Below are 71,372 nucleotides of genomic sequence, written 5' to 3'. Positions count from 1 at the left end.
TTCTGTGGCAGACTGAGGTGTAGTCCGATATGTCCATAGTACTTGAGGGAGTTCTTTAGCCCACGCTCCCTTTGAATCTTGCAACCTTTTCTTTGATCCAACCAGTATAACTTTATTGGCTGCCTCAGCTTGCCCATTTGCTTATGGATGCTCAAATGAGGTGAACTGATGCTTGATTTTCATGCTGGCTACCAAATTTCTGAAAGTAAAGTCGGTGAAATTGGTTCCTTATCAGTGGTGATGGAATGGAAAATTCCATACCTTGTAATGATATTCTTGTAGAGGAACTTCTGACTTCTCTGAGCTGTGATGGTGGCCAATGGTTCTGGTTTGATCCATTTCGTGAAATAGTCTACTTCCACTATGAGGTATTTTACTTGTCCAGGCACTAGGGGGAAGGGTCCAAGCAGGTCCAACCCCCATTTAGCAAAAGGCCATGGAGAAGTTATATTGATGAGCTCCTCGGGGGGACCGATATGGAAGTTGTCATGCATTTGGCATGGCTGACACTTCTTCACGAACTCGGTGGCATCTTTTTGCAAGGTCGGTCAATAGAACCCGGCTCGGATGACTTTCCTAGCCAAAGACCTTGCTCCGAGATGGTTTTCGCAGATACGATTGCACACCTCCTCTAAGACCTCCGTTGTCTTTAAGGTCGGGACACACGTCAACAATGGTGTGAATATTCCTCTTTTGTAGAGGATATTCTTCACCAAGGTGTAGTTCTGTGCTTCCTTCTGGATTTTCTTGGCCTCTTTTTCCTCTTCGGGTAGGATGTCGAATTTTATGTATTCGATTAGTGGGTTCATCTATCCAAGGTCCAATCCGGATACCTCTAGGACATCTTGTCTAGCCTCTGTTTTTGTGACAGAGGGTTCTTAGAAAGTTTCTTGGATCATACTTCTATTATTTCTTTCTAACTTCGTACTTGCTAACTTGGAGAGCGTGTCTGATCTGTTGTTGAGATCCCGAGTTATATGTTTGACCTCGGTCTCCGAGAATTGCCCTAGATACTCCAAGGTTTTATCCAGATAGCTCTTCATATTTGGGTCTTTAGCCTGATACTCCCCATTAATTTGAGAGGTCACTACTTGGGAGTCGCTGAAGACCACTACCTTGGTTGCACCGACTTCATCTGCTAGCTTTAACCCGGCGATCAAGGCCTCATATTCTGCTTGATTGTTGGAGGTCGGGAATTCAAATTTGAGGGAGATCTCTATTTGGGTTCTCTCTCTATTGACTAGTATTATGCCTGCACCGCTTTCTATTTTGTTGGAAGAACCATCCACGTATAATTCCCACGTCGTGGAGGCCTCCTCTTGATCTCCTGCATATTCGGCTACGAAGTCGGCGAGACATTGAGCTTTAATTGCTGTACAAGTTTGATACCTGAGGTCGAACTCTAATAGCTCTATAGCCCATTAAACCATTCTGCCTGCAATGTTTGTTTTTTGAAGAATTTGCTTCATGGGCTGGTTCGTTCGAACTCTTATTATATGAGCTTGAAAATAAGGCCGTAGCCTTTCGAGACGCCACTATTAAGGCATATGCAAACTTCTCAAGTTTTTGGTACCTTAACTCGGGACCTTGTAGAACTTTGCTGGTGAAGTATACTGGATGCTGTCCAACCTCATCCTCCCGTAATAGTGCTGATGCAACAGCCTTTTCAGCTACAGACAAATACAGGACGAGTTCTTCCCCGATTTTAGGTTGGGTCAGAATGGGAGGTTGGCTTAAAAACCTTTTGAACTTCTAGAAGGATTCTTTGCATTCTGGAGTCCATTTGAACTGACATCCTTTTCTTAGTAGAGAGAAGAGTGGTAAGGATCTCAATGCTGATCTTGCCAAGAACCTGGAGAGAGCTGCAAGTTGGCCATTTAGTTGTTGGACCTCCCTTAAACAAGTCAGGCTTTTCATTTCCATGACTGCTCTGCACTTATCGGGGTTGGCTTCAATCCCCCTTTGTGTTATCATAAATCCTAAAATTTTTTCAGCCTCTACCGTGAATGTGCACTTTGCGGGATTCAATCTCATCCCGTGCGTCCTTATTGTGTTAAAGACTTGTCAGAGGTCGGTCAAGAGGTCCGTCTCATCCATGATTTTTATCAACATGTCGTCCACATATACCTCCATTAAACTCCCAAGGTGAGGTGCAAACACCTTATTCATCAGCCTTTGATATGTGGCTCCTGCATTCTTTAAACCAAAAGGCATAACCACATAGCAATAATTTGCTCTAGGCGTGATAAAAGATGTTTTTTCTTGATCCGGCTTATACATCGAAATTTGGTTATATCCCGAGTACACATCCATGAACAACAAGTATTGATATCCCGAGTTGGAATCTACTAGGGTATTAATATTTGGAAGTGGATATGGGTCTTTTGGACACGCCTTGTTCAGGTCGGTGTAGTCAACGCACATCCTCTACTTGCCATTTTGTTTTTTTACTAGCACCATATTTGCCAGCCAAGCCGGATATTTGACCTCTCTGATGAAGCCAGCTTCTATGAGAGCTTGTATCTGCTCTTCGACCACTTGAGCTCGTTCAGGACCAAGCTTTCGTCTTCTCTGCTGAACAGGTCGTGATCCGAAGTAGACTGACAGCTTGTGCGCCATGAGCTCGGAGTCTATCCCGGGCATGTCGGAAGCTTTCCAGGCAAAGAGGTCAGAATTCTCTTATAGGAGCCTTATCAACTTCTGCTTCAAGTCTTCTTTTAAATTGACTCCTATATTGGTATTTTTCCATCCTCTTGCTCGATCTGCACTTCTTCAGTCTTCCCTCCTGACTGTGGTCGCAGCTCTTTTTTAGCTCGGATTCCTCCGAGTTCGATGGTATTAACCTCCTTACCTTTACCTCTTAGGTTCAGGCTTTCATTGTAGCACTTTCTCGCCAGCTTCTAGTCTCCCCTGATGGTTGCAATTCCCTCTGGTGTCGGGAATTTTATGCACAGATGGGGGGTGGATACCACTGCTCCAAATCGATTTAGGGTCACTCTACCTATAGGCCAAACCCACATCAACGACTATGAAGTCGATGCTTAGAGTTTTGGATTTCATCCCCTTTCCAAAAGTTGTATGTAGGGGTATGAATCCTAGTGATTTTATGGGTGTGTCCCCCAGCCGTATAGGGTATCATGGTATGCCCTCAGCCGTATAGGGTATCATGGTATGCCCTTAACTCCTTTTCGTCTAACCCCAGCTCGTCAAATGCTAGTTTGAATAGGATGTCAGCCGAGCTCTCCTGATCCACCAGGGTTCTGTGTAGATGGGCATTGGTGAGAATCATGGTAATTACCACCGGATCGTCATGTCCAGGAAAAATACCTTGCCCGTCTTCTTTGGTGAAACAGATTGTTGGAAGATTGGGTAGCTCTCCCCCAACCTGGTAGACTTCTTTCAAGTGCCTCTTACGAGATGACTTTGTGAGACCTCCTCCTGCGAACCCTTCTAAGATCATATGTATATGTCGCTCTGGGGTCCGTGGCGGGTCTCTCCGATCTTCTTCATCTCTCTTCCTTTTTCCATGATTGTCTGACCTCTCCATGAGATATATATCAAGCCGGCCTTCTCTGGCCAGCTTTTCTATCACATTTTTTAGGTCGTAACAGTCATTTGTTGAATGCCCATATATTTTGTGGTATTCACAGTATTCGCTACAAATTTTCCCTTCTTATTCTTGATGGGCCTAGGGTGAGGTAGCTTTTCAGTGTGGCAAATTTCCTTGTAGATGTCGACTAGAGAAACTCGCAGAGGAGTATAAGAGTGATATCTCCTGGGCCTTTCAGGCCTGACTTCTTCTTTTTTCTTAGGCTCCCTCTCCTTCTCCCTTGTCGGGTGAGATTGCCCAGGCCGCCAGCTTAGTTATCGTAGCCTGGCATTTTCCTCTTTATTGATGTATTTCTCAGCTCTTTCTTGTACATCACTCAAAGAAGTCGGGTGCCTTTTCGAGATGGACTGAGAGAAGGAGCCTTCTCTCAGTCCATTTACTAGGCCCATAATTACTGCCTCTATGGGTAGATCTTGAATTTCTAGGCACACTTTGTTGAACCTTTCCATGTAGTCTCTCAGAGGTTCTCCGACTTCCTGTTTTACCCCCAGGAGACTATGCGCATGCTTGACCTTGTCCTTTTGGATTGAAAATCGCATAAGAAACTTATGCGAAAGGTCGTCGAAACTGGTGACCGACCTTGGGGGGAGGCTATCGAACCACTTCATCGCTGCCTTTGTCAGAGTTGTCGGGAAGGCTTTGCAACGAGTAGCATCAAAGGCGTCGGCTAAGTACATCCAACTTTTAAAATTGCTCAGATGATGCTTTGGGTCGGTGGTCCTGTCGTATAGATCCATGTCAAGGCTTTTAAAGTTCCTTGGAACTTTTGCCCTCATTATGTCTTCATTGAATGGATCTTCTCCCCCCACGGGGGAATCTTCTCGGTCACTGCGAGAGCTCTTACTTTGAAGATTGGATTCTAATTTCAAGAGCTTTTCTTCAAGCTCTTTTCGTTGCTCGATTTCTCTCCTTAGGTTTCTCTCTGCTTCTCGCTATTGTTCTAATTCTTGTTTCAGCTGTTCTAGTCGTCCTTAGTGGCCGTGGAGCAGTCCCATGAAGTCAACGGCGTGAGGTTGTCCCCCTTTTTCTGATTCATGCATTTCAGAGGGGATTCCTGATAAACCCCATTTGTAGGGTTTATCTTGGGTTGAATTTAGATCATTTTTGATAACCTTTCCTCATATTTATTCAATAAAATAGCATGATTTTTGTGATTGTCTCCTTATTTGTGCTTAGATGTGAAAATATGCTTTTTGGACCTTTAATTTGATAGTTTTAATCTTCCTTTGATTACACTAGATGCCTTGATGTGTTTGCTAGTGATTTCAGGTTGAAAAGGGGCTAGGGAAGGATCAAAGGAGTGAAAGGAAAGCATACAAAGTGGAGAAATCATGAAAAGCCAAAGATTTGAAAAAGCCCATGGGCGCGCGCGCGCACTATTCGCCTACGCGCGGATTGCGAAAAACCCTAGGGGCGCGTACGCATGCTATGCGCGTACGCGCCGAAGGCCGCACATGATTCCTTTAGTCAAACACGTGCCTGGCGATTTTGGAGGGTTTCTAGCCCATTTGGAGCTGAGTTTTTGGCGGAAAAAGGGCTAAAAAGACCAAGGAATGAAGGGGAAGGAGGAGGGGGAGACACACACATTAGGCTAGTTTTAGTTTAGTTTTAGAGAGAGAAGCTCTCACTTCTCTCTAGGATTAGGATTAGGATTAGGTTTAGTTCTTAGATCTAGGTTTTAATTCATGCTCTCTTCTACTACTTCTTCTTAATTCTTTGTTGTTACATTCATCACTCTTCTATTGTTTGTTATACTTTTTTTTTTCACTTTGCTTGTAGATCTACTTTTGTTCATTCTATTTTCTTTTAATGTAATTTGAGGTAATTCATGTAGATCTTGTTTTCTTTAATTGTTGTTGTTGATTTCTTACATTCAATTGTTGTTAGATTCTATTTTTGTTATCAATTAACTATGCTTTCCTTTTATGCCTTCCAAGTGTTTGATAAAATGCTTGGTTGGATTTTAGAGTAGAATTTTATGCTCTTAGCTTTGGAAGGTAACTTAGGAACTCTTGAGTTACTAATGTCCAAGTGATTGACGATTGGGAGCCATTAACGCTAGATCTCACTAATTGATTTGGTGGAGAACTAGGACTTATGGACTTGGATTGATATAGCTCACTTGACTTTCCTCTACTATTAGTTAGGGGATGATTTAGTGGGATTGATCCTTGCCAATTCTCATGTTGTGGTTAGTGATAAGGATAGAGATCCTTGACCACCAACCTTTGTCAAGACCTTTTTAGTTGTTAGTTTATTTTCATTGCCATTTACATTTCATGTCTCTTATCCCAAAAATCCCAAAACATACTCCATAACCAATAACAAGACACTTTATTACAATTCCTAGGGAGAACAACCTGAGGTTCAAATACTTCGGTTTATAAATTTAGGGGTTTGTTTTAGTGACAAACAATCTTTTGTATGAAAGGATTATTGTTTAGTTTAGAAACTATACTTGCAACGAGAATTCATTTGTGGATTCTAAACCATCAAAAATCCAATATCAATTCCCTTTGGGTCTTTCACCCCTAAAGGGCCTTTTCTGTGTTGGTTATCCACTCCTTGCAGGATTATAGCTCTATCATTGTTAACTGCGTCTTAGTGTTCTTGCTCAGATTCGAACGCAGTGTGTCCATCCTCATTTAGATCGTCCACCATCATGCGTTGATCTCCCAGTTCTCCGGTAACGGCGCCAATGTTACGTGGGTAACCTAAGATTAGTGGATTGGGCTTGAAGGATTGGCCCAAATGTCAACGGAAGGTGGTCTCCTACTTGTTCACGTTTGGGAGCCGTCGTTCGAGTTACGTGTTTGAAGAATGAGGGGTGGTACCTGCAAGGACACTCCAATGCCTAAGTTAGCAAAGAGGGTAAGCAGGTTTAGAAAGTATTAGAACTTAGAGATACCTGAGGGGTGTCAGTATATTTATAGTGGTGATCCAATAACCACTGTTAGAGTAGTTCCACTTCTTAAGGTGGATAACCGTTCCTTTATCTTAGGGTTGTTGGGATATTACTCCTGAAAGTGGGTTGAGAGATTTTAGGGGCAGTCACTTATTTGAATAAGTGTTATCTGCCAGCTCATGTCGAGCCCGACCTCTTTGGGGAGGAGCCTATGTCGAGCCCGACTTCTTTAGATGAGGTCGGGTGGGCGGTGAAGGCCTATCTTTAGATTGGGTCTTTTTGTTTTATTTGAACCTGGACCATAGTGTTGGGTCAAGGTATGAATAAATCTATAATTCAATTAATTATTTTTTTGGCAAGATTTGACCTTTCTTTTTAATTTTTTCCAATTACATTATCTCATTTTTATTTTGTTTAAATTGTAAAATTTTTATTTATCATCTTTTAAAAAAAATTCAATGGGCTATTTATATATTTTTTATAAAATAAAATACATAATGTGTTATTCTATTCATTACTTCTAATAAAAAATTTGTATTAATTGGAGTATTTTTTTCTTTTTAAATTTTTAAATGATTGATAGTTAACACATTTACATTATAATCTATTAATTTATAAAAAAGATTAATTTCAATAATTAATTTCACCTTTACATGATAATAAATTTATCTATTTAATTTTTTTAAAATTTAGTTAAAATATACTCCAAAAATTACTAATTAAAAAATATTTAAAAAATAAAAATTAATATTAATTAAGATATTAAAGAATAAAAAGTTAAAAACTATTTTAAATTTTATATATTAATTTTTTAATTAGATTAAATATTAATATAATAAAAAAATTAACCACTTAATATATATTTGTATAACAAATAAATTAAGTCTTTTAATAAATATATATTAATTTTTTTAAATAAATTATTTATAAATATTATAAAGTAGATTAAATATACGAGGCACATAATACCAGAATTTATACTAATTTGAATACAATTAAATAAAGATTTTGGAATTGGATGACTAGGTTAAAGTTAGAGAACCACTCGGTGAACGTTAGAAAACGTTTTCCTTTCATTGTTTCTTCTAGTAGACATTTACATAGTTAACTTTTCATATACTGTATTAGAAGCAGTGCACTTATCAAATCTAAACCATTTAGGTTTAGGCTTTGTTAGAATGCTGTTAGTATAAATAAAATAGTTGCAATGCCAATGAAATTCGATATAGAATACAAATTAGAATACAAATAATCTACTTTAAATAATAACTCAATAAAAATTAAAACTAATCCGTGAGCATAATTAAGAGCGAGATATCATTGAATCACTTTTATAAATATTAAGAATATATATAACATTAAATCACTCTTATAAATATTAAAAAAAGACTTGTCTCAAGCATTAGGGACAAAAACTATATTTTATTTTTCAATATAAGAGTACAATATATATTGAAATAACTATAGTAATTAAATTAATTTCATTTTAATTGTATTTAAATTCTTTCTGTCAAATAACTATAGTAATATATTGAAAACTTATTGAGTACAATGCATGTGAATGTAAGCCATTCCAAGTATCTATAAGACCGAAAAACTTAATTGAGTACAATGCATGTGAATGTAAGCCATTCAAGTATCCATAAGAATAATATTGAACATCAAAGTCTTTTTGCTGACTAAGTTTAACAAATTAGTCTAATATAATAAAAATCAGTTATGACCACCATTATTATAAATGTTATTATTTTGGACTTAGTTTATAACAACATTTGGATGTATAACGTTATATTATAAATGCATAATACAGTAGATTGGTAAAACACTGGATCAAATGATATCACAATCAAGCAGTTATAACCAATTTAGTCTCAACTAGTTAAAACAATAATATTAAGTCCACAAGTTGACCAAAGACATTGAAAAATCTAGAACAAGATCAGCAACTAAAGCAATAAGAAAATGGATAATAAAATGCCAGGAGTGGCAAAATCCTTAATAAAGCAAACATGAAACAACAAAACCTACTCATCAGATGATCCAAAATTTAAAATCATCAGTCCGTTGGTTGATCAACTTCAGCATAAGCATTTTCAAGGTGTGCTTGCTCGGCTTCTTGTACCTCCTTTTCGGTCTTCCGACCCTTTTTTGATTTGTAGTACACACTCATAAAGGTTCCAACAGCTCCATACTTCCTCCTACAATGCTCATAGAGACCAGCATCAAACATCCTCCAGAAGTTCTTCTCGTTCAGCTCGGACACAGCATATTGCGGCTGGAAACCATGATTCTCGATCAACCATGCCTCCATCTTGCGAACAGCTTCAGCACCATCAAATACCTCACCCCTCAAAACAGGACCTGGTGCATAGTAAACTCCCACGTCTGTGTACATTTGAGCAGTTTGTGTATCTCCTTGCCTACGGTGTAGTTCAAAACCTGGTTCCGGGTAAACCATAGTTTTCACAGGCAACTTGTACAGTTTGTGTGGGCATAGCCAAATAGGATACACCTAATGTATTGACAAAACATAAGAAAGAAAATAAGCAGCTAAACCAATTTGATTTATTCAAGAAAATGTGAATTCCTAAGATGATGACATGATCAACTTGGATTGAGATAAAATAGAGCACTATCTCCAATAAATTGCTACTTATAAAACTAATAAGAGTACCTGTAAAACTCACTCCTCAAATTTTCTAATAAGATTCAACTTCAAAGTTTCAAGAAAATTTCAATTCTTATTTCCGTCTTTATGAGTTAAAGTGTGGACAAAAACACAATCTTTAATTACTTTATATGGAGTGAAACAATTTAATTGGCAAAATTCATGCAAGACATTATTAAGGTTGGGAAAAGAGGAGAAAAGTACCTCCATCTCACGGTGAACCCATTCTAATGCATTTCCAACTTTGTATAAAGGAACAAGCATGTCTTGAATGACATGCATGTCGTGGTAATAGTTCCTTATAGCTTCACCTTGAGTTGCCTTGAGCAGAGACACTTTGGGTGGCATCAACCAACCAAAGAGAAACCTAAACCAAAATTGGTCAGCAAATGGGAGAATAAGCTTTCCCTCCCAGTACAAACACCTCGTATGCCTGTGGTAATATTCCCTAGTGGGAATGTACTCAACAAATGTTCCTTTCTTCAGTGCAGTCTCTGCATGTTGATAGAACCAGGGTTTAAACCACCATCCTACACTGTTGATCTTATTCCCCTTCTTCTTGGCCTCTTCTTTTGAAGCATACTTCCCTGTCATGCAGACAGCCTGGGTTGGTGAATAAACCATTGTTTCAACAAAATCTGGCACCTTCTCTGGGTTATCCTGGTCTCCATCTCTCGGTGCTAAAGAATCGGCATATGCTTGTGCAATGTCTTGCAAGTTACCAACAACAGGTTTGTAAGTTAGTTTCATGTACTCCTTAACAGGAATAAGTCTAATCTCAGCAGCAACAAGAAGCCCAAGTGTTCCCTGGGACCATGGAATAGCATAAAACAGATCAGAGTATTCATTGTCCTTGGTGGCTCTAACAAGCCTTCCATCTGCCAAAACAATTTCATAGGCTACAACAGTGTCAGAGAACAGGCCATATAAATGGGAGCTTCCTTCAATTCCATAACCATTAATAAGGCCACCAACAGTGAGATCATCAAGCTCAGCAACAACTGCAAGGGAGAGATTCATTGGGACGGTTGCTCTCGAGATCTGGCCCATGTTGACTAAGGGTTCCACTCTTGCAATCATTCGCTCCTTGTCGATTTCAAGAATGTTTCTGAAAGCAGATAGATCAACTTCAAAATGACGAGCCCTCTTATAGTCAACATTTCGCATCCCAACTGCAATCCATGGTTTACGAGCTGTGCATACCAGACCATCCTTGGATGGATTCCTCTGCTTGAGACGTTTGATGACCTTCTTTACATTCTCATCGTGCTCCTTCTGGCGTGTCTTATATGACTTCCACTCAGATCTTACATCCCCAAGGTATATAAGAAAATAAATAGTGAAGGAAATGGGAAGGACTACGAAAATGACAAGAATCCATCGAAACTGAACAAGATAGTCCACCCAAACCTTCTTCCTCTTCGGACGCAAGGGAGCCTCAAGATCAGACATCACTCTAGACCGTAAACAGCTTCAATTTGAAAAAAAAAAATTATAAGTACACTAAATTTGCACAAATAGAACTCACAAGTATTAAAAAGTTACAAAACACTGAAATACGAGAAGTAACCTTTATGAAAAACAAATTAGAAGATAACAATAACATAGATCTAATTTAAAAATTTATATAACACCATAAAGCAAAACAACAAAATACTCAACACAAATTTTCAGCTTAGACGAACTGCTTTACTACCTTCTCTTCGGAAGAAAATAAGAAAACAGAACCATTAACAATTTGTTAAGTTATCCTACTTAAGCAAACTAACAGGTATCAAATCTCTACATATATATGAATAATTCAAGAGAAGTTTCAAAATTAAGCGAGAAATGGTTGCATGTGCCTAGAACAACCAATATTTAACAAAATCCAAACACGAGCTACAAAGATCTGAGATTCTACGATAGAAAATGTAATCAAAATAAGAACAAACTAAAATCATGCAACTACTACATTAACAAGTTTTAGATATTTCTCAGTAATACATTAGAAATTCGAAACAAAAATTTTTAGATTAAATGGAAAAAATCAGAATTATAATTACACTCGGAGTATATGGAGTGAGAACGAGAAGAGAGAGAAAGAGAGAGTACCTGAATAGGCGACGAAGTGTGAGCAAGTGAGAGTAGATTGTGTTGGGGTTTTAAAGCGAGTTAAGGAGTGAACGAACAACTCATTCTCATTGACATTGAGTGCGAAATTTTTTTTTCACTGTTAATAAAAAAATAGAAATCTATCATTAATTATTATTAGACTATATATTTATAGAATGATCAATTAGTTAGCGATAACAATGAGAAATTAATTAGTTAATTTTTATTTTCTTATTAGCATGTGTATACATGTATATAATATACTCCTATGTACTCTTTCTCAAATTTTTAATACAGCTTTTTTTTTCATTTCCTCAATATTAATTTAAAAATATTATTTACAAGAAAAAAACATTTATCAAAATAGTTATTATGTATTTATATATAAATATATATTTTATATTATAACATATATTTATATAAATAATTAATTTAATAGTTAATTTTATATGTATATCTTGATTGATATTAATACTAAATACATAGTGATTTTGTGAGAAATTTATTTTTTAATCAACAAATAAATTAGTGTCAAGAAATGAAAAAAAGAAATTTAAAAAAAAAAATAAATAATTTTTTACTTAAAAATTTTGCTTTTAATCATTCTTTAATATGAAATAAGAAAGAATAAATTGTACTTTATATTTTATTTAAATTAAATTAATGAATTATAGTTTTAATTTTTTTGTCTACAATTATTGAAGTCTAAAGATATTTTAGTGAGGGATTAGAAAAAATCTAAGAGACCAGTATTTTTATCAAATATAGTAAAAAAATGAATAATTTTATACCATTAGATGAAATTTTACACCATTAAAAATATTAATGATGACTAATTAATCACTACAAATCACAAAACTTGCTTATCCCTAATATTCTTCGAGGAACTAACATAAAAAGTGTTGTAAATTAAACTAATTCAAATTGAAATTGAAATTGAAATTGAATTAAAAAAAATCAATAAAGAACTAAATTTAGAGATATTTTGGATATTAATTTAGTCTCATATAATTAAATTTGACACATTTTAAAATTAAATATATGACATTTTTTGGTATAGATCTCATCTAATTTGTATTGATTAAATGCAACGGTACAGTCTAAGAACTTTTACACACTATTCTGCTCACCCAGTCTGTGCGACGCATCACTGTAAGATGCATTCCCATGCAACAAATTGGCTGACACATGTGCTTACTCAATTTGGGGCCCAATGATTTCCGATTGCATGGTTAAGCTACTTCTCTTATTTTAAGAAAATTAATTAATTATAAAAATTAATAAAATTCATTCACTTGTTTGAGATAAAAGATATTTTAAAATGTTAAATTAGATAATTATTTTCCTTTTAACAAATATAAATATACGATAAATTTTTACCAGAAAAATATTTTAACAAAATGATAAAAACATAAAAATTATATTTGTATATTTTTATACAATAATAATTAATAAGTTATATTTTATTATTATATAAAAAAACAAAGATTGTTCTCTCTTATATTTTATGAATTAATTTAATATAAAAAGGGAAATATTAGTATATAAAGTAGTACATATAATATTCCAAAAAAAAAATTTGAACATGAAAAATCACAAACTTATCTATCTATATTTTATGAATTAATTTCATAAGATATATTTTTATTGATTAAATACTTAGATCAAAATTATATATTATAATTTTAATGATAGAAATTATTTCTGTTAAGTTTCATCAAGATTATATATTACCAATAATTTAGATAACCAATTTTGATGATGATACTTTAAAGAGTGTATAGTATTAATTCTTATATATATAAAAACTACGACAAGCAAATTTTTATTAACATAAAATTTTATAAACATAATGTACAGTAAACTCTTTTAATGAAATAATAGTCACTATAGAAAATTACATTAAATAAAATATCGTTTACACTATATAAAATTTTAGTGCTTTAAGAGAATTTTTTTAATGTAAGTTTGGATTGATTTTTTTGAATGAAAAAAATAATTTAAAAAAGATTAAATATTTTTATTTAGTTTTAAATTTATTTTAATACATTTTTTTTAAAAAAGAGTAAATTATTTTTTTCTAAAAACTAACAATATCTTACTAAAAAAATAGAAGCAAAAGACATTTTTAATATTTGAAATTTTTTTTATAAAAGTTTATTCAAATATAAAATATTTTTTGTCTATTAGAAAAAAATATCTTTTTGAAAAAAGTAGAAAAAATAAGTATTTTTTGAAAAGTCAATCCAAATTGACTCTTAATTTCGTAATTAGGTTTTTTCTAGTATAAAAAATGTTAGAATTAGCTAAATATTTATTTGCAAATTAAAAATATCCACAATTGAGAACCTAATTAAATCTTTGACCATATATATTTTAAAAAAAATATTCCGTTAATTTTAATTACAAAATAGTGTAGTGACCCCGTTAAAAAGAGATAAATATAAAAATTTAATTACAAATTTGGTAAAATTATAGAGACTAACAGATTAATTAAACTTAAAAAAATGAATACTGTCACTTAATTTTGATAATGTTGTTCTTTTCTAAAAATTTATGCAATATATAATATAAAAAATTATATATGAAATAATATTACAAAAAATAGAAGTAAAATTATTATTTTTCATAATATATATATATTATATTGTAGCCTGACACCAGAGAAAAAAATATTCTAGCCTTGTTAGTAACGATCCTTTGTTTGTGAAAAGATATATATTATTGTTAGTAACGATACTATACTACTAAAAAAATGTATATATGTCTATTTTATTTATATTCTTATTCATTAATTATAGAGCACTTATCTAAAAAAATGTCATACATTTAGTATAATTTAAGATTGACTTAGTTTTTTTTGTGGCTTAGATTGACTTAGTCTAAATGTGCTAAATATTTTTAGATTAACACATCTTAATTTATATGTTTATTAAGGTGTCGTATATTTATATATACAAAAATATGACATAGTTCAAATGTGATAAAATCTAAATATTTTTAGATTAACACATCTTGTTTATATGTTTATTAAGGTGTCTTATATATTTATATTTAGAAAAATACTTCTAGTAGAACTCATGATTTTTTTTAAAACAAATGAAATTTAAAAAGGCAAAAGCTAATAGAGTAAAAACATAAAAAGAAAAATTATAAAAAACATGACTGAAGACAGATAAAAAAGATTAGAATCCCAACGAGAAAGGGACCGGCTAATCAGATTCGTTGGCTATCACATGGAAAGTTTTCCCCTCCCATGTGAATTGAGGACAACCTTACAATTATTTATTTTTATTTAACTTTATTATTTTTAATTAGTAACTCACTTTTGTTCTTTATTAAAACTCAAATTTGAAAAATTCTCCCATCTGGCCATCGATCTCAGATCCCTTTGATATGGCCAGCAGGCGACATCATAGGGTCAGCCCCACCAACCCTCCAATAAGCAGACATATAAAATTGGACATTTTTATAGTGTGATAATTGCTACCATATTTAGGGTTTAGGGTGTGTTTAGAATTCACGTTGGAGAAGAGAAAAGTTTGTTTAAATGTTTTGAACGTTCTATCTTTATGTTTGACAACTCTTTGAAATTTTGAACTTAGAAGGATTTTCCCTTTAAACATACATTTACAGGAAGTTAAAAATTTTAGCTTCTGCGTTCACACATTAGGAAAGGCTAATTACAATTGAGAAATTAAGTAAGAAAATTATTCCTCTTCTACCAATTTTATCCTTCATTTTCTTCTGTAAAAATGATGTAAATAACCATATAATTTTCACAATAGTTTTTTTGTATATGTTCTTGGTTCTATTTTTTTTTTTTTTTCATCAAAATCTTTCAGATTTGTTACAATTACGACCAAGATAAATATTTTTTTTATTACTTTTAGTACTCTCTTTCATATTTTAATTTTTATGTTTTTTATTGTATCTTTTTATTTATATATAAATATTTTTGTATTCTGATATTATTTTGTGTGTTCTGATGTTATATTTTTATTGTATTTTTTATTCATATGATAACTATTATTGATATAAATTCTTATTTTTATTAATTTTTATAATATTTTTATTATTTTTTGTTTATATAAATTCTTTTTTCTATCCTTTATTGTACTATATTTATGTTGTGTATAAAATTTTTTATTTTTTATTTAGTTTTATTCATATGAATTTTATTTACTTCTTATTGTAATTTTTTTGTTTATATGATATATATTGTTAGTTGTAATTATTATATTCTATGTTTGTACAGAATTTTTTTTTATTGTACTTTTTATTGTACTTTATTTTCGTTTTTATTATATACTAATTATAAAAATTTATAGTCTAAAATGATACTAAATTAAAGAATAGTAATGGTACTAAAATAATATAGAACATTTTCTTTTTGTTTGACATTATAAAATGTATAGTACTCCTTTTAGTATTTTTATGTATTAAAATATATTTTATCAGTTTTTTATACGTTACTTTAATTTAGTAAGTAAATATTAATTTTATTATAAAATATATTAATAAGATTTATTTAAATATCTAAAGTAAAATGATAGGATAATATAAAAAATTATTTAAATTGATGTTTCTTTTAGTAATTTTTCATCTAAGAGTGATTTTGAGTAATATATTCTAAACAATATTTATTTTACTATAATCTATTTTGATATAAAAATTGCTAAACATAAATCACGTTAACACAAACTTACTTTTTATCAAAATTAAGTTTATAAAATCACTTTTATACAAACTCCTGTTTGCAAACTATAAGTCAAAGACACACTTATATGTATTGGAATTGCAGGATTTGGGTAAAATGACATAATGAGATTTGTGGAAAAAAATAAAACAGAATAGGATTAGTATGCTGAACAAAAAAAAAAAAAAGAAAAAAAAACTCAAATATAGGATCCACAAAATTTACAGTCCTGGTTTTTAGTGGAAGGAAGTGGTTGTTTAAGTTGTGTATTGTGTGGTGCATGAGAGAAAGATCTGTATAGGAACTCCAACGATTTTAGGTTACACAAATATTATATGCATAGAAAAATAAACTACTAATTAATAATTATATTATTTAACTCATTTTAAATGTAGAGTTTAATTTTAATATAATTATACAATTATTCTTTACATTAAAGTAATTTACATATATAAGTTTATATAAATTATTTATATTCACAGCACCTTCTTCTGCTTTCTTCTTCTTTTCTTTTTTCTTTTTCTTCTTACACTTCTGAAGAATTATCATATGTTCATAACACGCAACAAAAAAAATAATAATAATCCTAAAAATTTATTTTGTACTTAAATTTTATTTTAGAAACAATATATAGATCAGATCTAAATACATGGGTACACTAAAAAAAATCACTTTCTCCTTCGATGGTACAAAAACGCTATGCGTATCCACATCGAAACCAATTTTTACTGTCAACTCCTTGACCAATAGACATTTGATCTAAATTGAAAATTCTCTTGCAACTCTTTACACACCATAAAATTTTTCTGCAAGACTTACATACGTTTATGTGTGTAGAGGTAAAGGAATAAAATACTTGTGTGTTATTCATATTTTTTCTCTACTCTTGACATACATGTATATAGAATGAAATTTGTTACTAATTTCAAGTTTGAATCTCATTTCAAATTTAAATCATATCTTGTTATTTTAAATTTGAATCTTTTAAATTTATGAATCATGTCATAACAATTTAAAACAGAATCAGTTAAGATCTCATCCAAACTTATAATTTAAATTTAGAAATAGAATAATTAATTATTCTCAAATCTCATTTAATATTTTTTAATTATCATGCTATTATTATATTCTTGGTGCTAACAAAGAATACAATAATATTTTATTTGAATTAATATAATTATTTATTTGATCAAATTAAAATAATAATTAAATAATTTTATAGCAAAGATTAGAGCATTCGTTAGTGTGTAACCCCATAGGTTCAATACTAAGCGAGTAGTAAATTAGTCATACTAAATTTACTAATCAAGGTTGGTGTCTAGCAACACTCCTCAACAACCCGATAATATGAAGTAATATATTTTTACTAAAAACTTTAGAAGAATAAAGTATAATTCATTCAATCTTTTCAACTCTTCGTTAACCCTTATGTATGGTTTAATTGTCAAACTCTAACTTGTTACCATTATTATGATGAACTGTGAATGACCTAACAAACTTATTTCTTCATTCATTCAATCTCCTTTGCCAAGATTTTATTTATCCCAGTCATTATAATCATAGAGTTCAAACTCTTTATCAAGAGTTGATGGATTCTTTATTGACTAATCATTAATTTTACAGTATTTAAATCATACATAATGTTCATTCAACTAGCACGATAGGGTATTAGGTGTTTGGAATCAAAGTATAATAAATACATGATGAATTATATGGTAAAGATGTAAGTTTACAGATTTTTTCTTTTATAGGATAAAAAAGATATTGAAAAAGCTATAGCTCACATTTTAAACAACAATAAAATAATAAAAAATACCTATAAAAAGAATTTATACTCTTTCTGTATACAACTTTAATCTGTATAGTAGAGTGTCTCCAAATACATTGTTAATTACTATGATAGTCGTAAGTCAAAAGAGCTCTATTACTATGTTTATTTTTTAGAATATTCTATTGACAAATATGCGGTAATTATAACCATTAGAAATTCTCAAATTGAGTCAGTTCAATGGTCATATCTCTATATCTATCATCTATATATATATATATATATATATATATATATATATTGATCTTTTCGGATTATTAATATCCTTTTAATAATCTTATGACCAAAAATAATTTAAATTAAATTATAAAAAATTTATCTCTCAATATTATGATCATTATAACAGTGATAAATTCCTAAATTTAATCAAGGATCTTATTATATTAATATTTTAATATAATAACAATAACAAATTATTTGACACATAATTAATTGGATTGTGGTCATACTATTTATTCCCAACAACTTCGTCTTCTCCTTCTTCTCCTTCTTTTTTGTTATTTTTTCTTTTGTTATCATCGCCGCCACCACCACCTCCTCCTCCTCCTCCTCCTCCTCCTCCTCCTCCTCCTCCTCCTCCTCCTCCTCCTTTCATTGGACTTTTTTCTCCTTATTCCTTTTCCTCCTTCTCCTCCATCATCTTCATCATCATGATCATCATCGTTATAGCATCGTCTTCTTCTTCTTATACGTATCGTCGTTATCGACTTATCGTTATTGTCGTCATTGCTATCGTTATCGTAGAAATTTTACCATATCGATGACGTTGCCTGATCCAAAATTTTAATCATAAAATTTTCTTAAGCTTCTTCTTATTTTACTCTCTTAACAAGAATAACAAAAAAAAAAAAAAAAGAAACACCTAATGCTGCAAAATTACCTGGAAGATGATGAATCTACATTCATTCAACTAAAAGAAAGAAAGAAATAAAGAAAAAAAGAAGAACAAGAAAATGCAGCATTAGAGAAAATATTTTTGTGTATTTACAGTAAATTTCGGTGTAAAACTAAGACATTTATATATATTGTTTAAGAATTTTGACAAATTTGTACTGATAAATTCTACATAATTCAAAACTCTTCCTCTTCCTCCTTCTCATCTTCTGCTGCTTCTTCTTCTTCTTCTTTTTATCATTATCACCATCTTCTTTTTTTTTTAATCATCTTTCTTTTCTTGTTTTACCTTATCAAGTTTCTTCTTGTTTTACTCTTTCTTAACAAGAATAAAAACAAAAAAAAAATCAAACAAAGAAGAAGAAACACAAAATGCTGCAAAAATACTTGGAAGAGAATAAACTTACATTCATTCAACTAAAAGAAAGAGAGAAATAAGGTAAAAAAGAAGAAAAAATGTAGCATTAGAGAAAATATTTTTGTGTAATTGTAGCAAAATTCGGTGTAAAACTAAGACATTTATGTGTATTGTTTAAGAATTTTTGGTGAATTTGTACAAATAAATTCTGCATAATTTAAAACTATTCCTCTTCTTCCTCCTCATCTTCGGCTGCTTTTTCTTCTTTTTTTTCTTTTTATCATCATCACCATATTTTTTTTTCTTATTCATCTTTCCCTTCTTGTTTTACCTTCTCAAATTTTTTCTTGTTTTACTTTTTCTTAAAAAGAATAAAAACAAAAAAAATCAAATAAAAAAGAAGAAGAGACACATAATGCTGCAAAATTGCTTGGGAGAATATGAACTTACATTCATTCAACTAAAAGAAAGAAAGAAATAAGGGAAAAATGAAGAAGAAGAAAATACAGCATTAGAGAAAATAGTTTTGTGTATTTGCAACAAATTTTGGTGTAAAACTAAGACATTTATGTGTATAGTTTAAGAATTTTTGGTGGATTTTTACTGATAAATTTTGCATAATTCAAAACTCTTCCTCTTCCTCCTCCTCATCTTTTAATGCTTCTTCTTTCTTTTCCTTATTCATCTTTCCTTTCTTGTTTTACCTTCTCAAATTTCTTCTTGTTTTACTCTTTCTTAACAAGAATAAAAACAAAAATATCAAACAAAGAAGAAGAAACACATAATGCTGCAAAATTACTTGAAAAAAGATGAACTTATATTCATTCAACTAAAAAAAGAAAAAAATAAGAAAGAAGAAGAAGAAAAAAATACAGCATTAGAGAAAATATTTTTGTGTAGTTATAGCAAATTTCGGTGTAAAATTAAGACATTTATGTATATTGTTTAAGAATATTCGGTGAATTTGTACTGATAAATTTTGCATAATTCAAAATTTTTTTCCTCCTCCTCATCTTCTGCTGCTTCTTATTCATCTTTTCGTTCTTGTTTTACCTTCTAAAAAGAATACATAATGTTATAAAATCAATAAAAAGAGGAGAAAAAAAGTGCATCAATAACAGCAGCAATAAAAAAAACAACGAAGAGGATGAAACACGTGAAGAAGAAGAAGGAACGCGAAGAAAAAGGAGGAAAAACGCAAAGAAAAAGGAAAAGAAAGAGGAGGAGGAGGAACGCGGGATATAAACATTGGAGGAGGAACGACGTGATTTCACGCGCATATTATGAAAGTGGGTTTTATTGGGTTATGATTAACTTGTATAAACTTGTATGCCAAAAAGATTTGTATGTGTAGTAGGTCTGATAATTGCATATATTTTTTTATATGACTATATATGTGGTCAATGTAAAAGGTAATTATTTTTATTGATGTGACGTTACGTAATTAAATACACGTGTAAAACTAATTTACAGTAACAATGTATTAAAATTAAATATTTTAAATATATAATTTATATTTTAATTTATGTTTTATAGAAATAGTTGATTGTTTTATACACATAATAATATGATTGTGTGTGTGTTTTATTTTTATTTTTTTTAAACGTAGAATGACTAACTTGGAATTCTAGCCCAAATCCCTTCCCGTTGTATGCATCAAATTCAAAACTGTGGAAATGTGTGCGGTCATGACCAGAACAAGCCATCAAATCGTTTTTTGCGCATCATTAAAACTGAATATAAAAGTGAGACGTTAGAAACTTAGAATTCTTGAATTAATAGTTTGAAATTGATTGAATTGAGATTGGAATTGGGAGTAGGATTGGAATTTGGATTCACAATCTCCCTGTCTCCCTCAGCTTTTTTTTTTTGGTCTTTGTCTCCCTCAGGTTAATGCTGTAGGGAGAATTGGATAATATATGTTTACACGCTTATATATAAGCAAGAAAGTTATGAAAATAAAATTGCTAAGATTATTATTATTATTGGCTAGTACATGAGGAAGTAACATCCATTGTGTTAGTTTTTAGTTGTAGCGGATAAAAAGTAAAAAAGGGGATTGAAATGGATTAACACAATGAAAGTATATGAGAATTATAGGCGTGTGGTAATTTTAAAAGTAATTTTTTTTAAGGTTTTAATTTATGAAAAGTAGTAGTATTAATATTTGGTTTAATTTTTAAAATTAAATTATAATTTTTTAAGAAGTTATTTAAGAGCTTATAACAAAGTTAAAAAAACAATGACTTCTCTTACAATAAAAATTTTTTTTATCACATTTTTTTAAAATAAATAATTTTAAAACTAAAAATCTAAATATAAAATAATTTATTTATAAATTATTTTTAATATAAATATTTATTATTTAAATTATTTTTTAAAAAAAACTTAATTAATCTGTTTATCCAAATTAAAGCTTAATTATGTAAATTACTTTAGGCATGTCTCATAGGAGATAGGACTTAGATGTATGATTGTGGTGGTTTTAGATGTTTCATGGATATTCCATAATTTTTAATGGAAAGTAAAGTTATTTTATATATAATTAAAATACTACAAAAAAAGAATTTATCATATGCAACAAATATTATTTACAAATTTCATGGATATTCCATAATTTTGCTTGAATTGAGTACTCTATGGTTTTTTATTTATTTATATAAGAAAAAATTATAATTAAATTTTTTTACATGGTAGTTTTGTAATTATGGAAATTTTTGTTTTTTCAACTACAACTAAACACCTTTTAAAAATATTTGCATTAAACTTATATTTTTTATTTATAAGATCACCAAAATCTATTTACCGAGTATAATAATTAAAATGTCAAATCCAAAGTAAATATCTATTTTGATCTCTGAAATTTATGCGATTATTCATTTTAGTCTTTAAAATTTAAAATTGTTCATAGTGGTCTCCTAAATTTAAGTTCGAACACCAATTTGATCCTTCGACCATTTTCGATAATGAGTTAGCAAACGAAGTACTAGTAAAATCTTGTCACACTGGACTCTCCAGCAATTAGATGACATGATAATATTTAATTGGAAAAGTATGAGGAGACAATGTATGTTTTATATAATGTGTACAATGGACTTAATTTGAAATTAAAACTAAATTATAGGCAACTAATTAATTTTGAATAGTTTCCAATTTGAAATTTAAATCAAATATTAAAATTATCGGTTTTGGAAATAAACAAACTACCTCCCTCTCTCACCTCTCTCTTTCTCAATACGGTTTGTCAGCTTTCTATGCCTTTCTCATGGAGTCTCGCCGGTACACTAACGCTACGGTCACCAGCCGCCATCGGAAAGTGCGCCGACACTGTTTCGACTAGTGTCGTTGCCATACAGGCCACCGCCAAGGGAGGACGTACATATTGTGTGGGTCGAACTAACGGCACCGCAGCAACCCGGACGTCCAGCGCCTCCGTCGCAGCCGGCGTGTGTCTTCTTCCCGATACCGTCCTCACCTCCTCCGATGCGCCTTCGCTTTCTCCCATTCCTTCAAGTCTCTTCTCACCGATGATACCACCATGCTCTTTTTCTTCTTCGGATCCAAGCATGATTAGCTTCTTTCATGATTTGAGCCCTATGCTTTACAACAGTGCCGCGTTTGTCATAACTAGTCCTTCAAAATTATGTTTCACCACAATAATAGTTCATTTTGTTTATTCATCTTCTTCTATTTTAATGGTCATTTTAGTAGGTATGCTATGTAGATGATTATTTTGATTGGATTGAGTTTAGTTATATATAATTAAAATATGTTAGATGTTCAATTCATTAGGTATGCGAATGATTATTTTTATCCTTAAGTGAATGGTTATTTTATTAAGGGTGAATGGCGTGTGGCAAGCCAAGTAACGACGATAAAATGGGATGATTATTGATGAAGGTGAGGTGGCCACCGGTTAAAAAAGAAGAGAGTATTGAAGGATTTCAAATGGTTATTTTTTTGAAATAACTAACTAAATTTTTTAAAAATTTAAAATTGAAAAATTTAAAATTTGAAATTTGATGTGAAATAATTGAATAAAAATTTTTAAATTTATTATTTTATGAATAATTTTTATTTTTAACTCATATTGAACTAAATAAATAGCTCATTCGACGTATTATGCAAATATCCCACCCTGGCAGGACTCTATTTAATTTTGGACCTTATTTGGTCCCTAGACCCTAACTTTTTCTTCTTCCTCCTATTCTGCAGTCCGCACCATCCTTCTCTTCTCGCATCCTCATTTTTACTTCCTTGTCTCCTACCGACCTATTTCTTTTTTCTTGACTTCCTCTCTGCCTTTGCCTATTCTACCGCGCTCCTTTCTCTTTTTTGACACAATCTCTTATTTTTCTATTGTAATATACTTTCGTTAATCATGTCATTTGTTTATCAATTTTAAAAGAGGTTATTGAAATAAAAAGAGTGTCTCATAATTACGATAATCCAATCAAAAATAGATATCTTCAATAATTATTAGTGAAAAATTTAAATCTCTATCCATTTTGCTTTAATGAATACAATTATCCCCATTCTTTTTCAATGGGTAGAGTTATGGCACAAAAATTAGGATATTGAACTCAACACAGTAACTATTTACAAGTCGAGTAACTTATAAACACTTGAGAAGGAAGTCAAAAATTACATCCCATAAAATGAATGTTTTCCAATTTATTGGAAACTTATTATCACACGTTTTACAACATGAAATGCATGCAACATCTGACTCTAGTATTTTTCATTAACAATTACTTCACTGCTTGATGAGATTTCTTATCATGTATGGAAGAATGTCTCTATTATCGAAGTAAGCTAGTTCCACCTGAAAATAAGACAAATGAAATACATTAAGGAAAAGGTGTTGCAGCAAACAAGAAGCATATTATTATAGAAAAAGGGTCGAGTGGAAGATAAGAAAGTAGAAAAGGGGAAGTGAGAGAAGAAGGATAGCGGAGAGCAGGAGGAAGATGAAGAAGAAGAAGAAAAAGAAAAATTTAAGATTCTATGGACTAAATAAAATCTAAAATCAAATGTTGTCATGTCATCTAATTATTAAAGAGTCTAGTATAATAAAATTTTGCCATTTCAATATTTCTTTTACTGATTTATTACCGTACCGAAAAAGTCGAAAGACTAAATTAATGCCTGAACCTAAATCAGGAAAACTAATATGACAAATTTTAAATTTCAAAAATTAAAATAAATAATTACATGCATGTTAGAAACTAAAATAAAAATAAATTTACTCGTCAAACCCATAATTTAGTGGTTAAGTTCCGACATTTCATTTGAATTGGGAGCCGTTATTCAACTCTCATCCTTTTATTTTAATATAACAATATATAGATAACCAAGTAATGAAATTATTGATTTATTACTATTAAAGTACCTACCACAAAGATTTTACCAATAAAGAAAATCTACACGTGTTCATATGAGCATTTTGTATGCATACAAGAGTAATGTGTCATTTTCTAAATACAATTGGCATAAAAGTAGATAAAATATATTAAAAATATAATTAATTTTGATGCACCGTAAATATAAAGTAGTTTTATATGTGTATCTAATTACGTAATATTACATCTGTAAAAATAACTATTTTTTATATTAACTGCATAAATAATTATCTAAAAAATAGATATAATTGTACGATTAAAACATTTATACTGTTAGTGCATTTAAATTAATTTCATTAAAAATAATGTAATGAACTTATGTTTACAAAAACATCTACCAATCAAAGAAATTCTATAACGACATTTGCTTATTCAGCCATGAGTGGACAAAAATCGTTTGGGAGAAATGAAATAATAGAAAATGTTGCTTAGTCATATCCTCTATTATATATCAATGTACATTTTATTTTTAAAATATTATTTTATCACGTGTATATGTTTTTTGTAATTTATAATGTTTGAATCCGAAACTTTTTTATCAGAGCAAAAATACTTACCATCTTAACTAATTTTATGTATGTTATTTTTAAACATATTTTTTTTAAAACAAAAAGTTCAACGCAAAGTCCAGAATTATAATATAAACACTAAAAAAGAAACCATAGTTATCTCCGATATGCCATCAATAACTAGACGGAATAAAGTCAATCCATTATTTGTAGTTCCTAATCGACTTGGTAATAACTTCTGCAACACATGTTTCTTGATTTTTGAAAATCCTCACATTCCTTTTCAACCACGACATATTCTAAATGATAGCAAAAAAGCTAATCAGTCACCTATTACGTTCGTCTTTTCTTACAGGAATTTCTGTCCAACTCTAAAAGTGTTGTTTAATGGTTCCTGGAATAGACCAAAGTTTATTATAGGCGTAAAACCAAACACACCACACTTGCCACGTGAACTCACAACCAATGAATAAGTGAAAATCATTCTTAGTTTCTTTTTTACATAAAACACAAATCATATCCCTGTGATCAATAATGTTCAATCTAATTAATCTTTTCTTAGTATTGACCCTACTAACTAACACAAACATGAATCATATTTACAGAGTAAAATAGTTAATTAATAAATTCATTAATGCTTATTAATACACTAATAAATAATAATCCAACAATGAAAGACAGAAGTTAGCACACTTGTAATGCAATTAACCATAACCTTTTCCTTCATATATAGCTTCCTTGTTTTTTTACCAAGGTCATATTCCTTAGTGGTTACAAAATACAAACTTGGACGATGGCATTCGTGTGCTTTGTGGAGGGGATTTAATTTCCTCGTGATGCTTGCCCAAGTGTCCATAGTGGTCCACCTAACTAACTCTCAACAAAATAATAATGATAATTACAAGAAAATTCAACTTCCCACGTGCAAACGGATTCATGAGAAAATTTTGTATAATTCTTCCTTTGGGAGAATACATGATATTTGATTGGCACAAGAACTTGTATCTCTCAAAGGAAATGCCCTTTTATTCGCTTAACCATTTCACAATCGGTAATACCTAGCTGTAATGCTCATAACATGTGCACTGACGTAAGAGAGCAATATATAGAGAGAATATTCGAACCAATAATGCATTATTGCATTCACATCGAATCCAGTGTTTTTCAACTTTCAAATATATAGATGATTAGATGATGTTCATAACATCGTGTTTTAGAAGCTCTTATTACATGTTCCGTATAAATAAAGGCTGGATCGTAAAATACGGTACTCTTGTGAACTTACTAACTAAGATAGCCAAGTTTACAGAATTGTCAACAACGCGCTAATTTTTGAAAAGAGGGATACACCTCAATATTATAATTTTATATTTTCTAAAATTATGGAAGAAATTGAATAGTCTAATTTTTGTATCTTAAAATTTTTTTTTTAAAAAAACAAAAATTGAATGATCCGATTTCAAAATCGAAATGTCCAGTTATGCAAATTTTTTTTAGAACACCACACAAATTAGTAAAATAGAAATCAGAGATCCGATTTCAGTATTTTAAATTTTTTAAATTATTTTAAAAGTAAATCGGATGATCCAATTTAATATTATAAAGTTTGTAACTTTTTCAAATTCAAATCGATGCATCCTATCATCCTGTATATGGGCATCACCGTATGAATGAGATACAATTTAAATTTAGCATACATGCGCATTACACTTTTTCTTTTCCAATAAAAAATTACTTTGCATAGTTTTTTTATGCGCATTTCAGTATTCCATGCTACAGGAGTAGAAATAACATAATTTTAACCAAAGTAAAAGCATTCACCTACATGTCCAAAGTTGAATAATCTTACTGAAGCATATATGCAAACCGTTGCTTAACAGAACCATAATCATCAGCTTTCCAAGTAATTACTTGCTAGTCCTTTCACTTATTCTACACACAATATTATGCAAGTTCAACACTCAATATACTCTGGATATTTGCGAGCTTTGATAACAAATATAGAAGAAAATAAGTGTTGCATGTCCTTTTGAGAATCTCCCCCAAAAATATATCATTCGTTGATATTTTAGCATAACATGTATAACACAAGAAATCCATTTAGTATGGGAGACCATGAATAAGATAAAATACTATATATATGTCGGGACTGCAGAATCTCGTAGCTGACAACACCTATCGACAAAAAGCATCTTCTGTCATGATCGACTTTGAATAAACAGAATCATCTTTACACAAGGCCCAAGAACTTGAACCAAACTTCAAAAAGGTTTTGATGAAAAGGAACAAAGCTTTGGGCTTCAAAGTTCAAACACTACATATTATAGTTGCCAATCTATGGGATCTATGCCCCTTTTCTCCAGAAGCTGGTTTGTGCGAGAGAAGTGCCTGCTCAGATGGATTCAGAATACACAAGATAGAAAGTAAGCATGAAAACTGGTTTACGGGGATGATAAACAGATAACTGATTAAGGTGGTTTTCAAAATATTTTTTTAGTATTATATGAGATCTACGTCTCTGTTCATTTAAGTGGAAACCAAAATATGGCTCAATGTGTCAGTGGAACAGAATATGAAACAGCTGTTTCAGATCACCCGCCATGCAGATGAATAATGAAAACAAGTGGTGGAGTAGGAGAAAAGTGAAAATGTATTTTAATACAATAATGCCAAGTTGATGAAAGAGATTAAAAGGTTTGTATTTTAGACTGAGATAACTAAATATATTTGCACTCTCCACTTAATCAACCAAGCACGATGTTAACACTTACAACTTCCACTTTAGAACTCAGCAGGTCCTATTATAGAGCATTAGTATTGTGTACATTATTTACCAATTCAGAAGTTCTTCTTGCGCTCATTATTTACCATATTAACACAAAATTAAATTATATTTCAAAACAACCTTACCTGCACCCAAAGAAGCCTCTATTTGCAGACAAACCAGAAGGATGTGCAGCTTGAAGTATATGATGTTTTGTTGCATCAATTAACCTGAGTATGCACTCAATACAAGCTCATCAACAAGTTTTGCAGAAATTATTTTCCAGGCAAGGAAAGAAAATAGTCCAAATTAGTTTATAGAAACTCTTCTGGGAGCAGCTTATAGTTTTATACATTATAGATGTACATTTGCACAAAAAAAATGCTTGTCATCTATTTCTGAAAAAGAAACAATAAATACTTGAAGTTTAATCTTTTTTGATCAAGCTGACTACATAAACCCAGGATGCTGACTCTACATTTAGTTTCTAAAGCTTGTAAGCTTTTAGTGTGTTATACAATAGAGGTAGTACCTAGATTTCTCCCGAGCAGAGTTGCCCCACAACAGAAAGACAACGCCTTCCCTTTTCTGTGAGATTGTTTTGATAACAGCATCAGTAAATTGTTCCCATCCCTTTTTTGCATGAGAGTTTGCTTGATGTTTCCTGACTGAATTCACAAAGTATTTGTTAAAAGTCAACACTTCAGTACAAACATAAAACACTAAAGATAGGTAAGAACAATATTCCACTAGATTAATCTGCAAATAACACCAAAAAAAAGTACACATATAACTCAACAAAATAATTGATTGCACGTTCACTAAAAAAAACCAAAAAAAAAGTATAAATCTAACCTGTGAGTACGGTATTAAGTAAGAGAACACCCTGAAATGAAAATAAAGGTCATTGAACATGTATTAAGAAACTAATTCACTGAGTAAAGTTTGACACTGTTAAAATACATGCATGGAGTGACATGAAGGACAATTTGACAAAGCTTTGTTGAAATGATAGGCACCATTTGCGGTTATTATTCTGCAGCTATATTCTTTACTGCAATCTTTGAAAAACTCTTCAGAGACACAGGGAGAGAAATGTTTTTCCAGTTGTTTCAACAACAAACCAATTCAATATAGTCGCACAGGTTTGTTGAGAACTTGAGATTGTTTGAAACATATAATGCCCATCTATACAAACACCAGCAAGTAGTTCGAGCTAAGAAAAGGGGAACAAATTTGCAGCACTAACCTGTACAGCCCATTTTTCTAGATTTCCATGACGTGGAACTGAACAACCAAGATCTTCTTTGAGTTCCTTAAATATATTTACCAAACTGGAAGGAACTTTCACACCCTCAGGGACTGAGAATGAAAGGCCCATTGCTTGACCAGGTCCATGATAAGGGTCCTAAAAAAATAAATTGCTTAAAACTATTTTTTACGAGTCATCACTGAGATTAGAACTCTGTTATATGATGATAAAAGATCACGCAGTTAACAAGTTAAGGTTCCTTACAGAATTCGAATCACTAGGGCTTACCTATAAATATTACCAAAATCCAGACTTTGGTAGCCACAAACAGTTTAAAATTATTGGTCATTCGTTATTTCAAAAACAATAATAAAGTCTCTGATCCCATAACAAATTTAAAATGACAAACTTGTCACTCACTTTTCAGAAATGGATGACAAATTAGTCATTTTGTACAAAACCAGAATCTGTACATGTAACAGAGAGGGCAACATTTCCGCTAGTTTGAACAGTGAAAGATAAACTCGTCAAAGAACTACTCTTTTCTCCAGTGTTATATTATATGGTTAAAATTATGAATTCAGTAAAAGAAGAAAAGAAAAACCTATTTTTATACCCTACAAACTACATTAACCTTTAGCTATTTATTTCGATCATGAATCATTCATTTCAAAAAAAGAACTCATAGCACAATAAGGTTAAATTGAGGAACGAACCTGTCCAAGGATAACGGCCTTAACCCTATCGAAAGGGGTAGAGTTAAGAGCATTGAAGATGAGGTGAGAAGGCGGATACACAGCATCAATGTTGCTATTGCAAATCTCAGATTCAACAAACTTTGAGAGGCTCAGTGAATAAGGTTTCTGGAGCTCACCAGAGAGTGCTTCCAACCACGTGTCCTCTACCAGCAGCTCCTCCAGTTTCACAAAACCTACCACCGCGGTAAAACGACAATGCTATATAACCAAAACGACGTAAAGGCATCAATGTGAAAGTGAAGAAAAATACCTTTGGAGTTGGAGACCTTATCGAGGCATATTTTGAGGTTGCGCTTGGATTTTGCGAGGTGCTTGTTGTAATCGACGCGTGATTTCTGGTCAACGGAGAGTGAGGCGGAGGAGCCACTGGCGTCGTTGGAGTTGGGGATTAAGAGTGAAGTGGGAGTGGTTTTGATTCGTTTGGAAGGTGGTTGGAAGAAATCCATTAGGGTTTTGGAGGGGGCCGAAGAAGAAGACATGTCTGGTTTTTGGAATTGAGAGTGGAAATGAAAATGGCGGGTGAATCTCTCGCTCTCTGTAGATGGCGGGAAAGTAGTAAGCGGCTTTATATAGGATCTACGGATTGAAATGTGCCCAGCCCAGCCCCTCAACATGCTGGTGAGCTGATTGCTACATTTCATTCTACAAAGATATTAGTCACCAAAAAAAAAAAAAAATCTACAGAGATATTAGATATACTCCTACTCATAAGTATTTGTACATGATAATCTGTGCAACAATGAATTTTAATTATGTGTGACTGCATTACTAAGGGAATAGGACAGGGGAGTGGATAACAAGTGTTCATATACTGGTCCAACACTAAGATCCAAGTTTAAATACACCAAAAGATCCAATGTAAAGATTGGCCTTCGTTATTCACCGACCTCTTTAGAAGAGGTCGGACTCAACACAGACTTCTTTCTAAAGAAGTCGGGCTCAAGAGATAGCTGGCAGATAACACTTATTCAAATAAGTAACTGCCCCTAAAATATCTCAACCCACTTTTAGAAGCCATATCCCAACAATCCTTAGATAAATGGACGGTTATCCACCTAAAAATGTGACACTAATCCAACGGTGGTTATTGGATCACCACTATAAATATCCTGACACCCCTCAGGTATCACTAAGTTCCAATACATTCTAAACCTGCTTAACCCTATGCTGACTTAGGCATCGGAGTGTCTTTGCAGGTACTACCCCCCATTCACTCACACTCACAAGTCGGACGGAGGTCCCAAAAGCGCGAATCCCTTCAAAGGCTTCCCTCCTCAGGCGATTGAGCCAACTTAACGAGTCCAGCCCATTAATCTCCGGTTACCCATCGTAACATTGGCGCCATTGCCGGAGACCCGAGAGATCAACGAGTGATGGCGGACAATTCACCCGAAGATGGTCATACAGCGTCTGATTCCGAATAGGGGTGGCAGTGGGGCGGGTAGGAGCGGGGTTTTGCCCTACCCGACCCCGCCCCGCCATCCTGTTATGCATATACTACCCGCCCCCATCACTACCCGCGGGTAGTAAATAACAGAACCCGAAACCGCCCCTGTGGATACCCGCCCCACCTCGACCCGCCCCTGTAAAAATTAAATATTTTAATTTTTACTTATTCATATATAAAATAAGACAAAAATTTAAAATTCATAGATAAATTAAAATACAAACATAAAATTCATACAATGTCATTAGCTAAAATAACTTGAAATTAAAAAAAAAATTGTTAGATCACTACAAATTTAACACCATAATAAAGAAATTACAATATTAGATATAAAATGATCTTCAACCCTTATTCTTGATCACTTTCAACATCTTCATCATCATTAAAAGTTTACAAATTAAGATTTAAACCTGAAAATTAAAAGAGATAACAATTAACAAATTAATCGGTACTATGAAACAAATTAACATAAATGAAGATTAATCAATATATCACCTTTACTTCCCAAAGGTGCCCACAACCTCAAATCAAAATACACAATTACAAAATCAAAATAAAATCAGAATTAAACATGCATAAAAATGATAACTCAAAGCATGAATGCACAAGAACACCATGAGCATATTTCCTTAATTAAAGAAGCCAAAACAACTTCAAAGTAATTGAGCTATTCACAGACACATTCCTCCAAAGTAATTGAGCTAAGATTATTGAATGAAGGATCTGAAACCCACCTTGGGAATGTGGAGTTAAGGTATCCATAAATATCCAAAAGTTGCAAATTGTGATGAGGCTGAAGGAACTCAATGACATCAAAGTTAACATCAACATAAAACTAAGTGCATATTTTGTTAACCAAGGAAACAGAACAGTATGTAGTTTGTGATTCTCTCCACAATTAGAAGACTATGACAATTGTAAAATCAGAATAAAATAAACTCCAGAATGCATAAGAATGATAAAGAAGCCAAAACAACTTCTGCTTATAACCAATCAACAAAGAAGCCAAAACAACTTCAAATTTTCAAGTTTTATTCCAACTAACTGCATATTTTGTTAACAAATGAAACAGAACAGTTTGTGATTCAACCCAAACAAGTTGTTTCAACATATCAAATCATTCAAAAAGAAAAGATAAGCTGGGAAAGTCAGGAAACTCAGTTACAACTTAGTTACAAACTCAGGAAACTACCCAAACAATCTGTTATCACCCAAAAATAAAAGAACTTCTTCTTTGTCTATTCGCATGATACATCCAAAATTAGCCGCAGATTAAACATATCAAATCATTCAAACAGAAAAGAAAGGCTGGGATAGGGGCAAGAACTGTACCGAGGAGAATCAGGAGAGGCGCGGACGACTGGACGAGGGTCAATTCCGATGCAGAGGAGGCACGGGGTGGCTCGTCTAGTGCGCGACTTGGAAGCCGGAGGGCGGAGGGAGCGCAGAGGATTTTGGACTGAGAGGCGGCGCGGAGGAGGAGCGACCAGCACAGGCGGCTTGAAGAAGTCGCGGTCACGCGGAAGAGACGCGCTGCGGAGGAGTGGCAATGAGACGAATCAGACGATTCGACGAGTTGCGAACTTACGATGGCAGAGACGAGTTGCGCAGAGGAGGAGCGACAGCCGACAGGTACAGGCGGTTTGAAGGAGACGCGGAACTGAAGCAAATTCGACGGCAGGTACTGGGTTGAACTGAACCGAGGTGGCGAGGCTATGGTCTTGGAGAGGAGAAGAGCTGAGGAACAGAGGAAGTGAGAATTGAGAAAGGGCCAAAGGGGTTGCTAACCCTAATTGAGTGAGTGAGAGTGACGGCGAGAACTGAGCCACTGAGGTTATGAGAAGTAACTAACCCTAATTAAGAAAAAGTTATATATATATATATATATATGCACACCGGGGCGGGTAGGGGCGGGTTTAGCCTGAACCCGACCCCGCCCCGCCCCACTCATCAACCCGCCACGATTCAGACCCGCCCCGCTCTGGGTCGGGTTCAAACCCGCCCCACTCCGGGTAGGGGCGGGGCGGGTATCCGCGGGTACGGGTACTGCTGCCATCCCTAATTCCGAACAAGAAAACCTAGATACCGGAAACAACGACGCGGACCTAACCCTCCTCGGAGGGACGAGAATCAGGAAAGGAAGGGCCACCCCATGCAGCCGAGCTAATGGGGTTGGTCCATGGCCACCAAGGTCGTTTGGAACAGCTGGAACAGGAATTAGAGCGACAACGAGAGGCGAACCGAAATCTCAAGGAAGAGATAGAGCGACGAAAAGAGTTAGAAGAAAAACTCTTGAAGCTAGAATTTTCCCTTAGAAGTCGGAACTCCCGTGGCGACTGAGAAGAGTCGCCCCTGGGAGGAGAGGATCCATTCAGTGAGGACATAATGAGGGCAAAAGTTCCAAGAAACTTCAAAAGCCCTGATATGAACCTCTATGACGGAACCACAGATCCGAAGAATCATTTAAGCAATTTCAAAAGTCGGATGTATCTGGCTGATGCTTCTGATGCAACTCGCTGCAAAGCTTTCCCGACCACCCTGTCAAAAGCGGCGATGAAGTGGTTCGACAGCCTCCCTCCAAGGTCGGTTACCAGCTTTGAGGACCTTTCGAGAAAGTTCTTAATGAGGTTCTCCATCCAGAAGGATAAAGTAAAGCACGCACCGAGCCTCCTGGGAGTAAAGCAGGAAATCGGAGAACCTTTACGGGATTATATGGAAAGGTTCAACAAAGCGTGCTTGGAGATTCAAGACCTGCCCACTGAGGTAGTCATCATGGGGCTAGTAAATGGACTTAGATAAGGCCCCTTCTCGGAGTCCATATCAAAAAGGCACCCCACTTCCTTGAGTGATGTACAAGAAAGAGCAGAAAAGTACATCAACATGGAGGAGAATGCCAGACTACGAGAGCCGAGTTGGCGACCTGGGCACCCCCACTCGATAAAAAAGAAAGAAAGTGAGCCCAAGAAAAAAGAAGAGGTCGGTCTCGACAGACCGAGAATATATCACTCTTATACTTCTCTAAAAGTTTCCATAGTGAATGTATACAGGGAAATCTGTAATACTGAAAGACTGCTGCCTCCCAGGCCCATCAAAAATAAAAAGGGAGGAAGTCGCAGCGATTACTGTGAGTACCACAAGATGTATGGTCACTCAAGAAATGATTGCTACGACCTCAAAAATGTGATAGAAAAGCTGGCCAGAGAAAGCCGACTTGATAGATATCTCATGGAAAGGTCGGACAATCGTGGGAAAAGAAAGCAAGATGACGGAGACAGAAGAGACCCACCACCACAAACCCCCGAGAGACACATACATATGATCTCGGGAGGATTTACGGGAGGGGGACTCACCAAGTCATCTCGCAAAAGTCACCTCAAACGAGTTTACCAGGTCGGGAGTGAAGCACCCGACCTCCCAACCATCTCATTTACAAAAGAGGATGGGCAAGGAGTAATCCCTGGACACGATGATCCAGTGGTGATAACCATGATCCTAGCCAACGCCCATTTCCACAGAACTCTAGCAGACCAAGGGAGTTCAGCGGACATCCTTTTCAAGCCCGCGTTCGACAAACTAGGGTTAGATGAAAAGGAGTTAAGAGCCTACCCTGATACCTTGTACGGACTAGGCGACACGCCAATAAAACCACTAGGATTTCTACCCCTCCACACGACCTTCGGAAAGGGGAAAAAATCCAAAACTCTGAGCATAGACTTTATAGTCATCAACGTGGGGTCAGCATATAATGCCTTAATTGGCAGAGCTACCCTAAATCGACTCGGAGCAGTGGTGTCTACCCCTCATCTTTGCATAAAATTCCCGACATATGCGGGGATAGCAACGGTACGGGGAGATCAAAAATTGGCAAGAAAATATAACAATGAAAGCCTGGACCTGAGAAGAAAAGGCAAGGAAGTCCACACCATAGAGCTCGGCGGCGCGAGAGCCAAAGAAGAGCTGCGACCACAACCAGGAGGAAAAACTGAAGAAGTACAGGTCGGCGAAGAGGAAGGAAAAAATACCAACATAGGAGCCAACCTGGAAGAAAACCTCAAGCAAAGATTGACAAAGTTCTTAAGAGATAATTCTGACCTCTTTGCCTAGAAAGCTTCCGACATGCCTGGGATAGACCCCAAGCTCATGTCCCATAGGCTCTCGGTATATCCGGGGTCACGACCTGTACACCAGCGGAGGCGTAAGCTCGGCCCAGAACGAGCTCAAGCGGTGGAGGAGCAGGTACAAGCACTCCTGGAAGCCGGCTTCATCACAGAAGTTAAATATCCAACCTGGCTAGCAAACGTAGTACTAGTCAAGAAGCAAAACGGCAAGTGGAGGATGTGCGTCGACTATACCGACCTGAATAAGGCATATCACAAGGACCCATATCCACTCCCAAGCATTGATACTCTAGTGGACTCTAGCTCGGGGTATCAATACTTGTCGTTTATGGATGCCTACTCAGGATACAATCAGATCCCGATGTACAAGTCGGATCAAGAAAAAACATCATTCATCACGCCTAGAGCAAACTACTGCTACGTGGTCATGCCATTTGGATTAAAAAATGCCGGGGCCACATATCAAAGGCTGATGAATAAGGTGTTTGCTCCCCACCTCGGGAATTTAATGGAAGTCTACGTAGACGACATGCTGGTAAAAACCGAGGAAGAAACCGACCTCTTGACAGACCTCTCGCAAGTCTTCAACACCATAAGGTTACACGGGATGAGGCTAAATCCCGCAAAGTGTACCTTCGCAGTGGAGGCTGGAAAATTCCTGGGGTTTATGCTGACGCAAAGGGGGATTGAAGCAAATCCCGACAAATGCAAAGCCATCCTAGAAATGAAAAGCCCGACTTGCTTAAGAGAGGTTCAACAATTGAATGGTCAACTTGCAGCCCTCTCCAGGTTCTTGGCAGGATCAGCACTAAGATCCCTCCCACTGTTCTCTCTACTAAGAAAGGGATGTCAGTTTGAATGGACTCCAGAGTGCGAAGAAGCATTCCAGGAGTTCAAAAGATTCTTGAGCCAACCTCCAATCCTGACCCGACCTCTAGTTGGGGAGGATCTCGTCCTATACTTGTCTGTGGCAGACAAAGCTGTAGCATCCGCACTAATACGAGAAGATGAGGTCGGGCAGCATCCCGTGTACTTCACCAGCAAAGTCCTACAAGGCCCTGAACTAAGGTACCACAAACTAGAGAAGTTCGCTTACTCCTTAGTAATAGCCTCACGGAGGTTACGGCCTTACTTCTAAGCCCACACAATAAGAGTCCGAACGAACCAACCTATGAAGCAAATCCTCCAAAAGACGGATGTTGCAGGGAGAATGGTTCAATGGGCAATAGAGCTCTCCGAGTTCGACTTGAAGTACAAAACCCGGACGGCAATTTAAGCCCAATGTCTCACCGACTTCATAGCGGAGTACGCGGGAGACCAAGAGGAAAAGCCAACTACATGGGAACTATACGTAGATGGATCCTCAAACAAGACAGGAAGCGGTACAGGCATAATATTGATTAATGAAAGGGGAACACAAATAGAGGTTTCCCTCAAATTTGAATTTCTCGCTTCTAATAATCAGGCAGAATATGAAGCCCTGATTGCAGGTTTGAAGCTGGCAGAAGAGGTCGGTACAACAAAAGTGATGATATTCAGTGACTCTCAAGTGGTGACCTCCCAGATAAATGGAGAGTATAAGGCCAAAGACCCAAATATGAAGAGATACTTGGAAAAAACTCTGGAGCACCTTGGGCGCTTTGCAGAAACCGAGATCAGGCATATAACTCGGAATCTTAATAGCAGAGCAGACGCCCTCTCCAAGTTAGCAAGTACCAAACTATGGGGAATAATAGAAGCTTGATCCAGAAAACTCTCCAAGAACCCTCTGTGGTGAAAGCAGAGGACAAACAAGATGTCCTTGAAGTAATCGGGCTAAACCTCGGATGGATGAATCCCTTGGTGGAATACCTAAAATTCGACATCCTCCCCAAAGAGGAAAAAGAGGCCAAGAAAATCCGGAAGGAAGCACAATACTACACTCTGGTGAAAAATATCCTCTATAAGAGAGGAATATCAACACCATTGCTGAAGTGCGTACCGACCTCAAGGACCACTGAAGTACTAGAGGAGGTTCATAATGGGATATGTGGAAACCACCTCGGAGCCAGGTCGCTAGCCAGAAAAGTAATCCGAGCTGGGTTCTACTGGCCGACCTTGTAGAAAGACACCACAGAATTTGTGAAAAATTGCCAACCATGCCAGATGCATGCAAATTTCCACGTGGCTCCCCCCGAGGAGCTCATCAGTATAACTTCTCCATGGCCCTTCGCAAAATGGGGAATGGATCTGTTAGGACATTTTCCCCAGCCCCCAGGACAAGTCAAATACTTAATTGTGGGAATAGACTACTTCACAAAGTGGATAGAAGCAGAACCATTAGCCACCATCACAGCCCAGAGAAGTCGGAGATTCCTCTACAAAAATATCATCACAAGGTACGGGATACCTCATTCCATTATCACAGATAACGGAACCCAGTTCACCGACTCTACCTTCAGAAGCCTAGTAACCAGTATGAAGATCAAACACCAGTTCACCTCGGTGGAACATCCACAAGCAAATGGACAAGCCGAGGCAGCTAACAAAGTCATACTGGCAGGACTGAAGAAAAGGCTACAAGATGCAAAAGGAGCCTGGGCTGAGGAGCTCCCACAAGTGTTATGGGCTTACCGGACGATGCCTCAATTTGCCACAGGGAAAACACCCTTCCGACTTGTCTATGGTGTAGACGCCATGATACCAGTAGAAATTGACGAGCAAAGTCCATGGGTGATCTTCCATGACGAGGTTGGAAACATACAGGGGCACAAGGAGGGGCTTGAACTGCTCCCTGAAGTTCGAGAACAAACCTAGATAAGAGAAGCGGCATTGAAGCAAAGGATGACTACCAGATACAACAAAAAAGTCATCCGAAGAAGTTTCACCTCACACGACTTGGTCTTAATCAGAAATGACATTGGAGTCAACAAATCTGGGGAAGGAAAGCTCGCTGCTAATTGGAAGGGACCATACAAAATTAGTGAGGTCTTAGGAAAAGGTTATTATAAGGTGACCGACTTAAACGGCACCGAGTTACCAAGGTCGTGGCATGCTTGTAACATGAAAAGGTACTATAGTTAAAAGCGAACTCTACTCCGTGATGTACTTTTTTTCCAACTTCATGATTTTTTCCCAAAAGAAAAGGGTTTTTTCTAAAGGGGGGGTTTTTAACGAGGCATCACAGTAGAGTCTAAGGGATCATAGATAGTAAAAAACCCTTGGTAGCAGTAAAAGTACCTTCGCAAATAAGTAAAGATCTTTTATCTCTTATAAATTCCTTCTCGTTTTTCTTTCTTTCTACGAAACGCGCCGACTTAAGCTCGACAAAACATGAAAATCCCATGAACCGACCTAGATGGTCGTCAGGATGAAACGACGAGGTACAAGTCGGTGTAAAGATGTTATAAAAGTTGATCGTGAGAAACTCAGAAAATCCGACTCATAAGTCGGAAAAACCGAGAAGCAAAGAAAACGCATCGCAAAAATAACCTAAGTCATAAGAACTCAATAAATCAAAAAATTGAGTATGAGGAATACCAAAAAGAGATCGAAAAACATATTAAAAGCGGCAAGGCAAAAGACTGTCCCAAGTTCTTAAAGAAAAAAGAAACTTAAAAGGACGGACAGTCAGCCAAGAAAAAGGGGTTTTCAAAAAAAAGGATCAAAAAGGTTTTTAGAAACCTAAAAACAGAAAGGCATGCACACAACGAGAAAAAGAAAAATAACCTAAACCCTTATCCAAAAAAGGGTATTTCTAAATATTTTGTTTACGGCATTAAAAGGCCAAGAAAAATGTCAGTAGACCATCACCATAAAAACAAATAAGTTTAAAAAAGAGGGAGACCCACAGGCCGGGCCCCATATAGCCACAACAAATTTTTTTTTCAGCTAGGAAGGACGTCACCACCAGAGTCAGGGAGAGTAGTCGGAGCACCACCAGAGTCAGGGAGAGCGGTCGGAACGCCATCAGGGCCAGGAAGAGAAGTGTCCATAGGAGATGGAGTAGAAGTCCCAGGAGCCTTCGAAGAACTCGGGGCATCTTTTGATCGGAGAGGGGACTCCATTATCCTCTGCCCCCGAGCCTTTAGATCAGACTCGGTGACATAGCGGGGAGAGGGAGGAGAGACGATAGCTCCGTCGACCACAATTTTATCCGGATCCAAAGGAGAGAGATCCAGGTCGGGAGCAAGAACCCCGACCTGTTCCTTAAAGATCCTCCATGCTTCTTCAGCCCCGTCAGCAATGGAGTCCTCCAACTCTGTATAGGCCTCCCGAGCTCTCATCAAATCCTTCTTCACCTCCACAAGATCCTCGAACAGACTCGAATAACTCTCCTGCGCCTTCTCCCTCAGGCCCTCCGCCATAGAACATTGGGCCTGCAGCTTCCTCTTCCTCTTCTGGAGACCATTCCTCTCTTCCTTCAACTTGGCGACCTCCTCCCTCAGCGCCTTCTCCTGCCCTTGATATAAGAGAAGCCTCCCCTCCAGCTCTTCAACCATCGAGGATGAACCCAGAGAGATAAGGGGAGTCTTCTCAAAAATATCAAGGAACTTTGTGCACACCCCTGCCGCCCTGATACTCTCCTGAGCCAGAATAGTAAGGTGGTTTCGAACAGAAGCATCATCCATACTTATACGAGTATGATGATAGATATGCTTCCGAACGAACTAAGGCGCATCCACCTTGGCCTCACCTTCAAAAGAAGAGCCAGACTCTAAAGTCTTGCGCTTCTTCTTTTCTGGCTCAGGGGAAGATCGGGGAGGAGGGGATGGCTGAGAAGAAGCTGTGGAAGAAAGAACAATAGGTCGGGTAGGGGTCCCCAAATTGTGAGAAGGAGGGGGAGGGGAAGGAAGAGAAGGACCAGTTACCCTAGCGCCGCCAACTCTGGCGCGGGACCTCGCTTTGGCCTCCTGAACTCTCTGGTAAGACTCTCTGGAATTCTTCTTCGCCATTTCTGTAAAAGCAATTAAGAAGCTAAAGTCAGCAAAACAAGTCGGAAAAAACAAGTCTTCTATAAAAAACTCAGAATGAATGAGTTCAACAAAAAAAGGCTTCATTCGAAAATCCTTTCTGCTTGATTGCTCGAGTCCAACTTCATAAAGCTCAACCTCGAGAAGGGGCACAATGGATAAAGCAACGAAGTCCGATGGTTATAAAGATGATCTGATACTTTAAAAGGATTCAAAATAAACAAGTTGTACCTGAAACAGGTTGTGAATCCTAAAAACAGCTTAAATTTAAATGAGTTGTATGAAATTAGATCAAGAAATAGCCACGTTTTAATTAAACGATTTGAAATGAAACAAATCGTAAGACCTTAAAACTACTCACATCGAACGAGCTAGATGAGGTTATACTCATAAATAATCACGATTTTTGAAGTAAACGATTTGTATCGAAACAAGTCGTAAGAAATCAGAATAAGTTTCAGAAAGGTGATTTGTATTAAAACAAGTCATGTATCCTCAAAACAACTCGAACTGAACGAGTTGTACGAAACTAGGACAAGAAATATTCTTTGGTTAAGCAAGATGTGGTAAAACCAATCATACAGAGCCTACAAGCCCGAGTTCAAATACTCGAATCCAACTCTTAAGAAAAAGAGATTGAACTCGAGTAGGGGCACTGTTCATACACTGGCCCAACACTAAGGCTCAGGTCCAAATACACCAAAAGGCCCAATCCAAAGATTGGTCTTCGTTATTCACCGACCTCTTTAGAAGAGGTCGGACTCAACACAGACTTCTTTCTAAAGAAGTCGGGCTCAAGAGATAGCTGACAGATAACACTTATTCAAATAAGTAACTGCCCCTAAAATCTCTCAACCCACTTCTAGAAGTCATATCCCAACAATCCCTAGATAAAGGGACGGTTATCCACCTAAAAAGGTGGCACTACTCCAACGGTGGTTATTGGATCACCACTATAAATACCCTAACACCCCTCAGGTATCACTAAGTTCCAATACATTCTAAACCTACTTAACCCCATGCTGACTTAGGCATCGGAGTGTCTTTGCAAGTACCACCCCCTATTAATCCCCCCATTAATCTCCGGTTGCCCATCGTAACAACAAAATATTGTCGCTGGTAATACAAAATACGTTAATGAATTATTTATTTGAACCGTTATGCTTTCTATAAATTTTGTTGTATCTTCATGCAATTTTTCTGCTCTTTGATTATTAGTAAATGGAAAAAAAAATTAGAAGGAACTTTTTTTTGTCACTAAGGTAGCGTTTGTTTTTGGGGACAGGACACGGAGACATGGACAACACTTGTTTAAAAAGTGTTTGGAAGCAGAGACATGGACAGTGGACATATTGTCTCCGTAACAGTTTTTTATACTTTTGTGTCCATTCTTTCACGAAGGACAATGATGGACACGGGATTTGGAAGAGTGGACACGGACAATTTCTATAAATTTTGTTTTCCTTTTTTCCACTATTACCCCTTCTTATTTTTCCTATTGCGTTGTTTAGAGATACTTTTTTTTTCTTCCTTTTCTTCCTCTATCTCTTTCTTTTCCAGGTACTCTCTCCTTTTTGTAAAATTTTTTTATTGGGGGTAGATAATTCTTTTCTTTTTATCGTTTTACTTCAATACCATTTTAAACTTATATTATATTATTTGATTTGTAATAAAAATAATAACAAAAATAATTAATCTTGAAATTTTTGAAAGATAAATATTAGCAAAAGTAAAATTAATCTTTTAAAATGTTAAAAAATAATTTATAAATTGTAATTGATTTTATATAATTTAAAAAAAAAATCAGTTTTTTATAAAAAAAATCAGTTTTTAGATTAAAAAAAAAAATTTAAATAAAAATATATTTTTATATTCAAAAACTAATTATTTTTTCATGTAAAAATGGATTTTTTATAAAATTAATTTTTTATTTAAAATTAATTTGGCTTATTAACTTAAACAAATTTTTTTATTAATCAAACTCAAATTTATTTTTTTTGTTAATTTTAACCATATGTATTCCTACATATTAATAATAAATTTTAAAATAAAATAATTATATTTATAAATTTTATTTTAATATAAATACTAATATATTTTTTTATTAAAATTTTTTGCCTCTTCAAATATTTTTTTCAAGTTCTGTCTGTACTCCTACGTACTCATTTTTTATTAAATTAATTTATATTGATGTAGAAAATTTGGAATCACAGGGCTATTTTAGTCATTTCATATAATATTTTAGTCTTGTCTATGTGTATCCAAACATAATACTAGACATTACATTAGTGTCTTGTCCATCGTATCCAAACACAATATACAAAAGATAATTTTTAGTGTCTCCGTTTCAGTGTCATGTTCTGTCCTGTCTCTAAAAGTGTCATGTTCTGTCCTGTCTCTAAAAACAAACGCAGCCTAAGAGACAATATTTCTCTTTTTTCTTTTATATTTATATTCTATCTTCACAATAACTCAAACTTTCTTGCTCAATTTTTATTTTGTTAGAAGATTGTGGTTAAAAGAAATTAATTCGCCAGCAAAACCAAACAAAATATTCATCAATTTTCTTAAGATTTATGCGACAACAGTGTAATCCCTTTATTTTATACATTAACACCGTGTATACTGTATACATAAAAACCATACCTGATCTAAAAGGAAGTTTAAAGCAAGTTACTTGACCCCAACATAGTGAGACCTCGCTTATATTAGCTAACATCATGTGCAAACTGATAAATAAAACAACATCGGAGTTCTGATTTCTACCCAGGATGCGACTAATTCAGAACAAATTAATAGTGGGCGAGACAACGTTTTCATTCATATCCTTTACATACATACCACCGCTTGATTTATTAGTTGCTTCGTCTCAAGTTAACTCAAAGCACAGCAATCTCAATAACGCAGGCAAATCTAAAAACGAGACCCGCGTTAGGAGAAAACATAAGGATCCATGAGCTCGTTAAAATTTGGCAAGCAATAATATCTAAAAACAAAGCAGACGGTATCAAGTTAATATTGTAACTCGAACAATTAAATTTGGATCTATACCAATTTAAGTCATCTTTAGATCCACGAGAATATGTGAACGGCTACCTTGTTTCCATTAAGGACTAAGGGGCGGTGGAAAAATAAACAATGAAATGCTCAGCTCATTTGAAAACCAAACGTATATATTGTGACAATACAAAGAGTAGTCTCCCAAAAATATCCTTAGATTTAATTAAAAGATCAAAGATTAAAACACAAAAATAGCAACTCTAAAGCAACAAAATATAAGAATACTCTAAGACATCCTCTGAGCAGCCTCCTTAGCAAGAAGCCTCTCCTTTGCCTTAGTTTTGGCTTGGGATTTAGAACCCATGATACCGCCACCCCATTTCTTTCTGTACTCATCATACTTGTCATTGAAGTTAGCCTGGAAACAAACCAATACATAAGACACAATCAGTTTTCTTGAGAGCGTGAATATACAATAACTAAGATAATTTAGTTGAAATTAACCACCACCTTGATAGCCTCTAGGACCCTGCTGAACTCTAATTTGTCTTCGTTCTTGACACTGGTCAAGCACAAAACAGATGCCGTCTTCTTGTGGACAATCTGTAGAGTAGATACAAATTGAATCAGCCACAAATAGGGTTGTCGCAAATAACCACTAGTGTCAACAAGTGTGTGAAGTCACGGTTGAGAGAAATGCGGGTGGGTGGACTTACCGATCCAAGGCGAGCCTTGCCCTTGACAATGCAGTATGGAATTTCCATCTTCCTACACAATGCGGGAAGCCAGACAACCAATTCAATTGGGTCCACATCATGAGCAATCACAACCAATTGAGCTTTGTTCTGCAAGGAGATAGCTTTTTAGGTCAATAATCAATATTAAAGAACATTAAGGTGTAAAAGCTGATGTTATTCCATGTTAAAATAGAATACAACCTGCTCAATAAGGTAGGTAACGTGATTGAGACCATACTTCACAACAATAGGCTTCTTAGCTTCAACAGTTTTGCCCTCAGTCTCGGCCTGGGCCCTTTTCAAAAGTCGCTCCTTCTTTTCAGCTTTATCCTCTGGCCTGTACTTCAGAAGTATCTTGAAAAGGCTGGTTGCTACATGAAAGATCATCAAATGTTAATGAAGACCATAACAACTAATGCAAACAAAAGAAGAATAAACCCAAAGATATTAACAGACACACTAATACAATTTCGACCAGTAATGAACATGTAATGACCTACAGTAAATAAACAATGCAACTCATGAGCTATGCAAAGTTCGAATGTTAAATCAAAATTGCAACAAGAACGAAACAACCAATGTACTTGTTAAATATTGAATCATTACACTGACAGCAAGATAATACATCAAACACACTAAAGTCACACAACTCACTACTCGGCTATTAATAGTGAATTAAGCAAAAGTAATCATGCTAACAAAATCTAATGTTTTAAGATGTAAACTGATAAGAAGACACAATAATGATGCAAAGCAGTGTAGTCAGAATAATTACAAGGCCTTGTCCAATGCATGAAACAACAATTTTCTAAATAGCAAGGTATCCAATAAAAGCTACGATTAACATTAAAAAATTTCTAAATAAATAAGAGGACATATTACTACACTTGAAGCATTAAACAAACATAAAACAAGGCAAATGAAACAAAATGGAGATAATTATTTACGCACCAAGGTTCTTGTCAAGGGTCTTGGTGAACTGGTTCAAAGCTGGTGGAACCTTCAACCTCTGCTTAAGGATCCTCTTCTTCCTCTGGATTTGTACGGTCTTAGGCCACTTCACGAAACGAGTCAAATCCCTCTTTGGCGGCAATGCTCCTCCGATCCCGAACTGCTTAGGACGCTTCTCGAACAACGGGTTCGTAACCTTCTCCTGAAGAAATGCATGAGAATCAAAACAATGAATAAAAAAACCAGAAAATGAAATCCTAGAATCATAATCGTGAATCTGACAACAAGAAAACAAAAGGAGGAGAAACTTACAGGCTTCTTCTTCGAAGCTGGAACTGGCGCTTTTCCACCTCGTTTAGGAGCCTAAGAAACAGAACATGACAATGAAAAAAAGTGAATCAGTAAAATTTCTAAGCTAATTGGATCAACAACAAAGGCTTAAAGTACACAATCTTCTTCTTCTTCGTGTTGTTCCTTACCATATCTGCGTTGCAAGCTTCTCTCACTGATTCGGCTTCTGCAAAATGCTTGCTGCTGCAAAACTAAAACCCTAGTTTTCGTATTTATACTGTTAAAATAAATTAGTTGAATGCTACTAAGGGTCCAAAAGTGTGTGCAAGGCCCAAAACTGAGAAGGCCGATAGAAACGAGTTCACAAAATCGAACACCAAAAACATGGATAAATTCATGACAAAAAAAAAAGGGAAAAAAATGGCAAATTTAATACTAAAATAAAAAGGAAAATTACAAATTTAAAAAATTTAATTATTATTAAACTGACGAAGGCCTCAAGCCCTTAACTAACTGTTCATTTAACAATTTTATAAGAAATTCTAAGTGAAAATATGTACAATAAATTATACATCTTTTGGTTTAAAATACCAGGAGTAAAAATAATAGAGTATGAATGAGTAAATTCAGAGTAAAAAGTGTGAAAAGATATCATGACAAAGAAAAGAAACTGTTATTGAGATTATCAAGGGGAAACAAATTCTAGTTACATACATGCATGAGCATTCATAAGGTTGTGAGGTTAAGTATGTTTATTCGTGTGGGCACCCAAGATATGTGAAAAATTCAAAATCAAGCATCTAAGATTGATGGGTGAATATTGTTACTCCTAAATGGATGCCAATATCACTTTTAGGCTGGTTTGTTTTCATAGACGGGACATGAAACAGGAATACGGAGACATAAAATTGTGTTTGATAGATGAGACATGGACAGAAATATTGTGTTTAAGAATATTAAATTAGTGTATTTTGTGTCCTTCTTGTTGTTTTCAGAAACAGGACACTATACGGAAATATGAAATTGTTTTTGACAGATGAAACATGGATAGAGACATTGTATCCAGGGACACTAAATTAGTGTGTTTTGTGTCCATCAAATGACACAAAAACACTAAAACACAACTTATTTTTTATTTTTTCTTTCATTATTTTTGTTTTTTTTATTATTATATTTTTTTCTCACATTTTTTAAATGAAAAAAAATAAAAATAAATTAGATTTTCATAATTTGTTATAATTTATCATCAAACAGATACAAAATTTTGTGTCTCTATTATTTGAGTTTTGTTTTCAGTGTCTTATCTTATACTCTTATCCGAAACAAACACAGCTTTACAGTTTTAATAAGAAAAGCACATCTGCAACAAAATCTTATCAAAATAAAATATCAACCTTTCACTATTATTTATTGTTTCATTTGCTTGAGGTGTTTTTTAAACTAAAACAAAAGCACCAAGCTCCTGATTCTTTTAATATTGTCCTTGCGGTCAGGCACTTATGTTTCTGGCTTTAAAATGTTCTAATAATAGTTTGGGACATCTAATATTCTATTTTTGTTATAGTGAAAAATAAAATTTTTGGATATAAAATTACTAAAAAGCACAAGCATGAGGATACAAATAAAATCGTAAACAATATGCCATTTAACTCTATTTTTAAAATTCAATAAATAAATGTTGCATTTTTTATATTCAATGATATCATATATATTAATATTGTATTATTTATTATTTATTATATTCACTAAATTGAAAATAAGAATTGAGACAATTTTTTGTTTGAAAACTTGTTTATAATTATTAATTAATTTTACACCATAATAATTAATACTTATTTAAAGTATATATTGGTTATTTAAAAATATTTTTGCTACTAAATGATTATTCTGTTCATATTTGTTATATAATTCAACTATTATTTAAATAAATTATTTATTTATATTAATTGATTGATATGTTTTATTATTATTTATTCAAAATAAAGTACCTAATTTAGTCGTTTACTATATCTTTGAGTTTAATACTCCATCTATAAATTAAATGGGTAAAGTACTAAATTGGTCCCTACATTTGGGGTAATCTTGTTTTAGTCTTTAATGTTTAAAGTGTTTTATTTGAATCCAAAAGAGTTTCATTTAACTTCAATATAGTCCAACCGTGAGATCAAAGTTAAATAATTAACGGAATGTCTTACATAACAGCAGTATAAGAACAAAGTCGATAATCTAGATAATAAATACAAGCTCCAGACGCACAAAATCAACTATGGATGTATCAATACATTTATTTTCTATAGAACTAAAAAAAATGATAAATAAATGTATTAATGCATCCACGGTTGATTTTATGCCTCTGAAACTTGTACTTGTTATCCAAATTATCGACCTTGTTCTTGTACTGCTGTTATGTAAGACATTCCGTTAATTATTTAACTTTGGCATCATGGTGGGACTACATTGAAGCTAAATGAAATTTTTTTTTATTCAAATAGAACACTTTAAACCTTAAAGACCAAAACAGAATTACGCCTAGACGTAGGGACCCATTTAGTATTTTACCCAATTAAATTTGTTATATACTTTTCAACATATGCCTTTACCCTTTAGATCTAATCTTAATAGCCTACATTAGTAGAACACCCACGGATGTTCAGTCTTTTAATTGAACATTTTAGATGCGACCTTTGTTTGCAAGTATCGCATCTTTTATATGATTGAAGAAGGAAGTTTAATCTATAGAAGTATTCAAAAACAGGTTGAACATGCTCGGTTTACTGCTATTTGAACATGCTTGGCTGCTATTTGAACATGCTCGGTTTCCTGCTATTATCTTCTAGTCCATGTACCATGTTATGTGGCATGCTAGATGCTAGTGCTACTCTTCGGAAAACATGTTACTCTATTCTCGTTTAGTTGGATTATTCTAAAATTTCGGATACTTGGTGAATAATATCAAGCTCAGGTTCAATTTGTAACTACTTGAAGTTGAAAGGTTACAAACACTTAATTACTCTTCTAACAAATTAAACCAATGTAGAACTAAGAGGTTACTAATACTTTATTATTATTTAATTTTTAACCTGCTTTTTGGTATATTAAATCACCTGGATAGTGCATAAAATCTTTCTTATAAAGTATCTATAATTGAATCTAATATAAAATAGACACGGTTTGATTGTTGCATCTTAAAAATCTCTGATTTTATAGTCAGCAAAAGAAACATATATTCCCATTTGAAAAGCCCTTGCAAGTTGCAAGCCTTTTGTTAAGTAAAGAACACCGAGCAGAAGCACGTATATATAATAATAATAATAATAATAATGATGATGATGCTGCCGCTGCTGGCAACTAAGAGATCCTATTACTACACTCATAGGGGTATTAATATTTAATATACACACACAAATCCCTTGAGTCCAATATTCAAGAATGGGTCATAAGCGGCCTCTGGCCACATATTGTCACCGAAGATTTAAAAAAAAAAAAGACTGAAGGAGGGTTCACAATTTGAAGCTCAAAAAAACTGAGCAAGGAATTTATATCTGTCAAGGAAATTTGTGTAATTGACATTGATATTATCATAAATTAAAGGAGAGAAACAGCTACTTTAACAAATGATAAAGCTTCTGCCGTGGGGAACAATATCAGAAATATAGCCACTCAGAAAATTCATCCACTCCCCACTCTAAAAGAGCTGTAATGAGAATCCTGTTGCATGTCAAAAGAGCAACTAAGTAAATATAAGAAAAGGATCATCAAAAAATTGAATAAACATAACAAAAGCATAGTAGCATACTAGCACAATATGCATGTCAATACATATTATTTGAAAAAGTGCGCAGAAGATATCAAAAAACAAGAGGCTATTATTTGTCTTTTGTTCAGCAGAATAAAAAGAAAAGGCCTTGAAAGTTCATTACATCCATCATCCAATTTAAAGAACACAAGGTAGTTTCAATCAACGTGCTGTAAGTTTTAAGCTTAGTTTGCAATGCCATACAATCACCAATGCTTATGCAGAAGAAACAAAAAAGCACTCGAGAAAAATGCATAAACCTCACTGAATTTAACCATACCTTCAGCTAGTCGATGGCAGAAAAACCCTTATAAGCTCCTTCACAGTAACCCTTTTTCTACATGTAGGGCATTTACTCTGAGCACTTATTGCAGCTTTGATGCAACTCTTACAGAATATATGACCACACCTTGTTGACATCTCTTCAACCAGGGGGCCCATGCATATTGGACAGTTGAAGACAGGCTCCTTTGGAGGTTCAGGGGCCTTTTGAACAGGTTCCCTCTGCAAAAGTAATATCCAAGTCAATACAGAACTTTGAACAACATTGAACATTCTCAATTGTCTTTAAGTCTTCTATTTATTTATTTATTTTTTGTCGGTACATTTAAGGCAATGAGGTTTGAATCTAAAACCTCATGCATGCTACCCAAATCCCTCAGGCGATCAGGCCCTCACCATAGATCAATCCTAGTGGTTTAAGACCTTTATTTGTTTAATTGTTTAAGGCAATGGTCTATTATTGATAGCTGATCAAATTTGCACTTTGGAGGCAAAAAAGTACATCAATTGGAAAGCACAAGGTTTGTTTGGTAAAGTCTTTGTTTTCAACTTTAGTATTTTCAGCTTCCATAATTTTGTAAAAAAAAATGAAGACAACAAATCTTGTTTTTGTTGTTACTTTCTCTTTCACAACAAAAAACTGAAATTTGACTAAGATTTTTCATGTAGCATGCTGCAAAAGAGAAGAATTAAAACTAACATATCTTTCCTACATGGCAATAACTATTTAGGCAGCCTAACCCATAGGGAGTAATGTAGGCAGCCTAACCTGATGCAAGCATCAGTAGCTGATCACAGGGCTTGAACCCATGACCATTAAGTTCACATGGAAACAACTCAATTGTTGCTCCTATCCTCCCATTCACCAGGCTGCCGTTATCTGATAGCCAATTTATTTAGTAAAAATACAAGTTGTTGAGGGCTAACGAAGCAATGCACATAATCAAGACTTGTAGAAAGTGATTTTGGCTTTACCGTAGAACTGCTACTGCTTTCCAAATTAATGTAAAGATCACAATTAATAACTGTTCGACTTGAGGACTCTCTTCTGCGTTTGTTGCGGCAATAGTTGGTTATCCTATTCTGATCTTCTGCAATAGTCATGAATGACAGAGAACCATCATGATCGATACTAATAAAAAAACACACTGATTAGAAGACTCCATTTCATATGTAACAAGTACAGAAAGCACCTAGCACCTAACCCTTACATGTTGGAACCAGCAAACTGATACCCAACAGATCATAGAGAATGAATGAACAAGATAATCAGCATGATATGATGTGGCAACAACGTTTTTTCTTACACAAGTAATAAGATACTAATATTTAGAGCTTCAATGCACTATTAATTGCTACTGCAACTTCTAAATTATAAATAATCTCTAGCTATGTAAAAAACATTGAATTAGATAGTGGTGTTCATGGATCCTGCACAACTTTAAATTTGGTTACCATTACATGGCTTAAACTAACAGATCTCAATTGAAAACAATAGACGTTGTAACCCCAAGTCCCCAACAGCATAATAAAGCATCGGTTAAAATTTAGGTCGGTTGCTGCCAGAAAATGGAAATGCTTGAACTCAATGTCAAACAATCATTGCAACTAAGAAAGCATAGTGGAAGTGGGGTAATGAGTTTCAGCATTCACCTAAATCCACATCAACTATAGTCCTCTCACGATTTCTTCTCGCATTGTTTCTGGCATTGTTTTTAGCCTATGGCCAAAGGAAAATGAACAAAACAAGATTAATATTCACCAAGAACTTCTTAGAAATACTGAAAGAATTATAAAAACAAAGCACAAGGAGAAGGTAGTAATGTAGTAAAGTATAAACCTCAGCAAAAGCCCTTGGGCTAGATTCAACAACATCATCATCAACAATGGCCTCCACATCAATTGTTGCAGGCTGTGCTGGCTGTGGCATCTGTACAGCCTGCTGTTGCTGGGAAGCTTGAACTTGTTGGGGTTCCACCTGAGTTGAAGGTCCTTCCAGCTCACGATTCTCACCACCAGGCTCCTGATTAAGGTCAATTTCCAAACCTGTCTTCCTCCGTCTGTAACTTTTTATAGCCCCCCTGCCTGACCGAGTGCTCATCTTGGTACGAAATTATCTTATGCAACTCAAACCCTACAAAGTCCAATAACATAACACCATAGAAATTAGAATATTATGCCTCACAAAAGCGGTTATCATAGGCAGTTCTAGGCGGTTAGAAGAAGTAATCTTTATGGTCCGAATATATAAATTATTCCGTTAAAAAAAAAAAGCAAACAATCGATGATCTCCAAACATAAGGCCTGCTCTACTGTGTACAGCCATTCAGAGGCACCACAGTAGATAAAATTTTAGTTTAACTCTAATTGATCTCCTTCTTATAGCTAACTTTCAGTATACTACAAAAGGCAAAAAAAAAAAAGGTCTGCAGAACCCTAAAGGAGTTCAACTGTTTATGCTTGCCAATACAATGAGTTGATTCAGTGAATGTTTCGCGAGAAAATTGTGAGATTTCAGTACTCAAAGTTATCATCTGTATACCAAAGCCCACCAATTAATTTACCCATAGTACGATAACAGGTCCCAAACTCCCAATATCAGCAACTAATCGCTGATCAGGGGAAATAATAATAATAATAATACAGATATTAGCACAGATTAAACAAGAATCAGCACGCAGAATGAGAATCAGGTTATATATTCAAACACCTTTCCACACATTAAACCGATGCGCACAAACTGAATAAAGAGTTGATAAAAAAAAATCGAAGGAAATACCGAAAAGTTTGTCGTCAGCGATCGAAGGAATTGATCGGGGAACCCTAAAACAAACAGTGGGAGAAAGAGAACGAAAGAGAACGAAAGAGAAGGGAACTTACCGGCGACGAATCGCAGTCAAGAAAGAGGGTGGGGTGAACGCAGAGGGTGTGCCCTAACGGTAGAGAGAGGAAGAGAGAGAAGAACAAAGAAAGAGGGGGTTTTATTTATAAGGGTTGGGAATTAGAGGATGTAAGAGAAGAGAGAAGATTGTGAAATTGAAAAGAAGGCAGGGGGATAGAGAGAGAGAGGGGCAGAGACAGAGAGAGAAACTGTTGCGAACGGAAAGAAGAGGAGAGGAGGGAACACGGTGGGGGTGGGATGCATGGAACGCGCTTTCCATAGAAATTGAATTGAACGAGAAAGGAAATTTTTTATATTTTAGAAACAAATAAATATTCTTATTATGTATTCTTTGTTTTGTTTTTTATTCATATTGTGAATTAATTTTAAATTTAATATTAATATATTAACAGTATAAAAATTAATTTTATATAATTATTACTTTAAATTTATGTATTAAAATTATTTTTTAAATAAAATTTTTATATTTAATTTTTTTATAAATATAATAATATAAGATTGGTTATTTGTGTTAAATTTTATTCTAAAGCATAAAATTAATATATAAATTATTTAATTAAAAATAATATATTTATTTATAATATAATGTTAATGTAGGAGAGTTATTAATTAATGAGAGAGAGAAAATCTAAAACAAAACTGCTTTAAGATTTGGGAGAACGGAGGAGGTATTGGCGACATGGCGGTTCCTTATAGCCGAACCTTACCCCACGTGTGTTATTACTTATTACCCCGTGCCTATTTCAATTTTGATTTTGTTACACGGTAGAACACTTCAATTTCGATTTTCCTTTTTTTTTTAGGTAACACTAATATCGTCAATTCAACTTTGATTTGATTTTCAAATCTTCACTCTTCTCCGTTCTATTTTTTCTTTTTCCATTTTTTCTTTCTTTTATTTTACAAGTCTTTTTCCCTTTATAATATCGCCTTGATTGGTACGCATTTATTGGATTTAATTTGGTTGGATTCTGGATTCAAAAAATTATAAAAATTAAATTATTATTTCACATTTTAATTTATGAAATGCGTATAATATTGTAGAAATGTGAGATTAGTTAATAGGATAAATATTTTATGTTTGAAGTAAGAAATTTTATATTTAAATTTTAACAATAAAAAAATTTATTAAATAAGTTAGACAATAGACTTTGAAAAAATACATAAAATGTATTAGGTGGGCCGTTTAATTTATTAATTTGACAAATAAAAAATTAAATTTATCGTAAATTTAAACTTTATTTAACGACCTTCCAATGAATTATTATATATATAATATTTTGGTAATTATAACTTGTGGACAACAACTATTGTTTTAAAAATTTTTGGATCATGAGATAATTTTGTGTTTTGTTGATATTTGGTGGATTTGTTATATAAAATTGTATATGTTTTCAATTTCGTACTAATTCATTTCTTTTATTAAGAAAATGTTCAAATACTCAAACTTGCTACTTCGCCGGGTCTAGGTCTAATATATATATATGGTTTAGATATTATTTTTTAAGTATAATTTTAAGAATTTAATTGTGATTCACGGTCAGTAATTTTACAAGTGCATCTAATTATGTAATATCACATCAGTAAAAATAACTATTTTTCATATTAATCGCTTAAATAATCATCTAAATCCAATTATATAACGCCACATTAGTAAAAAATAACTACATTTCACATTAATCGCACGACTGCGTAATACACTTTACATTATTGGTGCATCAAAATTAAACTCTAATTTTAAAGCTAATTTATATTTATAACTTTATATACTATAGTTGTAAATATGATTATGAACATGGTTAATATACTAATAAACTATAAATTATAAATTCTAAAATATATTTAACATTTATTTAAAATTATAAGTTTATAACTTTTTATTATAATTCATGAAACAAATTTTTAGGCTTATTGTATCTTTAAACAAATCAATCTCAAATATGAAAGAATGCATATAATAAATAATAGATATAAATTTAGACCACATATTTACGCTATAAATCAAAAATCAAATTCGTCTTAATCTAAAACCCAATCGTTTTCGCCACTATATGCAGAATAAAAATGCTATATGCTATATACAATACATACTAAAAATCAGCTACCAAATTAATTATTATATATTTATATATAAATATATTATATTTCAATATATATTTTACGGTGAAAACTCAAGTGCAGTCGACTTCACGTGAAATTAATACTTGAAAGCCGTTAGATGATTTGACTGATTTGATTAAATTTTTATCTAATGACTTTGAGGTATCAACTTCACGTGAAATCAATTTACCTGAGTTTTTACCATATTTTATACATATAACCAATTTCATAACTAATTTTTAGTGTTCCTTAACATAGTTGCATGGAGAAACACTAACCATTAAATGAGAGAGAGGGAAAAAGACGAACATTCTCAAACAGAAATTTTGTCCTTGCAACTAACAACCAATCTCAAAAAAAAAAAAAATCAAAGATTCTACAAATGCTAAATGCCAAGTAAAATGGGCGTTAATGACACTCAAAATTCATGCAAGCCGAAGGCGAACATTCTCAGACAGATATGTTGTCCTTGCAAGTAACAACTAATCACATAAAAAATATATCGAAGTTTCTACAAAAGCTACATGCCAAGTAAAATGGGCGTTCATCAGATGAAATGATGTAAATCCCCACATGAAAGGATATGATTCAAAGCAATTGGAATCCTTGCACAAAAAGACCCAACACAAGTTCATCATAATAGCCAATCCATAAAAATGCCCTTCTACATCTAAGTTTAGTGACGATGCCTACCCCGGTCCCGGTCCTGGTCCCGGTCTCGATCACGGCCATAATCTCTATCTCGATCATCATAATCCCAGTCACGATCCCTTCCCCTGTCCCTCTCTCTGATCCGACTGCTTGGCCTCTCTTTTTCATTTCGATCTCTGTTCCTGCTCTCCCCATCATTACGATCTCTCACCCTGTCTCTACTTCTTTCTCTGGAATCCCTGTCAATCCCTGCCATTGGTATTTACATCGTCACTTGGTTAATGCCATCCGAACCAATTCATAACTTCATTTGAACTCGTCAATGATCACCAGTCACTGCGTCAAATAACTTAGCTCTCTTTTGATGAATTAGGTATTCTAACTTGAAACTAAGAGCTCTAAATATCCTCACAGGACTTAACAATGAGAGCCAAGTTAACAAGGCAATCCTCCGTAAGTCCTTGCAATATGCTCCAAAACTAACAACAACAATAACAAAGCCTTATCCCACTAGGCGGGGTTGGCTTTATGGATCAAACAACGCCATTGCGCCTTAACAACCACTTTTATTTAGTTTTATGTAGGACTTTGGAAGTAGAGTCCAACAGTTAACTGGTATATGTACAGCAAGATTACCAAAAACCACTTTAAATTTAGTCCTATGCATGGATTGAAAGGAAAATCAGATATAATGACAAACAACAGTTGACATAAAGTCTGAGAAACAAGGCTGCTAAAAAGGGAAAATGAAACTGAAATATCAAGAGGAAATATAAAAGATATGTGATCATGAATGTATATGAATACCTAGGTCCTCAACCTCCCACCCAGCACGCCCTGAACCAGGAAGCACTCTTGCAGCTTCAGCCTGCTGTGTTTTAGCACGGAATTTCTTCTTAAGATTTCCAAATTCATCATACAACTCCCCATCATCCTGACATTAAACAAGCAAGATCGTAAAAACCAGGGTAACATCCATAACTTGTATGAATCTAACTTTTAATCAATCTTACTTCAGCCTCCCGCCTACGACGTCTAGTTTCCTCAATTTCTTCTTCATCCAGCTCTTTGTAACCTCCACCTCGCCCTCCTCTGTTTAGGTTAGAGAAAACAATCCATAAGTTAGCATAGTCATTCTGACGGTTTCATAATAAATGAAGTGTAACGAGATGAACAGTAAGGTGGACATTTAATGCAACATCATAATTAAAATGACGGGAAGAAGTATGATATGGCAAATATGATATTTTGAAATTTCTAATCAAAATAAACAGGACTAACAAAGAAAAAACTGAATCAATAACTGAAACTTCGTTTTCCTATAAATTGTCAGTGCAAACTAATCACAGAGTCTTATATCTCCTATCACCAGAGAAAGAGAATATATTGGATACACTACCTTACACCACCCTCATTATGGCCAGGCTTATTTGTATTGCAAATATTGCATTTAGTCCGCTTCGCCCAATTGATGTTACCACACCTAAAGGAAAAAGAGCACAAGAAACAGAAATCATTACACTGAATTAATATTTGAAAAAAGAACTACAGGGACACGTTTGTGTCCAAGTTTGAGTGTTAGGGATAACTACCACAGGCAATGTGTAAAATAACAAAATACATGTGAATGAATAAATTTTGTGAATAACAAAGACAACAGGTGATGATAGAAATCACCACAGATCATAACCAACATGCATAATCTCCCAAGTGCCGCCAATAGTTAGCAACAATGCCACCTATATTGTAACAACTGGAATAAAAATGCAGCGAAAATGTAAAATCAACTGTCCCGTAAGGACAGATGACAATTAGAAAATAGGGCCACATAACCATCAATAAAAAAGGATAACACACGAGTCAAAGGAATAACTGCTTACCTCACTGGTATTTTTTCGAATAAAACCGGAGGTCAATTTTAGTGTATCATCCTATCATCTATAGCTAAACACAAAGTTGTGACAGAACCAACTGACCTCAATTGAATTTGGAAAGGCATCCAGATTTACATTCAGTCACACAATTGTTCTTTCCTATACAAGTTACAGATAACTGGAATAGCAGGGGCTATTTGTCATGGGATGCTAAGACTAGATTGGGATATGCCAAAATTGATATTTAAGACAAAATGCACTGCAATATGGATCCTATACATAAGGTGGCATCTAAACTTTCTCATTAAAATTGGCAAATATCATGACGCTAAACTTATTAAGTGCAAAAGCATTTACAATGAATCGGCACCAAATAAGGGAAGCAGTAACACCTGTTTCGGTCATCTTTATGCACATATACAGGTTAGGTTATGTACCATACATATGAACATATATCTCACAATCATGTACCAATCTACCCTGTTTAAAAAGTTTGCCTAAGCTACTTCCTAACCATTATAAGAAAACATGTAATAAATTGATGAACGTATGTAGCTAAGCAAGTAATCAGCATGTTTTGTACTTAATGAAACTCTACAAATTATTACTCCTAATAAAATTGAATTTAAAAGAGAAATTCTGAATGAAAACTGGTTATAGAGGAATTAGACAAAAAAGAAAGAGAATGTGAGAGCAATGTGTATAAATCATACATTGGACAAGGCCAGTCATTCGGCCCAAAGAGTCCCCCGGTAACTGGACGGCCAACACCCCCTGACTCTTGACCTTGACTGGCACGTCCCTTGCCACGGCCACCACCCCCAGCAACACCAGCAGCACCAACTGGACGAGCACTTCCACAGCGATTGCAAGCACCACGAAAAGCAAAATTTACATTGGAGCAACTGATATGAGAAGAAAAATGGTTATTCTCTCCACACTCAATTGTCTAAGGAAAGAGTGAAAAACATAATGTAAAAGAGCAAGAAAGAGCTGCTCACCAATCTCATATATCACAGACCTGGTATTCGGACACAACCAATCGCCCTCTTGTTGCCAAGCCTTGCCAGAAGAATCAATTTGACCTCTACCTCTTCCACTACCCCCATTAACATCTCTAGTAGTTTCCTCTAGCCCACCAACATTACCAGCAACAGCCGGTTCTGCCACTGAATTATAGGCTTGCTCGTCTTTGTTTTTTGACTCAGCTATAAAAACTCCAATTGTACTACCATGAAAATCCTTGTTGTTAAACCATTCAACAGCAGCTACAGCTGCATGTGGATCTTCATATGTTACAGTGGCATCTCCCTTTGGTTCATTAGTCTCTTTGTCTCGATATAACCATATTTTAGGCCTCCCGGTCCGTTTATCTTTCTGCAAAACATCAGATGAAATAGGACCGATTGTTCAGAAGGAGAATATCGTGCAAAGGATATAGAAGGGGGGCAGAAATGCAATAAACATCAATCAATTCATCAAAAACTCCAAATTATTGTGTGCTTCAGTCTTCATATTCATATATATAAACCCCAAATAAAACCTTGCTTTGCACAGATTAAAATAACATCATTTTACATACAAATACATTAACAATATGACATCAATATTATGTATTAACAAAAGAAAAGGCAAATTTCTGTTTTTTTTCATAATAATAATAATAATAATAATAATAATAATAATAATAATAATAATAATAATAATAATGAAATCAAAACAATAAGATAGTACGAATTTTGAAGTATAGGTGCATCGAATCCATACCTTGATCAAACCAATGGTGCCAAAATACTCAGCCAACATGGTTTCGTCAGTGCCAAAAGGCAAGTTGCATACATACACAGACCCATTCGAAGGAGGAACTTTCCCTTGATGGCTTGCCATTAGGGTTTCAATTTCATGAAACAGAACCAACAGTGAACCACGACAGAGCCCTAACAAAACCACACACGCACACGCAAATTAATTAAATAAATAAATCTTGAAATAACACTAAAGAAGCTTCATCAGTTGAAAATCGCAGAGTGCACAAGTCTAAAGTATCGAAATATTGAATACATCAATTGGAAATGACGATTGAAGCTTGCGTTTTGGCCTCAGGAAAACGAAATTATTGCGGAGTAAGATTTTAAAAAAGGGCAAATGGAAATTGAGAAGTTACGCGGAACTGGATGAACGAATTGACGGAAGCAGAAAGCAATAGATCTGTGAGTTTGTGCTGTCAGGGTTGTCTTCTTCTTCTTCTTCTCCTCCTCCTCTTGCAGCCACACTACTTCTCTGTTCTCCTCACTCCGCCTCAAAACTCAAATGCCAATCCTTCTTACTTTCTTTCTTTCTTTCTTTTTTTATTTCTTTTCTACCCTCTTTTCTTATATTTTTTTAATTAGTAACAACAAGACAAGGCTAATTTTTTTTGTATGGAAAAAATATTGGTGTTTTTGTTAAAAATAGGAGTATTTGGTGTAATTACAGATGGGTGGATTTTTTGGGTGGGAAGCCAACACGTGGGGGGCGTGTTGCAACACGTGGGGGCGTGTTGAATGATTTGTCCATACTACTGTAATACACTTCAAATATCAATATTCAACCAAAACACCATCTCTCTTTCCATATTAAAAATAATTTATGACAAGACAAATGCCCAATAATAAATTATACTCTATAAATATTTTATAGAAAAATGAGTAAAAGAAATTTAATATGGTTGATTGATAAAAAAAATATTTCTTTTCTTAATTTCCTTACACAGTTTAGAGCAACTTACATTTTTCTCATACTTGCTACCTATTCAAACAATATCATGGTCATCTAAATCTAATTAAATGGATTCAACACCAACAAAATTATTCTTATTAAAAAGAATATAATTATATGACTACATTATCGTTGTTGTTCTTTTTTTTCTCCTTCTCTTTCTTCACGTGTTTTCTTTTTATCATTATTCTTTTGTTGCTGTTATAATCGTTGTTATTGCAGTATAAGGTAAGGAGAAAAAACTTTAAATTGTGTAAGACAACGTGTCTAAATACACCTCAATTCACTCAAAAATAAATCAAAATTATATAATAATTACGTCACAATTAACTCATAAATGAACAGAAATTACATAATAATTGCGACACAATTAACTCAGAAAGAAAGAGAAGCAGAGAACAATGATAAAAAATCTGCAGGTTTGAGAAGCAATGGATGTTAATAATAAAATATTTTCAACATAAACTTAGAAATTTTTGCATAGAGAAAAATATTTTTAAAAAAATATTTTAGAGAAAAATATTTTTAAAAAAATATTTTAGAGAAAAATATTTTCAACATAAACTGAGGAGAATTTAGCTACAATAGAGAAAAATATTTTTAAAAAATATCTTTTAGAGAAAAAGAGTATATTCATGGTATCTTATATTAAATTCATAATTCATATCAGAATTGTTTGGGAGATTTCATTTTCTAGAGTTGTGAAGGTTGATGAAATGCTTTTTTCTCTGTCTTTGTAAAATACTTAAAAGATATTTATTGTATTCATTATTTCTTATGTTTTTTCTATTTAATTTTACTTATTTTCTAAGACCTTGTCCAAGAGCTAAACTCAAATTTAACACATAAACTCAAAAATTGTGTTAAATTTGAGTAAATCAAGAAGAATTTTGAGAAAATGAAATAAGAAGGAGAAGATGAAGAAGAAAATGATGAAAAAGAAGATGAGAAGCAGTAGAAGATGAGGAGAAAGAGTTTTGAATTGTGCAGGACAACAAGTTCAAATGCACCTTAATTCACTCATAAATGAATTGAAATTATATAATGATTGCGACACAATTAACTCATAAATAAATCGAAATTATATAAAAATTGCGACACAGTTAACTCAAAAATGAATCGAAATTTATCATAATGATTAGGGTACATAAACTCAATTCGAAAATAAACACATAAATAAGACTAAATCATGAACAAAAACACATTCAAAATTAATTTTGGATCAGAGAACGTCATTAATATTTTTTTACTTCTTTCTTTTGTTTGATATTTTTTCTCTTTTTCTTGGTTTTATTCCTATAAAAAAAGAGTAAATCAAAAAGAATTTTGAGAAAATGAAATAAGAAGGTGAATATGAAGAAGAAAAAGATGATTAAGAAGAAGCAGCAGCAGTAAAAGATGAGGATAAAGGGTTTTGAATTGTGCATGACGAGTCTAAATACACCTTAATAAAGAGGAGAAAGGGTTTTGAATGTGCAGGACAACGAGTCCAAATATACTTTAATTCACTAAAAAATGAACCGAAATTATATAATGATTGCAATACAATTAACTCAGAAATGAACCGAAATCACATAATAAATTGCAACACAATTAACTCATAAATGAACCGAAATTACATAATAATTACGACACAATTAACTCAGTTTGAAAACAATCACACAAACAAGACTGAATCATGAACAAAAACACATCGAAAATCAATTTTGGATTAGACAACATCATAAACATGGTAAAAATTCAACAATAACAATAATGACGATAACAATAACGACGATATGTATAAGAAAAATATGATGATAACGATAACGATGATGATCATAATGATGATGATGATGGAGGAGGAGAAGAAAAAGGAAGGAGAAGAAGAAATTCAAATGAAAAAAGAAGGAGGATGAAGTGTAGTGTTGTTGGTGATGACGATAACGAAAGAGAAAGATAACGAAGAAGAAGAAGAATAAGAAGAAAAAGAAGAAGCGACAACAAGTGCATGAATTTAAAATATTTGGTTGAGTTAATAGTCAAAATCGTCCTTGAAAGATATCCCGATTTTCATTTTCGTCTTCGAAAGATAAAATTAATCGAATTCGTTAGCCAAAGATACCCTACCTAGTCACGTTCGTCCTTCCGTCATCTCCTTCGCTGAGTTGGCAAACGTCTGCTGACGTGTGTCGTTAGCTGCCAACGTGGCAGACAATCAAAACGACGTAATTTTGGTACAAAGATCTCTTAACCTTGAAACATCGCCATTTAGTCTTCAGAAGAGAGATTCAAACGTTGCAAAGCCTTACCCCATCATCATCTCCTTCTTCTTTTTTCTCTCCTGAAAATTCAAACCTAATCCAACCCTTTTCTTTTCCATCTCCGATTTCATTTCAAATTGACCTCACCTTCATGCACCTTCCCTTAGATCCCCAAGTTCATACCTCGCAAAATCTCCACTTTTTTTCCATTCCAAGGAAACCATAAACCATGCTCGATCCAATGACTTTTTGAATTCCTTGCTTTCTTTCGGAGCTCCCCTTCATCTATCTTTAAATTTTGAATTCTCTCGCTTAGGTCGATGAATAACATGCCACAATAGTGTTCGAAATTTAAAAGGTGATTTTTTTTATCATTTTTGGGTTTAGCTCTGTGTTTAAAGAGGGTAGAGAGAAAGGGAGTGACTGGCTGGTTAATGGAGATGGGTTCAAAATTGGAAGGACCGTCTACCCCAGCAAATCGTCGTGACCCATATGAGGTGTTGTCTATGTCAAGGGACTCTTTTGATCAAGAAATTAAAACTGCTTACAGAAAGCTAGCTCTCAAGTACGTTTGAATCTCTCTTCTAAAGACTAAACGGCGACGTTTCAAGGCTAGGAGAGTTTTGTACCAAAACTGCGTCGTTTTGATTGTCTGTCACGTTTAACGACATATGTCAGCGGATATTTGCCAACTCAGTGAAGGAGATGACGGAAGGACAAACGTGATCAGGTAGAATATCTTTAGGGGATAAAAATGGAAATTGAAGTATCTTTCAGAGACGATTTTGATTATTAAATCATATTTGGTTGAATTTGATTAGGATTATGACTTGAATGTATAATTTTATTATATAGTTAGGGATTAAAAAAATAGATAAAAAAAATTAATATCGTTGAATGATAAGTGAAATCCAAAATCCAATGAAGATTATGGGAAATTTATGGGAATAGAAGAAAAAGTAAAATTGCCGAAGATATTTTTAAATTATTAATTTGTGTGGCAAAATGAAAGTTTTTTATTTTTGAGAAAGAAAATTTGTCAAGGTGAATTACCTTTATAATTTTCAGTTTTTTTCTTTTTTAATATCAAGCCCATGTGCGAATTGGCTTTTCTAATTTTTTGTTTTTCAATTATATGTTACATATTCATTTATATTATTCTCTATGCTATGATTGTGATCCATAAGTATCTTTGTCTTTAAGGAAATTTGACTAATGAGTACCTAGCCTTAATTTCTTTTATTCTTCTATTAAGCGTTCGTTTGGATAGATTTATAAGTGACTTTTTTAATTTTTAATTTATGAAAATGTGTAGTATTAATGTCTGATACAATTTTCAAAATAAAATTGCGATTTTTTAAAAAGCTATTTTAGTGCTTAAGAAGAAGTTAAAAAAAAATAATTACTCTCATAATAAAAAGTTTTTTTATCACTTTTCTCTTAAAATAAGTATTTTTAGAACTAAAAAACCAAACACAAAATAACTTAATTGTATAAGTTATTTTGTGTATAAGCATTTATTGTTTAAGTTATTTCTTCAAAAGTAACTTAATTAAGTTGTTTATCCAAACTGGGCCTAAGGTCCAGTTTGGGTAACCAACTTAATTAAGTTCCTTTTGATAAAATAACTTAAACAATAAATGATTCTGTTAAAAATAACTTATAAATAAGTTATTTTGTGTTTGGATTTTTAACTCTAAAAGTGCTTATTTTATAGAAATGTAATAAAAAGTAGAAGTATTATGAGAGAAGTCATTTTTTTTTAACTTCTCTATAAGCTCCAAAATAGCTTCTTAGAAAGTTGCAATTTGGTTTTGAAAATTGCACCAGACATTAATACTACCACTTTTTATAAGTCAAAAGTTAAAAAAAGTTACTTATAGAGTTTCCAAACGGACCCTAAGTATCCCTCGTGATCACCTTTTTTTTATTTGTATGTAACATTATTTAGTTAGACATTTGGAATCTATTTTATTTAAATTTTTTTTCCATTAAAGTAAGCATTTGAGTAAAGATTTAATTCGATTTTTGTTCATTTTTACGAAGGACAAAGCAATTTTTATGAAAAAAAATGGACATTTTAGGTCTCAACCTTTTTATTTTGGGATAATACGATTTTTCTATTAAAAAATCTGTTAAATAATAATAATAATTAGTTTTCTGAAAATTTTATTTGTATTTTGTGAAAGTTTTAAACTTTCATATTTTTTCCAACAATATAACTAACTATGACCGCTACTACCACTACCTTCTTTATCTTCATCATTATCACTTCTACCTCTATTATTTCTATTATGTAACTATACTTTATCATCATTATTATCTCTTCTACAATTATCATAACCAATACCAATATTATTAACATTAATATTCTCTTATTTTATTTCTTATTCGATATTATTTTTTCCTTTAAAAAGTATTCGTATTACAATTACTTTTTTTCTTGAGACATTATTTCCATCATCTTTCTTCACTTAACTACCATAAGTGAAGGAATTCTTCAAAAACAAATTTAATAATAGTTTGTGGGAGTTTAAAACTCCCACAAAACTATTTTTTTATTTAACGGATTTTTTAACAGAAGAATCGTATTGTTTCAAAATAAAAAGATTGAAAGTCGAAGTGTCTTTTTTTTTTTACAGGAATCACTTTGTGCTTCGTAAAAATGGATAAGGACGAAGTTTGGGTATTTTCTCTAAACGTATTTTTTTTTCAAAAGTAAGATAATTGCATTACTTGATAGAAGTGATACACAGTCTGATGTGGGACAAATAAAACAGTAATGAAGTTCTCCCAAGTAAAGCCATAAACGGCTAAAATAGACTAAATCTCCAAAATGGTCCCTAAAATTCAGAGCTTTCACCATTTTAATCCCTCAAATTCAAAATGACCTATATTGGTCCCTGAGATTCAGTTTTAGGCACCATATTGGTCCTTCGACTCTTTCTAATAGAAGCAAATTAAGTGCTGAATTAGCTCTGATTTGCCACGCCGTACACATGGCTAAACAACGTTGTTTTGTTTTGGCACTTAAATATGACGAAGAGGAATAAGAGTTTATATGTGTGCAAATCATTTTATCTCTATTCATTCTCCAAAACGACCATATTTTTGTATTATTTAAGATCTAAAATGAAAAGACGCTATTTAGCCATGTGTCTAGCGTAGCAAGTCAGAGCTACTGAGATCAACATTCCGTTTGTTGACTCAAATCGAAAAGGGTTCAGGGACTAATATGGTGCCTGGAACTGGATCTCGGGGACTTTTGAATCTAAAGGACTAAAATAATAAAAGTCGTGAATCTCAAGTACCACTATAAAAATTTAATCGGCTAAAATATAAATTAAAAATTGAAAAAAAAAAAGAGAAACACTAGAACGCTACAGAACTTAATTCTGGTTAATTTTCCCCAAGAACTTTGTAGGTAAGATTAGAATTTATTGGGCAGAAGTCTTTTCACCTTCAAACACTTCATTATTTCGTGTTATCCACAATCACCAATTAAGAGCACCAAAGAAATTGAGGGTATCATGCCAAACTCTCTCCACTCCAACATCTGATAGAACCCGGAGCCACCACACCGCAAAAGTTGGTTCTCCTTGCAGTGGAGGTGTCAATTTTGAATCCACTTCATTCCAAAATTCCTGAGTAAGGTCGCACCATGGTAAACAATGGGTGATAGTTTTCAGCGCTATTTTGCACCTAGGACACAACAATGGCATCGAATGGAACAATTGGTAAATGAGACTAAGAACGTGTAATATTTCATGCACAGATCTTCACAAATGTTTTAATTTTTGTTGGCAACTTTAGTCCCTAGTTTTTCCTCCAAATCATAGAGTTTTGCATAATCGTAGAGAGTTGTTCAATCGACTCGTGTGTGAAGCTATATGCTACCAGATAACCAGATGCTATATCATACATCTTTTTCGAGTTCAAAGCCAGCTCACAAAGTCATTCCCATCGTTATTAAGCTCAATGGAGAGGATTCAAGAGCTTATTCCAAGGAAAAAAATTGATTCCAAAATCTCCCTGTTCCATCTTCTATCTGAGATTAGTAGATCCTTCACTCTATTGATTCCTGCAAAACTGATATTGCTGGGTTGATTGCTGAGGCTGATATGATATGGGTAAGGGGGAAGGCAGGGGGAACCAGGGATCGTGCCAAATGTTAATCTCTTTTCCTGACCCGATGTTTCACCTCAAACCTTTTTCCGTTACTTTTCGACCCTCCAAAATGTTCTGCCATTCCTAGGATGAGTTTACCCCTTTTTTTATCGTTAATGGTGATTTATATATGAAGTATTTACCCTTTCGCATTCAACTGATAAGAGCGTTAGGATTAACGGTCAGCCTCTAAAATTGCTTCCCGAATAGAGCTATATTTTGAGCTCGCAAGTTCTTAAACCCTAAACTACTTTCTCTATCGAATCTCATCATTTTATCACAGCCGATCCATGTCATTTTCCTCTCTGATCCTCTTTATTCCCACTAGAATTGTGTTAAAATCCTGTGGATTTCATCTAAAAGAGAGTTAAATAACTTAAAACAGGATAAAGTGTTTAATCAGAACATGTCTTTCACCCCTTGACAATAGATTTTTCTTCCAAGATTGAACTTTTTTTCTGAACCTTACCTTTAATGACTTCAAAAGTGATTTTTTTAGATCTATGGATAATCGAAGGAAAACCTAGGTATTTGACCTGAGCTCCTATATAAATAATATTCAGAGAGTTTGCTAATTATTGTTTGGTAGGAAGAGGGGTGTTGTGACTGAAAAATATTGCGCATTTTGTTCAAGTTGACTTTCTGACCACTAATGATCACGTAGTCATAGAGTAGAGTCAGAATATTAGCACATGATTCTCCCAATGTTTTACAAAATAAAACCGAATCATCTGCGAAAAGGAGGTGGTTGATCGCCGGACATCTTTTATAAATTTGTATCTCCTAAATAGCTCTATTTTGCTCTATCCTGTATAGCAGAAAGGAAAGACCTTCCACATAGAAAAGAAAAAGATATAGTAATAGGAAATCTCCTTGACGGATACTCTTTGTTAGCTTGAAGAAGTCATTGGGTTGACCTTCCATAAGTACAGAGTAAGAAACAATAAAAACCAGTTCTTTAATCCACAAAATCCATCTAACATCAAGATCTCCTTTCCATAATAAACTATAAAAAATTTCACTTAACTCTATTATAAATCTTACTCATATCTAATTTAAGAGTCATTTTATTCTACAAGCTTGACTTTTTTTTATTTAAGATAATGCATGCACTCATAAACTACTAGAGTATTGTTAGATATTAACCTTTATTTCAAGTAAGCAATTTTCATTTTTACAATTGTTATTAGCAGATTATTATTTATTTACTGCAGTTAATTAGCCTTATTTAGAGAGGAATCTTTTCCGTTAGATTAGGGGTTTGTTAGTTTGTTAGCCTAGTCTGTTAGTTTGTTAGCCTGATGTGTGTATGTGTATATATTCCACCCAAAGCTAATAGAGATGCAGCAGAAAATCATTTTCAGTACCAATTTTGGTTCCAACATGGTATCAGAAGAATTTCTCATACTTCTCTGCGTTCTTCTCTGATCTTCTTCCCTCTTTCTCGAACCTTCTTTTCCCCTTTCACTTTCCCTCTCTTCTCGAACCTTCTTCTATTTCTTATCTTTTCCCTTCTCTCCAACCTTCAATTTTCTTTCTGCAATGGCGGTGATCGATGACGCCAATCCTTTTCTGCTCCATTCCTTCGATCAACCGAACCTTGCCTTGGTCACGCAAATGCTCACCGGTGACAATTATCCTTCATGGAAGAGATCGATGGAAATGGCGCTCAATGGCAAAAACAAACTTGGATTCGTTGACGGCACGATTCTGCCGCCTGAGGAAGGTGCGTCTCACTCTTTCAAGCTCCACTGGCATCGTCTGAATGACATCGTCAGCACCTGGATTCTCAACTCTGTCTCCAAGGAGATCGCATCGAGCTTGATCTTTGCTGGTTCTGCTCATGAGATTTGGATAGATCTAGGTCACCGATTTCAGCAAAAGAACCGTCCTCGAATCTATGAACTGCGAAAAGAGTTAATCAATCTGAAACAGGATTCTCTCTCTATCTCTCAATTTTTTACTAAGCTGAAGTGTGTGTGGGAGGAATTATGCCATTTTCGACCTTCAGTACACTGTAATTGTGGTGGTGCTCGTGAATTTTTAGCTCATGCTGATGAGGAATATGTTCTTGTCTTCTTGATGGGGTTGAATGATGTGTACCATCAAGTTCGGAGCCAAATTCTGTTGATGAAGCCTTTGCCTAGCATCTCTGAAGTTTTCTCGCTAATCGTTCAAGAAGAGCGGCAACGAGGATTGACTCTTGCTCCTCCAACAAGCAATGAGACGCAACTGGCTTTTGCCGTGAAGAACACACAGTATAACTCCAAGATCCGTCCAGGGAAGAAAGATAAGCCGCTCTGTGCTCAATGCGGTTTACTCAGCCACACCAAGGATAAATGCTACAAGTTACATGGTTATCCACCTAATTACAAGAAGCAAAGTCCAGCCACAGTTCGGGTCAATCATGTGGACACAAGTCAGGACATTCCTCTTCAGCTCACTTCTCAACAGTATCAACAATTAATATCACTATTATCCACACAAGTTCCATCCACAATGCCCCCTATTATCACTGCTGAAGCTTCAAGCGCAGGGGAAGGTAAACTTTTCTCTGCTGCTTTAATTTATGCACTTGGAGTTAAATCATGGATCTTAGATTCTGGCGCTACTTGCCATGTGACCTGTACTTTGGACAATTTCAAACCTTCAATTTGGTTTGCAAATAAGTTTGTGGTTCTCCCTGATCATACTCGCGTACCTGTGCTTGCTTCTGGTTCTGTTTCCTTATCTCAAACCCTCACACTCACTGAAGTTTTGTATGTGCCTTCATTCAAAATTAACCTGATTTCAGTGAGTTCCTTGTTATTAAAGCAGCATTTTTATATTCTTCTTTCTGATGTTGGTTTTGTGATTCAGGACCACCTGAACTCCAAGATGATTGGGAAAGGTGAATTGAAACACGGATTGTATGTTTACACACACACACACACCAGTTGTCAATGTTAATGAACCTACATGTAATAGTGCCGATTGTGCGAATACGTTAGCCATTTCTGATCCTTGTAATGCAATAAGTGCAATATTATGGCATCATATATTAGGCCACCTATCTTTTCCTGTTTTGCAACATTTGCCCTTGAATTGTAATTCTTCATCTTCTAATAAAAATTCACTTTGTGACATATGTCCTTGTCCAAGCAAAAACGGTTGCCATTTGTTTCCAACAATAATCAGGAGTCGGAATGCTTCTCATTGATACACTGCGACACTTGGGGTCCTTATCATGTTGCTACGCATTTGGGGGAGCGGTATTTTCTCACTTTGGTAGATGATCATAGTCAATATACCTGGATTTATTTGTTGAAAGCCAAGTCTGATGCTACGACCATCATTAAAGAATTTTTTGCCATGGTTCACACTCAGTTTGGCTGTGTGATTAAGAAGATTTGGTCTGACAATGCACCTAAGTTATCTCTTACTGATTTCTTAAAATCAAAAGGTTCTCTCCACCAATTCAGTTGTGTTGAGCGACCACAACAAAACTCGGTGGTGGAACGGAAGCATCAACATCTTTTGAATGTGGCAAGGAGCTTGTATTATCAATCCGGTGTCCCAATTTATTTCTGGGGTGAATGTGTTACTACTACAGCCTTTTTGATCAATAGATCTCCCTCCTATACTCTTGGCTGGAAGTCCCCTTATCAATTACTTTACAATAAGGCACCCGCATATGAAGACTTGAAGGTGTTCGGATGCCTTGCCTATGCTTCGAATTTACCTTCCTCTAGGAACAAGTTCTCAACAAGAGCCATTCTAGCAGTTTTTATTGGCTACCCACGAGGTTACAAAGGGTACAAACTCTATGATCTCAAGAATAGAAAGTTCTTTATTTCAAGGGATGTGATTTTTCATGAATTAAATTTTTCCTTCAAGATTGGCAGCACTTATTCTTCCTTACCTGATCCTTTTGATGATCATGTCCTTCCTAAGCCAATTGAAGTTTTCCTTAATACACCTCAACTCGTTGCTCCGGCTACACCTGTCCCTATTGTGACACAGCCACAAGCTGAGAACCCACAGCCGTTGAGAAGAAGTCAGCGACTCCATAGTGTGCCTACCTATCTTACAGACTACCATTGCAACAATGTGGTGAATCCTTTGGCGATGGTGCACTTTTGTTCTTATGAGAGATTGAGTCCAGCATATAAGGATTATTGTATGCAAGTTTCTGATTTTTATGAACCCCAATTTTATCACCAAGCTGCCAAGTATCTTCAATGGCAACAGGCTATGGCTGAGGAATTACAAGTTATGGAGAATAACCGTACATGGGAGGTGGTTCCGCTTCCGATCGGAAAACATTGTATTAGTTGTCGATGGGTATATAAGGTGAAGCGCAAGCAAGATGGGTCAGTTGATAGATGCAAAGCTCGTTTGGTTGCTAGAGGAAACACTCAACAAGCTGGTGTAGACTATAAGGATACCTTTTCACCCGTTGCCAAACTCACCACTGTTCGTTTACTCCTTGTTGTTGCTGCTGTGAAGAATTGGAAATTGTTGCAGCTAGACATTAATAATGCCTTCTTGAATGGTGATCTTGATGAGGAGGTGTATATGCAACTACCTCAGGGATATGCCAGCAAGGGAGAGCAGGGGGAGAAGCTTGTATGCAAACTAAACAGGTCAATTTATGGCTTGAGACAGGCTTTGAGGCAATGGGTTACCAAGTTTTCCACTGCTTTACTTGGTACTGGTTTCACTCAGTCCAAATCAGATTATTCTCTATTTCATAGAGGAACAGGTGATTCACTTGTTATGGTGCTTGTATATGTCGACGACATCATTGTTGCTGGTAAATTTGGTGATATGGTTGCCCAAACTCAGCAAACTTTGCAAGGACTTTTCAAACTCAAGGTGCTTGGCCCCTTAAAGTACTTCCTTGGATTGGAGATAGCAAAATCTAAGGAAGGCATTTGTTTGTCTCATCGAAATTACACCCTTTCTTTGCTTGAAGACACTGGTTTTTTGGATTGTAAACCTGCCTCTGTACCCTTGGATCCAAACATAAAACTTACTGTCACTGATGGGAATTTGCTTGAGGATGTGGGAGAATATAGGAGGTTGATTGGCAGGTTGCTTTACCTCACTATTTCAAGACCGAATATTTGCTTTGCTATGAACAAGCTGAGCCAATACATGTCTTCTCCTCGCACTACCCATTTGGATGTTGTCTATCATGTTTTGAGGTATTTGAAGGCTGCACCTGGCATGGCTTGCTTTTTTCGGTTTCTTCCCCTTTATCGGTCAAGGCATATGGGGATGCTGATTGGGGAAGGTGTACCGAAACCAGACGATTCACTACCGGCTATTGCGTCTTCCTTGGCGATTCTCTAATCTCATGGAAGTCGAAGAAACAAGAC

The 71,372-nt window shown here is 34.4% G+C and overlaps 6 protein-coding genes across 8 annotated transcripts; all 6 read right to left on the bottom strand.

The window, feature by feature from the left end:
* Positions 1 to 3,864: 3,864 nt before the first annotated feature.
* LOC140177427 (uncharacterized) lies at positions 3,865 to 4,386 on the bottom strand. Its single transcript, XM_072210528.1, has one exon. The coding sequence runs from the start codon at positions 4,384 to 4,386 to the stop codon at positions 3,865 to 3,867; it is 522 nt and encodes a 173-aa protein (XP_072066629.1).
* A 3,964-nt stretch (positions 4,387 to 8,350) lies between these two features.
* On the bottom strand, positions 8,351 to 11,421 carry LOC112737069 (delta(24)-sterol reductase). The gene is made up of 3 exons (XM_025786811.3): positions 11,278 to 11,421; positions 9,388 to 10,654; positions 8,351 to 9,027 (listed from the first exon to the last, which is right to left on the bottom strand). The coding sequence occupies exons 2-3, from the start codon at positions 10,633 to 10,635 to the stop codon at positions 8,572 to 8,574; spliced, it is 1,704 nt and encodes a 567-aa protein (XP_025642596.1). The 5' UTR covers positions 10,636 to 10,654; positions 11,278 to 11,421; the 3' UTR covers positions 8,351 to 8,571.
* Positions 11,422 to 26,928: 15,507 nt separating this feature from the next.
* LOC112737068 (uracil-DNA glycosylase, mitochondrial) lies at positions 26,929 to 30,553 on the bottom strand. 2 transcript variants are annotated; one of them, XM_025786810.3, is made up of 7 exons: positions 29,992 to 30,553; positions 29,700 to 29,914; positions 28,981 to 29,139; positions 28,587 to 28,617; positions 28,264 to 28,399; positions 27,878 to 27,961; positions 26,929 to 27,355 (listed from the first exon to the last, which is right to left on the bottom strand). In XM_025786810.3, the coding sequence occupies exons 1-7, from the start codon at positions 30,380 to 30,382 to the stop codon at positions 27,289 to 27,291; spliced, it is 1,083 nt and encodes a 360-aa protein (XP_025642595.1). In that variant the 5' UTR covers positions 30,383 to 30,553; the 3' UTR covers positions 26,929 to 27,288. The 2 variants fall into 2 exon arrangements, with proteins under 2 accessions (XP_025642595.1, XP_072067252.1); XM_072211151.1 differs by lacking the exon at positions 28,587 to 28,617 and having other exon boundaries at positions 28,264 to 28,432; positions 28,977 to 29,139; positions 29,992 to 30,551.
* Positions 30,554 to 43,390: 12,837 nt separating this feature from the next.
* Positions 43,391 to 45,892, bottom strand: LOC112737067 (large ribosomal subunit protein eL8y). The gene is made up of 7 exons (XM_025786808.3): positions 45,426 to 45,892; positions 45,259 to 45,309; positions 44,947 to 45,148; positions 44,197 to 44,366; positions 43,975 to 44,103; positions 43,769 to 43,861; positions 43,391 to 43,676 (listed from the first exon to the last, which is right to left on the bottom strand). Exons 1-7 carry the CDS (start codon positions 45,426 to 45,428, stop codon positions 43,545 to 43,547), a joined length of 780 nt encoding a protein of 259 aa, XP_025642593.1. The 5' UTR covers positions 45,429 to 45,892; the 3' UTR covers positions 43,391 to 43,544.
* A 2,544-nt stretch (positions 45,893 to 48,436) lies between these two features.
* Positions 48,437 to 52,878, bottom strand: LOC112737066 (uncharacterized). Its single transcript, XM_025786807.3, has 6 exons — positions 52,196 to 52,878; positions 51,156 to 51,449; positions 50,969 to 51,035; positions 50,291 to 50,406; positions 49,314 to 49,537; positions 48,437 to 48,945 (listed from the first exon to the last, which is right to left on the bottom strand). The coding sequence occupies exons 2-5, from the start codon at positions 51,414 to 51,416 to the stop codon at positions 49,316 to 49,318; spliced, it is 666 nt and encodes a 221-aa protein (XP_025642592.1). The 5' UTR covers positions 51,417 to 51,449; positions 52,196 to 52,878; the 3' UTR covers positions 48,437 to 48,945; positions 49,314 to 49,315.
* Positions 52,879 to 54,780: 1,902 nt separating this feature from the next.
* On the bottom strand, positions 54,781 to 59,203 carry LOC112737065 (transcription initiation factor TFIID subunit 15). 2 transcript variants are annotated; one of them, XM_025786806.3, is made up of 8 exons: positions 59,007 to 59,203; positions 58,610 to 58,779; positions 57,864 to 58,219; positions 57,556 to 57,747; positions 56,368 to 56,451; positions 55,982 to 56,060; positions 55,776 to 55,902; positions 54,781 to 55,304 (listed from the first exon to the last, which is right to left on the bottom strand). In XM_025786806.3, the coding sequence occupies exons 2-8, from the start codon at positions 58,727 to 58,729 to the stop codon at positions 55,288 to 55,290; spliced, it is 975 nt and encodes a 324-aa protein (XP_025642591.1). In that variant the 5' UTR covers positions 58,730 to 58,779; positions 59,007 to 59,203; the 3' UTR covers positions 54,781 to 55,287. The 2 variants fall into 2 exon arrangements, with proteins under 2 accessions (XP_025642591.1, XP_025642590.1); XM_025786805.3 differs by having other exon boundaries at positions 54,781 to 55,217.
* Positions 59,204 to 71,372: the final 12,169 nt, after the last annotated feature.

This window comes from Arachis hypogaea, chromosome 13 (assembly GCF_003086295.3).
Source record: "Arachis hypogaea cultivar Tifrunner chromosome 13, arahy.Tifrunner.gnm2.J5K5, whole genome shotgun sequence".
Taxonomy (NCBI): Eukaryota; Viridiplantae; Streptophyta; class Magnoliopsida; order Fabales; family Fabaceae; genus Arachis; species Arachis hypogaea.
Note: the sequence above shows the minus strand (reverse complement) of the source record. Positions and strands in the feature narration are given on the sequence as shown.

What these genes read in the sequence shown, in the direction of transcription:
- LOC112737068 (XM_072211151.1), bottom strand. Translation starts at nt 30,382, where the DNA reads ATGAAATGTAGCAATCAGCTCACCAGCATGTTGAGGGGCTGGGCTGGG. An exon ending in AGGCCGTTATCCTTGGACAG is followed by an intron (nt 29,140 to 29,699) that starts GTTCGTTCCTCA and finishes TTATTTTTTTAG; the next exon opens with GACCCTTATCATGGACCTGG. An exon ending in TCTGCTCGGGAGAAATCTAG is followed by an intron (nt 27,962 to 28,263) that starts GTACTACCTCTA and finishes GTGCATACTCAG; the next exon opens with GTTAATTGATGCAACAAAAC.
- LOC112737066 (XM_025786807.3), bottom strand. Translation starts at nt 51,416, where the DNA reads ATGAGCACTCGGTCAGGCAGGGGGGCTATAAAAAGTTACAGACGGAGG. An exon ending in GCCCAAGGGCTTTTGCTGAG is followed by an intron (nt 51,036 to 51,155) that starts GTTTATACTTTA and finishes CTTTGGCCATAG; the next exon opens with GCTAAAAACAATGCCAGAAA. An exon ending in TATAGTTGATGTGGATTTAG is followed by an intron (nt 50,407 to 50,968) that starts GTGAATGCTGAA and finishes TGACTATTGCAG; the next exon opens with AAGATCAGAATAGGATAACC.
- LOC140177427 (XM_072210528.1), bottom strand. Translation starts at nt 4,386, where the DNA reads ATGAGGGCAAAAGTTCCAAGGAACTTTAAAAGCCTTGACATGGATCTA.
- LOC112737065 (XM_025786805.3), bottom strand. Translation starts at nt 58,729, where the DNA reads ATGGCAAGCCATCAAGGGAAAGTTCCTCCTTCGAATGGGTCTGTGTAT. An exon ending in GCACCATTGGTTTGATCAAG is followed by an intron (nt 58,220 to 58,609) that starts GTATGGATTCGA and finishes GATGTTTTGCAG; the next exon opens with AAAGATAAACGGACCGGGAG. An exon ending in AATGACTGGCCTTGTCCAAT is followed by an intron (nt 56,452 to 57,555) that starts GTATGATTTATA and finishes TTTTTCCTTTAG; the next exon opens with GTGTGGTAACATCAATTGGG.
- LOC112737067 (XM_025786808.3), bottom strand. An exon ending in CAGCTTCGAAGAAGAAGCCT is followed by an intron (nt 45,149 to 45,258) that starts GTAAGTTTCTCC and finishes GCATTTCTTCAG; the next exon opens with GAGAAGGTTACGAACCCGTT. An exon ending in GGGTCCTAGAGGCTATCAAG is followed by an intron (nt 43,677 to 43,768) that starts GTGGTGGTTAAT and finishes GTTTGTTTCCAG; the next exon opens with GCTAACTTCAATGACAAGTA.
- LOC112737069 (XM_025786811.3), bottom strand. Translation starts at nt 10,635, where the DNA reads ATGTCTGATCTTGAGGCTCCCTTGCGTCCGAAGAGGAAGAAGGTTTGG. An exon ending in GGGTTCACCGTGAGATGGAG is followed by an intron (nt 9,028 to 9,387) that starts GTACTTTTCTCC and finishes TCAATACATTAG; the next exon opens with GTGTATCCTATTTGGCTATG.